This window comes from Thamnophis sirtalis, unplaced genomic scaffold, assembly GCF_051295495.1.
Source record: "Thamnophis sirtalis isolate CommonGarterSnake01/CBP01778 unplaced genomic scaffold, rThaSir2_p1.2 scaffold_2, whole genome shotgun sequence".
NCBI classification, from domain to species: domain Eukaryota; kingdom Metazoa; phylum Chordata; class Lepidosauria; order Squamata; family Natricidae; genus Thamnophis; species Thamnophis sirtalis.
This window is the reverse complement of record NW_028261382.1, coordinates 10,263,189-10,330,297: the sequence shown is the minus strand read 5'-3', so window position 1 is coordinate 10,330,297 and position 67,109 is coordinate 10,263,189. Positions and strand designations below refer to the sequence as shown.

At 44.6% G+C, this 67,109-nt stretch overlaps 2 protein-coding genes across 3 annotated transcripts in view; both read left to right on the top strand.

The window, feature by feature from the left end:
* The first annotated feature begins 8,547 nt into the window (after window positions 1-8,547).
* BNC1 (basonuclin zinc finger protein 1) lies at window positions 8,548-39,974 on the top strand. The gene is made up of 5 exons (XM_087704263.1): window positions 8,548-8,693; window positions 30,056-30,158; window positions 31,674-31,909; window positions 36,614-38,469; window positions 39,160-39,974. The coding sequence occupies exons 1-5, from the start codon at window positions 8,685-8,687 to the stop codon at window positions 39,839-39,841; spliced, it is 2,886 nt and encodes a 961-aa protein (XP_087560389.1). The 5' UTR covers window positions 8,548-8,684; the 3' UTR covers window positions 39,842-39,974.
* Window positions 39,975-55,452: 15,478 nt separating this feature from the next.
* HDGFL3 (HDGF like 3) overlaps window positions 55,453-67,109 on the top strand; it is a 50,267-nt gene continuing 38,610 nt past the window's right edge. The window contains exon 1 of one of the 2 annotated variants that reach the window (XM_087704261.1): window positions 55,453-55,703. In XM_087704261.1, coding sequence (XP_087560387.1) covers window positions 55,620-55,703 — 84 coding nt within the window. In that variant the 5' untranslated portion in view covers window positions 55,453-55,619. The remainder of the gene's footprint in view (window positions 55,704-67,109) is intronic. The other variant, XM_087704262.1, reaches the window with a different exon arrangement.

Genomic DNA, 67,109 nt, shown 5'->3' with positions numbered 1-67,109 from the left:
TCCGTTTCAAAGCCAAAGAATCTGAAGATGTCTCCGTACTCATGTGGCTGGCATGACTAAACACTGAAAGCGCACGGAATGCTGTTAACTTCCCACCAAAGATGGTTCCTATTTTTCTACTTGCATTTTTACGTGCTTTCGAACTGCTAGGTCGGCAGAAGCTGGGACAAGTAACGGGATACTTGCTGGGTACTAGGGATTTGAACCGCTTCCTGCCATTTACTTCCCAGAGACCTATAAGATCACACAGATTAGGCCTCCTCCGGATTCCATCTGCCGGTCAATGTCGGCTGGCGACTCCCTGGGGGAGGGCCTTCTCTGTAGCTGCTCCGGCCCTATGGAACGATCTCCCCGTGGAGATCCAGACCCTTACCACTCTTCCGGCCTTCCGCAAAGCAATTAAGACCTGGCTGTTCCAGCAGGCCTGGGGCTGTTGATTTATCCAGCCCCACTCTAAGCTATATGAATGTTGTGCAATTTTAATGTCTGTTCTTTTTAATTTTTATATGTTCCCCTTCCCTGTTTTATCTGTGAGCCGCCCTGAGTCTCTCGAGAGTGACAAATCCTAATAAACCGTAAACCATAAACCATTGTCTTAGCCACTGAGCCACCGCGTCCCTCTAACATACATAGGCAGCATAAATAACATTGTGGAACAAATTGAGATAAGTTTTTGAGAATATATATTTAAATCCCTCCTTTGGGTTTCCATATTTTCTCTCCTACATTTTATGTGCAATTTTTTTTTTGCTTTTTTGCTTTTTTAATAACAGTGTATAGTTTTATGATGTGCCAAAGGATTCCACAAACACACCCTTCTCTTTGTGTCAGCCTGCCAATGTCACTGATACACCTTTAGTCACTGGGGCAATCATCTTAAAAGCCGAGCCGGAAGACAAAAGAGAAATTGTCACTTCATGCTGATAAATGATTACTCATTGGACTTGTTATGGCACCAGGATGAATTAACTTCCGAACTGCAAACTTGGCCATAAAAAGCATGAAACCCCCAGGAAACGCCACGGAAAGTGAACAACTGAAAAAAAATTTGAAACCAAGTTACTCCTGGTGACACATCTTGCTGTTCTAATATTGCAACTGGATCTGTGCCACTTCGTTTGACTATTGCTAAATTTCTCGGCGTGTGTCTCATATCAAATTCATGCAGTCAGTCAATCCATATTGCTTTTATCCAAATGGTCAAGCTCTCCCAAGTATTAAGCACCAGAGGCTGAACTGCCTTTTAGCTGGATTAGTTTCTTTCTATTCAAATAAGAAAAAGTTAAGAACCCAAATATATTGTAATTTCTACACATTACCTGTGTCCAGTTATCTCCTTTGGTTCACAGCGATAGATATCTACAGAACTGATAAGCTGAACAAATACATTTCCTTAGATTAGGGTTTTGTTTTGTTTTGTTTAATATTAGCAACTTTAAGATGGGTGGACTTCAATGACCAGATTTCCCCAGCCAGCCTTCTGTAAACTTTGTGGAATTCTTGGAGTTGAAGTCCACCCAGCTTAGGGCAGAGGAGAATACAATGGAAGCCTCCAGTCCCCAGAATAGTGGTTGAGTCTCGTTTCAGCACCATCTATGGGACAGCACCTTTCTAAGGTCAGTAGGTTATCTTCTGCAATAAAGACCATCCCTTGAGTTTGCAGACTAGACTCTTCATCCAACATTTTGCCACTGATCTCCATTGTCCATCGCCTTTGATCTCCAGAGGTGGCTGCATTCCACTTACTTCAGGAGCACGGCCATCTGCAGTAGAAGCTGTATGTCAAATCAGATTTGATTTTATAAGCTCATGCCATGTCAAGTGGTTTGGGGCTCCCTGCTCGACCATCACGGATTTTGATGAAATTTTATGTGTACATGCACAACGTGTCCCCAATGAACATTGGTAAAGTGTTATAGGTGCCGATGCAATACTTGCCGAGATATAGTCATTTGTTTGACCCCCATACTGCAGCTTTCTACAGTATGACCCCGAGGTTTCACCAACATTGAGACATAATAATATTCTATTCGCATACAAATATTCAGTGAAGCTTCCCCGCTGAGTTCTATAACATCTGGCATTTTCCATGTAGGAAGAATTCAATGTAATATATTTACCCAAATCACATGATTTTTTATAATTCTGACTATTGAATAAACAGAAGGGAAAACAGAGAGTGCTCCCCTCATAAACAAGCTTCCTTAAATGCAGTTGATGTTGCCCGATCACTGGGCAAATGTCATTTAATTTTAAGCCTATTTATTTCGCATACATTCCATATAAAATGTATGTAAAATAAATACGATTAAAACTGAATGACATTCAAGCTTCATTGACAGCATTTAAGGAAGCTTGTTTGGGCCTTTTGTTGTGGCCCACCAGCAGCAGAATCAGACAGTGAGGAAATTGGGGAGGAACATGGGCCAGTCCTGGAGTCTGGGGAAGGCTCTGACGAGGGCTCTGTGTCGGAAGCAGAGATGGGGCCAGGGCCATCCAACAGTTATCAGCTGCCTTCAGAGTTGAAGATCAGTGGAGCAGAAGAACAGCTGGAGCCTGTTCCCAATGTACGCATGTGCAGAGCTGCAAGGGAACAGCTAAGGAACAAGGGTCAACTCAGGAGTAAAGGCAGAGGTGGACGGTGAATGGCCCCTCCCATAGGGAATAAAGAGAAGTGAAAGGGGAGGGGCGTTTTCAGGAGACAATTAATTCAATTCATTAGAGCGAAGATCTTGACTTTTTGCCAAGTAATTGCTGCTACAGCGTGGCGTTTGGAAGATATCGGCCTGGCAGCTCTCCAAGCCTAATCAAGGTCTGTAGTTGTGAAATCTCTTGAAAGACTGTTGGCCGGGACTTTGCTGAGAGGAATCCCCTTTAACCTAAATAAAAGAGGTTTTATCGGGACGAGGAGTCGGTTTCATGATCTTGGGAAGCTTAGGTCAGAACACCTTTACAAAATGAGCCGCCTCTGTTTTTCCTTCCATTTATCTCATGGTCAGAATTTTAAAAATCATGGGATTTGGGTAACCGCATTACGGTGAATCCTTCCTATATGGAAAATGCCAGCTATTATTGAACTTTACCGATTCCAGGGGCAGACACTATGTATGTAATGTAGGCTTAGAATCACTGGCATCCCCAGAGTGGGTCAATAAAGGCAAAATGGCCGCCTCATCAAAGCTCTGCCTCATTTGTACACACATCAAAGTTGCATCACACCCAAAGGGCAAGGCTTTGATCATGCTGCCACAATCATTGCGTTCCCATTTACTTACTCCTCTTCCAACAGACGCCGGTAGGTATGGTATAAATTTCTCTCTTTTTTTGCAATGTGAATAATCGAGACGGGCAAAGAGAGAAATATTCAGAAGCAACGACGACCCATTGAGGGATGATAAGCAGTTCCTGATATTTTCTGATGCAGTTTCCCCCCTCCCTCTTCTCCCTTAAAATTCACTTAAAATTTTTATCTCAGGGTGAAAATAGGCTCTGAGACATTCAGTGGAAGATTTCCCTGTACTCAGCTAGAATTTTAGATGAACACCTGAAGGTATGACTTGAAGCTAGATGATAGCACTGAGTTACATTTCCAAAGGGAAGAACGAAAGATCGTTTTTTTGAGAACAATACACCCCATAACATAGAAATAAACATAGAAACATCCCTATCTTGTAATCTCTATAATTATTTACAATTGTTAAAGATGACTGTGCTATAGATACATTGAAAATTATTCGTAGGCTGATTTGATGTTGTTTTACACACTCTAAACCAGTGGTGGCTAACCTTTTTGTTGTTGGATGCCAAAAATGGAAGCGCCCATAATTGAATTGAATTGAATTTATTGCATTTATATGCCGCCCTTTTCCCCGAAGGGGACTCAGGGCGGCTCACAATCCAAGTCAGGGAAGGGGGTACAGATAAGGGATAAAAAAAAGACGAACAAAACAATACACAATTTAAAAGCACACAACAACCATACCATTCGAGGTGGCGGGGGAAGGTCTTTAGCCCCAGGCCTGTCGGAACAGCCAGGTTTTAAGGGCTATGCGGAAGGCCTGGAGGGTGGTGAGGGTTCGAATCTCCATGGGGAGCTCGTTCCAGAGAGTCGGAGCAGCCACAGAGAAGGCTCTCTTCCGGGTAGTCGCCAGTCGGCATTGGCCGGCGGATGGAATTCGGAGGAGGCCTAATCTGTGGGATCTAATCGGTCTATTGGAGGTAATGCATCCATAATGCAAAGTGTGCCCCCCACATGTGCATGCACTGCCGGGGCACTTCTCACAGCCAAGATGAGCTTGGTATTTCCTCTGGGGGCCTGGGGGAGGCCGTTTTTTGCCCTCCCCATGCTCCAGGAAAGCCTATGGAGCCTGGGGAGGGCAAAAAAACAGGCCTACTGGAAGCTTGGAAATGGACCATTTCCAGCTTCCGGAGGGCCTCTGGAGGGCCAGGGCAGGCCCTTTTCACCCTCCCCCAGCCTCCTGGAGGCCCTCCGGAAGCTGGAAACAGTTTTTTTCCGAACTTCCGGTGCGCCCGGTAGACCTGTTTTTCGCCCTCCCCAGGCTCCATAGGCTTCCTGGAGTCTCAGGAGGGTGAAAATGGCCTTCCCTGGCCTCCTGGAGGGCCTCCGGAAGCCATAAATAGTCCATTTCCGAACTTCCGGTAATCCTGGTGGGCCCGTTTTTCACCCTCCTCAGGCTCCGGAGACTTTCCTGGAGCCTGGGGAGGGCAAAAACAGCCCAGAGAGGCCAAAAATCAGTTGGCCGGCATGGGCATATGCACTGGAGCTGAGATAGGGCAAACAGCTGGTGCCTGCAGGGGTGGCTCCATACGCCAGAGGTTTGCCATCACAGCCCTAAACTATGTGGATGCTGGATTTACTATTAGAGCCCATTGAGGTGATGTGGTGAAGCTGTCAGGCTAGAATGGGGGAATCAGGGGTGGGTTCCTGCCAGTTGTAACCTCTTCTATAGAAGAGGTTCCACAAATCTACAGTGCTGTTTAGAACCGGTTCCAGCTCCCTCCCTCCCCCCCCCCCGCCCGTCCGCACATCATCAAGATGAAGAACGAGAGGAGGAATTCTGGGTGTTGAAGTCCACAAGTCTTAAAGCTGTCAAGTTTGAACAACCCTGGGGTTTTTTTTCCTAAAGGGTTAGGGGTGCAAGGGTCTTGTAAATTCAGAGCTTTAAGACTTGCGTGCTTCAATGCCAGAGTTCCTGAGCCAACATTTTGGTTGCTAAGCAGGAGCGTTGTTAAGTGAGTTTCACCACATTTTACAAGTTGGCCACGCCCACCCAATCACATGGTTGGAAGCCACTCCTACCCAGTCACATGGCCGGCAAGCCACTCCCACAAAGCAGGCCACACCTACAGAAGAGGTTCTAAAATATTTTGAAACCCACCACTGGGGGGGGGATACAGGTGCGGGTCCAACCTTGGAAAAGGAGCAAGTAGCTTTGGGTAGGTTAGGATTAGGGTTAGGGTTAGGGTAGGGTTAGGGTTAGGGTTAGGGTTAGGGTTAGGGTTAGGGTTAGGGTTAGGGTTAGGGTTAGGGTTGGGTTAGGGTTAGGGTTAGGGTTTTGGTTAGGGTTATGGTTTGGGTTAGGGTTAGGGTTAGGGTTAGGGTTAGGGTTAGGGTTAGGGTTTGGGTTAGGGTTAGGGTTAGGGTTAGTCTCTTCCAAACTAACAAGAGCTATAGGGTTGTTGATGATGGCCGGGCAGAATGAGAAGCTGGAGGGCTAAGCTCCTTGCTTTGAAAACCTGCGTGAAAATTGGGCTGCACGTCTAACAAAATAAAGTAATTGTGCTAGACAAGCTTGGGAATGTAGGAATTTGTGAAACTCCGTATTGGGCCAATAGCAGTGGTGGGTTTCAAAAAAAAATTGAACCTACTCTGAGTGCGTGGCCTCCTTTGTAGGAGTGGCTTGCCGACCATGTGACCTGGTGGGAGTGGCTTGCCGGCCATGTGTTCTCTCTCTCTCTCTCTCTTTCCTTCCTTTTGTCTCTCTGTCCCATTTCCCTTTTTTCCTTTTATCTTTCTCTCACTTTTTCTTTCTTTTTTCTTTTTTTATTTGTTTCTTTCTTCCTTTCTCTTTCTTTTTCTCTCTCTGTTTGAGTCTGTGTGTGTGTGTGTGTGTGTGTGTGTGTGTGTGTGTGTGTGTGTGTCAGTGGTGGGTTTCAAAAATTTTTGGAACCTCTTCTGTAGGTGTGGCCTGCTTTCTGGGTCCACTAGTGGAACCTCTTCTAACCGGTTCGGTAGATTTGACCAACCAGTTCTACCGAACTGGTGAGAACTGGTAGGAACCCACCTCTGGCCAGTAGTGCATATATCTCTGCCTAGAGTAGACTCTTTTGGAAAGCCAGTATTTATTTATTGATTTGATTTCAGCTGAGCTGAGCTGAGCTTAAGTATTTCTATAGTTGTCCATCTCAACAAGTGACTCGGGAGGTGTACATCATAAAAGTTCTCTATAGTGTGGTCTAGTGGTTAAGGTACTAGGCTAGAAGCTGGTGGACATTGTTGTGGTGGGCCACAACCAATACACCACAAAGCCTGGGATTTATTAGTGAGTGATAAATTATTCTTTCTATCTCTAAAATATTTTGAATCTCAAGGCAGGAAAACAGAATTGATGCTTTTAATGCAGAAACACTGCCACAGGTCATATAGAAACTGTCTCTCTTTCATGGGCAAATCATTTTTTAACCTTGTACGTAGTAGAGATTTGTGTCTGGGGCACCACAGTTGAGTTTACTGAATCGTATTTTTTTGTTCTCCCTTGTAATCGATGCATACTTTAACCTGCATGGCATAGACCATCATCCCAAAATTGGGTTCAGTTCTGATTCAAATGCTTCCCTTGCCTTCCTTCTCTCCTTTTTCTTTTAAGTCGTCTTGCTGAACTTTGAAAAAAAAAAATACAGCAGATTGTGCGTGAGCTATTTGAGTATTGATATTCTCCATTTGATTTCACTTTTCCATTTGGGGCTCTTTAGAAACGACTGGGCTGGATGTACTTCAACAAAAGCTCGCCTCCTTGCTCAGAAAAATATGATCTTTGTTGTCATCATTTTATCATCATCTTCCTCCTCCTCGTCCTCCTGCAGACCTTTGAAGAGAGAGCTATGGATTCTTGAAAAGCCCCCAACCCTCTCCCCAAAAGAGGGGGGGAAAGGTAGCTTGGGCCTTAGGTTAGCTTCATTGACCGAATGGCTTCGTGGTCTGGAGGAGCGGCGGGGTTTCTCTCTCCACACGCAGCAGCATTCGGAGCTCGGGGGGTGCTCAGGTCTCCTTTTGATCCAACCTGTGTGAAAGATGAGTGCTGTGTGCCCTTTGTCTAGCCAGCTGTGAGGGGGTCTGTCTTCTGGCTGCAGGGCTGCAACTGAGGTGGGAGCATCCTGGAGAGAAGAGAGAGAGAGAGAGAGAGAAAGGGAGGGAGAGAGGGAAAGAGAGAAAAGAGAGCTAGAGGAAGGGAGAAAGAGAGGGGAAGAGAGAATAGAGAGAGACACAGAGAAACAGAGAGAGGAGAGAAAAGGAGGGAGGGAGGGAGAGCTAGAGGGAGGGAGAAAAAGAAAGAGAGAAGAGAAGAGACACAGAAAGAGAGAGAGAAGAGAGAAAGGGAAGGAGGGAGGGACAGAAAGAGAGAAAAGAGAGCTAGAGGAAGGGAGAAAAAGAAAGAGAAGGGAAGAGAAAATAGGGAGGGAGGGAGAGAAACAGAGAGAGGAAAGAAAGGGAGGGAGAGCTAGCGGGAGGGAGAAAAAGAAAGAGAGAAGAGACACAGAAATAGAGAGAGAAGAGAGAAAGGGAAGGAGGGAGGGACAGAAAGAGAGAAAAGAGAGCTAGAGGAAGGGAGAAAAAGAAAGAGAAGGGAAGAGAAAATAGGGAGGGAGGGAGAGAAACAGAGAGAGGAAAGAAAGGGAGGGAGAGCTAGAGGGAGGGAGAAAAAGAGAGAAGAGAAGAGACAGAAATAGAGAGAGAAGAGAGAAAGGGAAGGAGGGAGGGACAGAAAGAGAGAAAAGAGAGCTAGAGGAAGGGAGAAAGAGAGAGGGGAAGAGAAAATAGAGAGAGAGAAAAACAGAGAAACAGAGAGAGGAAAGAAAGGGAGGGAGGGAGAGCTAGAGGGAGGGAGAAAGAGAGGGAAGAGAAAGAGAGAGAAGACAGAAAGGGAGAGAGGGAGAGAGAAGAGAGCTGGAGGGAGAACGAGAAAGGGGGAGAGGAGAGAAAGGAAGAGGGGGGGGGAGAGAAAAAAGCTAGAGGAAGGGAGAAAGAGGAAGGGAGAGAGAGAAAAGAGAGAGAGGAAGGGAGAGAGGGAGAAGAGAGGAAGGAAGGAAGGAAGGAAGGAAGGAAGGAAGGAAGGAAGGAAGGAAGGAAGGAGGAAAGAGAGAGAGAGAGAGAATAAGAGAGAGCAGTCCCAAACTGGGGCTCCCTCGAAGCAGAGCCAGGAGTGGGGGGGGGGGGGAGGCGGCGTGGCGTTGGAAGAGAGATCTGATTTCACTCCCCTGTGTTGAGAGCCTACACAGGCGTGGAGGTGCACCGCTTCAGACGAGGGCGAGAGACCAAAGGCTAAGGATGACTCTGCCTCTTTTGCTTGTACAGACAAGAATGTTTCCTGGTGGCTCTTTGTACAACTCACAGCGGAGGGGATGGGAAATACTTGTATAGCTCTCCAAACACATGCCGCGTAAGAATGTCGGAGGTAAGGAAAGTTTCTTCTTTTGAAAAAAAATAACCGCCCGTGCATGGATTCGGAGGGGACGCTTTCCCCACATCTCTTCCAGATTCTCTCTCTCTCCCTCCCTCCCTCCCTCTCCCTCTCTCCCCTTCTTCGCCTTCCTTGCAATAGCTCCAACGTCCCGGGCTAGCAAGCAAATAGATTTCCAGCAGATTCCTGTCCTGCATTGCAACGGTCGGCTGAACTGCGGGACCAGGTTCTGCAGAATAACTTGTCGGGAGTCTCGCAGCCTTTTCATTCTTGCTGATGGGGTGTGTGTGTGCGCGTGTTTCCAATTCGTTTCCACGGCACGGATGGCCAAGAAAATGGGTTTTGGTTTGATTTGATTTCTTTTTTTGCAAACGCGGGTTCGAAAAAGAGGCGCGTCTTCGGGGTTGCCTTTTTTATTTTTGCTTCCAGGTGGTTGAAAACCCCGTTTCGCTCAAGTTTTCCCCCCTGGTCCCTGTTGCGGGCGAAGCAGAGGCACCTGTACATTGCGACGAGCTTGGCAGCGTTTTAATCCCGACCAACTTTTTGCACGGGCAGTTTAGTAGCTACCAAATGCACGGTTTGTGTCTCCCGAGTCGACTGCTCTAAGCGGATGAACCCGACTTCGGTTGCGGCGATACAGTTGTGTGATGTTGTGGTGATGCGAAAGTGATTTGGCAACATTACTGTGAGGATGGGATGGGGAATTCTGCCCTTTATCCTCCCGCACCACAAAAAAAAACACGATTCCGATGTTATTTTGTTGACCTGGTTTTGAAAAAAAAAAGTTAAGACATAGTTTTAAACCAAGTTTTATTTACCACGCTTCGGATAACAGATCTAAAGCGTGTTCTCTGTTTACTCATGATCCGTGGGTGCATGTATAATATGTGCGTGCATGGGCACGGTGTGTGTGTCTGTTTTCGTCTGCACTGTTTTGATAAGTGCTAAAGGTAGCAGATTGGAGGCAAAGGTTTCTTAAAGAAGTAAACTTCCGTTTTTGAGATATTAAAAATGCAGAGGGGAAAGTGAGATTAGTCCATATGACATAAGAGGGGCTATAAGTCCATATGGCATAAGAGGGGATATTTTAACGGGGGGGGGGGAGAAAATGAAAACAAAATAGCTTTAAAAGCATCCAACATTATGCTCTAAAAACTGTTAGAGAGAGAGAGAGAGAGAAAGAGAGGGAGGGAGAGGAGGAGGAGGAGGAGGAAGAAGAAGAAGAAGAATAGCAATATAGCAATAGCAGTAGACTTATATACCGCTTCATAGGCCTTTCAGGCCTCTCTAAGCGGTTTACAGAGAGTCAGCATATTGCCCCCAACAATCTGGGTCCTCATTTTACCCACCTCGGAAGGATGGAAGGCTGAGTCAACCCTGAGCCGGTGAGATTTGAACCGCTGACCTGCTGATCTAGCAGTAGCCTGCAGTGCTGCATTTAACCACTGCGCCACCTTGGCTCAGGCTCTTCTGAAGAAGAAGAAGAAGAAGAAGAAGAAGAAGAAGAAGAAGAAGAAGAAGAAGAAGAAGAAGAAGAAGAAGAAGAAGAAGAAGAAGAAGAAGAAGAAGAAGAAGAAGAAGAAAACCATCTCCAAAGGGGGGGGGATAGATTTTTGAACAATTCCGCTATTTCTTTACCCTTACCATTTTTAATTGTGCATGTTGGGATGCTGTTTTGGTTCAGGTTATCCCCATAAGCAGTTTAGAAAGCTTTTTTTTTTTTTAAAGATCATGCAATAGCTTAGCGGCGTGAATTTTGGGAGGTGGATCTTTTGTCTTATCTTCTTGGCGCGAGCTGTTGCCCTGTTGCAAAACCTTGAGGCGTGTTTTGTTGCCTTTATTTATTTTATTTTATTTTTTTTTAAAAAGAAACTTTCCGGGAGAGCCTGGAAGGGAAAGTCAACTTCATTAGTTTCAGCGGATGGCACATCACCGCTCGGCTGGTCTTGTCACTTCCTTCCAGCAACTAACTCTCCCCCCCCCTCCCGCTCCGAGCATGACGGGGCTGCCCTGCTTTGGAAAAGCTTGTAAGGATTTGTCAGCCAGATGTGACAAGATCAAGGAGCCAGTCAAGGAAGAGATCTGATATTAATCAGTGCATAGCTTCGAGCCAAACTTTCTCAAATGCAGTGTAGAAACATGTTCTCCACATCGAGCGGGCTCCTTTTGTGGTTACAGATATGCCACTGTGCACTTCCAACACTTGGGGAGGGTGCCAGTGAATCGTCTTTCATTCTCAAAAGATGAAAGTTTCAGGGGGAGGGGTGGGAAAAGAGTTGCCCTTGTTCTAGCAATAGCAGTTAGACTTATATACCGCTTCATAGGGCTTTCAGCCCTCTCTAAGCAGTTTACAGAGTCAGCATATTGCCCCCAACAACAATCCGGGTCCTCATTTTACCCACCTCGGAAGGATGGAAGGCTGAGTCAACCCTGAGCCGGTGAGATTTGAACAGCCGAACTTCAGAACTGCAGTCAGATGTAGTAGCCTGCAGTGGTGCATTTAACCACTGCGCCACATCGGCTCTGTATATATATATGTTCTCTCCCCCTGCTCCAAAAAATACAGGTTGCTTCCACTCAAAGGTGGAACACACACACACACACACACACACACACACACACACACACACATATATATAACCAACATACAAAGACTTTTTCTGAAAGTCCTTGCGTCTTAATTCTAGCCAGGAAAATTCCGCTGTTTTTAATCCACTATTCGGATCGTGACGCAGGAGATCCGGTGTCTTCCAAGAGATCTTCTCTCCAGGAGGCCTTCCCTCCTGGTGATATCCATCTTCCCATCTTCTTCCGATGGATTTTCAGGATTGGGGTAATTCCCCCAAAACCCTTGTCTTTCCTTGGCTGTTGCAAAACAATGGTGGCCTCCACTGACTGGATGGCGTTTTAGAAAGCATCCCTTGTAATGGGATGGGGTCTGCAGTTCTGTTTGGTGCCATTGAGTCTTTACTCCGGAATCCAGCCAGAAGAGACACCAGTCCCCTTCCTTTGCTACCTTCAGTTAGGTGTCTTGCTGATACAGAATCCAAGTTATCATTTGAGGATAAATTGAGCCTACGGGTAAAAGAGAAAAGATCTATCCTCTTTAGAACCTTTAAAATTACTATTTATTTTCACGTCCTCCTCCCAGACTGGCCTGTGTAATATTGCAGCAGGAAATCTAGGCTGCCAGGGACCAAAAAAACAAAAAGGTTCCTAGAGGAGAGACAGACTCAAAAAAATTGTTAACAATGATGGTTAAGGAGGAGCTCTTCAAGGTCCAGGAGCACTCCAACCAAGGTTGCTAGATAAGCTAAAGGTAAAGGTTCCCCTAGCACATTTGTGCTAGTCGTTCCGGACTCTAGGGGGCGGTCCTCATCTCAGTTTCTAAGCTGAAGAGCCAGCGCTGTCCGAAGACATCTCCGTGGTCATGTGGCCGGCATGACTAAACGGTGAAGGCGCACAGAACACTCTTACCTTCCCACCAAAGGTGGTTCCTATTTTTTCTACTTGCATTTTTTATGTGCTTTTGAACTGCTAGGTTGGCAGAAGTTTGGACAAGTAACAGGAGCTTACTCCCATTACGCTGAACTGCTGATCGACAAGCTCAGCGTCTTAGCCACTGAGCCACCTTGTCCTGCTAGAGATAGAGATAGGTTTAGGTTTATTAGATTTATATGCCCCCCTTCTATGGCATAGAATTAATGATTGCCAGACATGCGTTAGGATAGTTTCCAATGTACTTCTAAGATAGTTATAGGCATTGTATATCCACAACAACCTTTCACTTCAAGGAAAGATAGTGATTTCCCAATGTATTTTGTGTATGAATGTCTATGTCTGTGTGTAAAAATATATTGTAATACCTCAACAACAATGCCCTTTTTGTCAGGCTCTTTTCTACTTTACCAATAAAGGAGGTTATTTGTAGCTCAGGGTTGAAATGAGAGGTCCTTGGTGCTCTCTGAGCTTGGTGGTTTTCTTACAGATATTTCATTACCAAACTAGGTAACGTTATCAGTGTTACTAAAGAGTGGGGTTTGCTCTCAGTTTATATTCTAATGCAACCAGAGCAAGCTAAAAGGTAAAGGTTCCCGTCGCACATATGTGCTAGTTGTTCCTGAGTTGTTCTAGGGGTGTCATTTCTGTTCCAGCACCGTCTGAAGACGTCTCTGTGGTCATATGGCTGGCATGACTAAATGCCGAAGGTGCATGGAATGCTCTTACCTTCCCACCAAAGGTGGTTCCTATTTTTTCTACTTGCATTTTTTACGTGCTTTTGAACTGCTAGGTTGGCAGAAGTTGGGGCAACTAGGTTGGCAGAAGTTGGGACGAGTCACAGGAGCTCACTCCCATTACGCTGAACTGCTGACCTTTCTGATCGACAAGCTCAGCGTCTTAGCCACTGAGCCACCTTGTCCTGCTAGAGATAGAGATAGGTTTAGGTTTATTAGATTTATATGCCGCCCTTCTCCCAAGGACTCAGGGCGGCGTACAACGTTAAAAGAAACACATAATACAAAAGTTTCAAAAAAAAATTAAATAGAATATCCCAAACCCAATTAAAATTGACAATGACATTTTTTTAAAAAGAATTAAAATTAAAATTAACAGTAATCAATAATCGACAGATAAATAAGAGAAGATGACCAATTATTTCCCCTCTACTTCCAGAGTCAATTAGTTCATTCAATTAGTTTAGTCTGGCCCGTAGCTCTCCCAACCTTCGAATTTACAGCATTCGTTGGAGGGGCTCTGATTTGGAGACATCCGAGAAGGCACAAACTTCTCCATAGTCCAGTTAAGTTCAATGTTAACAAGTTAACATTAACGGGGGTGTTCACAGTTAGGATAAGGTTACAACAAACCTTATCAAAAAACAACCCAAATCAGTCCTTGTTTCAATTCCTCTTTACGAAGGATGTAAACCAATTGTGTCGTCCCCCCCCCGCCCTTGATCTGTAACTTCCAGATGCTTTTTTTTTCTAGCTAGCATGGAGGGCAAATGTCGTTGACCCTGAACCATATGGGATTACCTCCCAAAGACCAATTAGATCTCACAGGTTGGGTCTCCTCCGGATTCCATCTGCCAGCCAATGTCGGCTGGCGACTCCCCGGGGGGAGAGCCTTCTCTGTTGCAGCTCCAGCCCTCTGGAACGACCTCCCCATGGAGATCTGGACCCTTTCTACCCTCCCGGCCTTCCGCAAAGCCACCAAGTCCTGGCTGCTCCAGCAGGCCGGGAAGCTCTCGAAACATCCAGCCCTACGGAAACTGTGACTGTTGTGTATTTTAAAGTGTTGTTTTGTTTATTTATCCCCCTTGTTTATTGTAAGCCGCCCGGAGTCCTTCGGGAGTGGGCGGCATACAAGACCAATTAAAAAAAACAAAAACCAACAGAACCATTGACGAAAACTAGTTGCAATTTGATGGGGTATGTAACCTAACACACCTGGAGGTTGCCAGATAAAGGAAGCATCTGTAGATGCTCCTTTCAGCAACAAACTTGGGGTTTTAATTGCGGTCACAATTGATCTGATTAATCTGATTAGAAAAATGACCCAACTGAAGCATTTTACCCATTAGCATTCTAACCCTTGACAGATAGGATCCCTGATTTCTCAAATGATCCCTGAAATGCTTTTTCTTTCTTTTTTTTATCTGTAAATGTGTTTTATTTTCCATTTTTCATTTTCGTACAGTCACACATATACTGTACAGAACCAGGGCCATATAACATTAAACAATAAACACAGCCATTCCTCTTGTCAATAATACCCCCCAAAATAGAAACCCAATGTATCTCTTCGACCCTCCATACACCCTTTCTTTCGCCCCCCTCCAATTTTCCATCTTCCCGCCATCATTCCCCTCTACCCTACTTCCCCTCCCTCTCTACCACACCTCTCTCCCAATACACTCCCTCCCTTCTTTCTCACCCTCCCTCCAATCCTCTCTCCCACCCTCTCTACCCCTCTTTCTTCTATCCCTCTACTCCTCCCTTCGGTGTATTTCTACTATCTATTAATATATTCAGCTTGTCCTATTTTTACACTGGAATTAAAGAGCAAATGCTTTTTCTTTCTTGTTAACATTGAACTTAACTGGACTAGGGATAAGTTTGTGCCTTCTCAGGCATCTCTAAATGAGAGCCCTTCTCTGAATGCTGTAAATGTGGAGGTTGGGAGAATTGAAGTATTAGACTGATGGCTCCCTGGTTGGAAACCCTTTAGCATTAAAACATTTGCACCTTGTCATATTAGAAATAGTTTGGGAATCTTCTTTTAGGGGTTTGTTGAGAGTTTTCAAACCCCTAAAAGAAGATTCCCAAACTATTTCTAGCATGAGAAGCTGCAAATGTTTTCAGGGACGCGGTGGCTCAGTGGCTAAGTCAGCGGTGCGCCACATAATGGAGCGAGCTCCTGTTACTTGTTCCAGCTTCTGCCAACCTAGTAGTTCGAAAGCAGGTCAAAATGCAAGTGGAAAAATAGGGACCACTTTGGTGGGAAGGTAACCTTTGCTGTTAATCAGTCATGCCGGCCACATGGCTACGGAGAAATCTTTGGACAGTGCGAGGGGAAACTTTACATTTTACCTTTAGAGAGTTTTCATGACATTTCAGAGCTGGACATCCCAAAGGTGCTTTTTTCAAGAGGCAACTGGACTTTCTGGTTTTTTTCTTTCAAGACATTTACCTTCTCATCCAAGAAGCTTCTTTTAGCTCTGAGAGGCCAGTTGTCTCTTGAAAATGCATCTTTGGGACAATCATGACCTGGAGGAATCTCCAGACATTGATAGCTGCACCTTGAAAAATCCTAAGCACATTTTTAGGAAGGTTCCCAAATTCAGTGTGTGTGTGTATGTGTGTGTGTGTGCGTGCGTGCGTGCGTGCGTGCGTGCATGCATGCATGTATGTATGTATGTATCAGAGGTGGGTTTCTACCAGTTCGCACCTATTTGGTAGAACTGGTTCGTCAAATCTACCGAACCGGTTAGAAGAGGTTCCACCAGTGGACCCGGAAAGCAGGCCACACCTACAGAAGAGGTTCCAAACTTTTTTGAAACCCACTACTGGTATGTATGTATGTGCTGGTCTTTAGTGTAATAAAGATTTGATTTATATATGTTCTGAAACATCCAAGAGCTTTTTTTCCACTTGACTCTGAAACTTCCTACTTTGGTGACTTTTTAAGTTTTTAAGAAGATGTTGGCTAACCATTTGTCTGAAGTGGTGTAGGGTTTCCTACCTAAGCAGGTGGTTGGACTAGAAGACCTCCAAGGTCCCTTCCAACTCTGTTATTCTGTTCTATTCATTCTTAATTATATTCTCTATTCTATTTATTCTTATTCTATTCTATTCATTTTTATTCTATTCTATTCATTTTTATACTATTCTATTCATTCTTATTCTATTCTATCCATTCTTATTCTATTCTATTCCTTACTCAGGATGCTAATATTTGATGAGCAAATTTTCCAGATTCCCAGCAGTTTCCCCCTTCTTCTGACTTCTTATTTTTAACTCTATCTATGGTTTGGACAGCTCTTGGAAATAGAGGGCTTTTCTCGTTCATTTAGCTAACCTTCATACCTCGTCTCTCCAGATGTGCCCACAATCCTTTGAACAGCTGTCTTAGAATGACAGCAAGATATTTCCATCTCAAACTCTTCTGTGCAAGCATGCTGTCCTTTGGCTGTCACAATGAAGGCAAGATCCGGACTAGGGATGAAAGGTTCAAAGGATTCTAATTGTACTGAGGTTCTCCCATCCTTGGAGCATCCATGAAGGTCAAAGGACATCCCAGGGAAATATAAATTCACTGCAGCCTATTTGGAATTAAGGTGCTTTTCCTTGGCTTCCTCCCAAATCTGCATTGATTTGGAACATCTTGAGAAGACACCTGTAGGCCCCACTTGACAAGTCGGACAAATTGTGGATTTTTTTGCCCTGAATTATGATGGCTAACATTTCACCATCAATATATTCCAATTGCTCATGGATTGATAGGGTCACCAGGTGACCTGAAATGAATTTCATGGATATAGATCAAAGAGTAAGTTTCGTTCTAGTTTTTTGTCTCCTAAATCTGTTTTCTACCTGTTCATATTATTAGCTCCAAATTAATTCATCCAGCCTCAAACGTTTCTCAGACAAATAATCTTACTTGTATATATATAATTCTGTATGCCACAAAGACCTTGCAATTGAAATTACTTCTAATTCTACTTTGAACAATCCTTCTAGTAGTTATTGTATATAAAAATCCTTAAAGGAAGTAATAGAATAACAGAGTTGGAAGGGACTTTGGAGGTCTTCTAGTCCAACTCCCTGCCTAGGCAGGAAACCCTACACCACTTTAGACAAACGGTTATTGAACATCTTCTTAAAAACCTTGGAGGTCTTCTAGTCCAACTCCCTGCCTAGGCAGGAAACCTTACACCACTTTAGACAAATGGTTATTGAACATCTTCTTAAAAACTACTAGTGTTGGAGCATTCACAACTTCTGGAGGCAACTTGTTCCACTGATTACTTGTTCTAACTGTCAGGAAATTTCTTAGTTCTAAGTTGCTTCTCTCCTTGATTAGTTTCCACCCATCGCTTCTTGTCCTGCCCTCAGGTGCTTTGGAGAATAACTTGACTCCCTCTTCTTTGTGGCATCCCCTGAGATATTGGAACACTGCTATCATCTCTCCCCTAGTCATTCTTTTCATTAAACTAGACATACCCAGTTCCTGCAAGCTGTTCTTCATATGAAGAATCTATGATCCAGCTAGAATTAGGCTTTCTTTCCATTTTCTACTTTTTTAATGTTTTATGTTTTGATAAAGCTTGTGCTTCAGCGCTATTTGTATAGACGTTATCAGAGGTTTAAACTATGGTATCCCTAGGAGAATTGTTTAGAATGTGTGAATTTTGAACAGGGATCAGAGGTATGGGCCTAATAGAAAAAAATAGAAATGTTCTTTTTTTAAAATAGGAAGTATTGGCAATTAGTTGCAGAGAGAAACAGGAAAGGTTCATAGAAATTTAAGAGAAAATATAAGGAAAACTTAGAGGAAGTTTTTTTCTCCTTGAAAATTTATTCCATTTTCTCCAAACCTAAGCTTGGTTACAAAACTATTCCTATTCCTGGAAATATGAACATATTACTGGAAAAAATGTCTTCATGTTTGATTTCTTAGTCTTTAGAAGAATGATTAAACAAGCTGTGAGTGTTTATTTTGATGATGTTTCAGAATAGCTTGAAGTCTTAAAAGCAAGTCTGATATAAAGTTCATTTCTAATTAGAAATTGTTCCTGAACTCTTAATTGAATGCATGGATTTGTTCTATATTTCAAATTTGAAATGTTGTTTGTAAAGTCTATATTTCACCTTCACGGGAAATACTAGATTTTGAGGTTTTTTTTAAAAAAAATTGATTGAAGTAGTTTTTCAACAGAATTAAAAACAGTATTAAGTTTGAATGAAAGAATAACGAAAACTAACAAAGTGAAACAACAAAAAAGGAAAAGGGAGAAGAAAAAGGGGAGGGGGAAAGAAAGAAAGGAAAGGAAGAGAGAGACAAGGAAAGGAAAGAAGAAAGGAAAGGAAGAGAGAAAAAAGGAAAGGAAAAGAGAAACAAGTTAAGGAAATGAAAGGAAGAGAGAAATGAAAGGAAAGAAGGAAGGAAAGGGAAAGGAATGGAAAGTTCTAAAGAAGAGATTTATAGTCATTTATATTTTACTCTCTCTTTAAGGTTACTTGAAGAGACAGAGTGAGACACAGAGAGAGGGAGAGGGAGGGAGAGAGAGAGAGAGAGAGAGAGAGAGAGAGAGAGAGAGAGAGAGATATTCCACTGATATTCCATTGCTTACATACAGAAATAAAGAATTTTCACATTTAGTTATTCTAATGATCTAAATTGCACGTAGTGAAGAACTGAAGAAAATTTCCGTCTTAATCCAGAACCTGGTTGGATCTTTATACAAATCTATTTTCCACTGCATGTCGTCCTAATCTGCCAATTGTACGGTTGGAATATTTACTTCTTTTTGAATGTGGAACTGCAGAGCATCCCCTCTTTTCAATTTCAATCGGGTGTGAAGCAAACCTTTTATTAAGATTGTTTTCAGGAAAGCAGCATTGTTTCAACATTTCTCAGAGATTTACTGAGACCTAGACCAGGGTACCTTCATGGGAAAAAGAATGAAAAAATTAGGAATTAGATAAAGTGCCTGCAATGGTTATGTCATCATTTTTTTTTCTACTTCTCATCTCTGTCATTGGAAGAACATCGATTAAAAAAAACCTATAAGAAATAAAGAGCACTTAGAAAATGCATTATTAAAATAGGACTGACATGCCAGTAACAAACGGCTCATCAACTTCTATTCATGCTCTGAAAGGCTTGGGGGGCTAAATCTTCATTGGAGGATACCTTCCATTTTTCCTCCCATGCCTGATGGGAAAGTGGGGATGTTGAGACTCTAGAAAGAGTGCAGAGAAGACCAACAAAGATGATTAGGGGACTGAAGGTTAAAACATACATGATGAACGGTTGCAAGAACTGGATGTGTCTAGTTTGATGAAAAGAAGGATCAGGGGAGACATGATAGCAGTGTTCCAATATCTAAGGGGCTTCCACAAAGAAGAGGGAGTCAAGCTATTCTCCAAAGCACCTGAAGGCAGAACAAGAAGCAGTGGGTGGAAACTAATCAAGGAGAAAAGCAACTTAGAACTAAGAAAAAATTTCCTGACAGTTAGAACAATTAATCAGTGGAACAGAAGTTGCCTCCAGAAGTTGTGAATGCTCCAACACTGGAAGTTTTTAAGAAGAGATTGAATAACCATTTGTCTGAAGTGGTTGTAGGGTTTCCTGCCTAAGCAGAGAGCTGGACTAGAAGACCTCCAATGTCCCTTCCAACTCTGTTATACTATTCTATTGCAGTAAGAAGCAAAACATTTTCAAGGGGAAAAAATCCTAAGAAAGTCCAAATGCCTTTTGGAAAAGCACATTTGGGGCAACCATGATGTGGATGATTGAGACTCTCCATAGACATTTTGGATGAGTCTTCTGAAGTCTGAACCTCAAAGTGATGATAAGATAAATCTAACAAATGAACCAACAAGGAAGAGGTTGGGTTAATGACTTCCCCATGGGCTATGTAGAATGGTTACCAAGCCAATGGGAAGACCTTTCTTGATTTTTCATTACTAATGGCAGGAGGAAACCAGTGGTCCTTATTGTTCAGAGGACTAAACTGTTTTACTAGCCAGTGAGAAATACGGGCAAAGCTACTTATTACTTCAGGTGCTTCACTTTTGTGTATAATGTCTGAGTGGTTGAGCAATTGGCAACTCCAAATCTCAACTAATAAATGCTCTGTCCTATAATTGGCAAAAAAAAAATCAGAACACCAAATACAAGTTGGACGGATAGCAATGGTGAATTGGAGAGGTTCTCCTAGATCAGTATTGACAATTTGAGGCCATCCTTCCAGATTGCTGCTGGACTGTCACTTCCACAATTTACTTGTATTGAGCTACCTTGTTGAACTTTGTTTCCAAGGCGATAGGCTGCTTGTAGAACAGAGGTGGGTTCCTACCAGTTCACACCTATTCGGTAGAACCAGTTCGCCAAATCTACCGAACCAGTTAGAAGAGATTCCACCAGTGGACCTGGAAAGCAGGCCACACCTACAGAAGAGGTTCCCAAAAATTTTGAAACCCACCACTGGCAAGATCTTGTAACTTGACAGCTTTAAGACTTGCATGCTTCAATGCCAGAGTTTCTGAATAGCTACTTGGACCGACCTAAGTACTAATTCATAATTTCATATCTGGTCACATGGGTGGCAAGCCACTCCCATCCGGTCACATGGATGGCAAGCCACTCCCACAAAGGAGGCCACACCCACAGAGTAGGTTCCAACAATTTTTGAAACCCACCACTGTTGTAGAGTATCCAACAGCTGCCATATTTGTTCAAAATACCTGGGGCTTCCAATGTGAGTCATGGCTGACCATTAATAAGTGAGATAATGACTCACTGTGAAAAATGAAAGACTGGCTTTGGAGAGGAGGTCCTTCATATCTCTCAGAGAAGGAGAGATTGGGAGATCACCCATGACTGCTCCGAACGAGGAGACTGTAAAACAGCAACTAGGACCTGGGGAAAATGGGAACACTAATCTTTGTTCTTAGCAGCACTGGAGCCTTTCCTAAAGATACTAAGCCAGCCAAACTGACTGCTCCATTTAATCACTTTATGGATATTAGAGACTTTCAAAACAGTGAGCTTAATTTGATACTTGGTAAGTTTTAACTTCTTTAGAGTTAAGAAATTTTAAGCAGAGACTAAAGAATCTAAAATAATATGCAGCTGATAAAAAACAAAAACAAAATGATTTAAGCATGTTTGAAATAGATTTGGAAAGCAAGAGGTTTGGGGATATTGATTATTTTTGCTCTATAACAAGTATATAATCTTGAGAAATTACTGAAATGGAACCCAACACAATCAAGAACTGAGGTTTAATAAAAGTTGCAAATAGGCACTAGAAGAAACTAAAGGACCAGACAGAAGCGAATTAAAATGGCCAAGCCAGATATAATTTTTTCTTGAGCTTAAGTATACTTTGAAAAATAGACTGAGCTATTGATAATTTATATCTTATAGAAAAGAATATTGATTTCAATAGATAAACTATGAAAAGTGGATGAGAATTTTTTTTAAAAAAACTTTTACCTGACATGGACATTATAGAGTTTGATGGCATGAAAGACGACAAACTTGAGATTACCAAAATGGGAATACAAAAGTTAAAAAAAAGATCTCGACCTGGAAATCCTTGACAATGCTTTTCTGTGGGATTTATAAAGTAGGCCGATAAAAGCTTTGAAGGCTCCTTTTAAATACCAAAGAGTGATGAAATATTAAATCCTGTGAGGTTACAGGAATGATTTAAAAGTCAAGATTGTGCAAAGCAAAATGAAGGAATGTAAAGTTGGATGATTTGACCAGAGATAAAGTATTTGTTTTGATATTTCTGGTAACACCTACTGGACTTTTGGCTGAACTAGTCTGCATTAATTTTTACTATACAAGTAGTCCTCGATTTACAACAGTTCGTTTAATGAATGTTCAAAGTTACAACCGTACTGAAAAAAGTGACTTGTGGCTGTTTTTTACACTTACGACCGTGGCTTAACTGTTGCAGTGATTCACTTAACAACTGTGTCAGGCAAGTTTGTAAAATGGGGCAAAACTCACTTAACTGTCTGGTTTAGCAACATGAATTTTGGGGTCAGTTGTTGTCATAAGTCAACAGCTTCTTGTATTTGTTGAAAACTTAAATGATTAACCCAAACATAAATAATTGGATGGAGGTTGTCTAGACTCTAGGAAATCCTGGGATTGTAGAATGGGTTAGAAAGTAAATCCCTGAAGAAGGCATTTGCAAACCAGAATGTTATGTCCATGCCCTTACTAGGAGTTGAACTCAACTTGACAGAATCTTTCATTATCGTTGGGAGAAACTGCAGACTGGCTGGTAATGAGGCAAATATAATTGGGATGAAAAATCCCCAAATGTTCTGTGGTTCTTGACTTGATTAGAACATTCTTTCTTGCTTTCTATTGTGACTCTCTGTTGTCAACAGATGCATTTCATGTTCTTTTTCGGTATGTGACATTAGCAAACTGTCTAGTTAAATAAACATATCAAAACAATTAAGATAAATATTATGTATGTAATGGATGAGAATTTTTTTATGTTGTTTTTCTTTTTATGTTTAAAAGTAAAATAAATTGGGGGAAAAAGATAAATATTATTTGTTGTTGTTAGTCACAAAGTTGTGTCCGACCCATCACAACCCCATGGATAACGTTCCTCCAGGCCTTCCTTGTTCTCTACCATCCCCTGGAGTCCACGCCGATTGCTTTGGTGACTCCATCCAGCCACCTCATTCTCTGTCGTTCCGTTCTTCTTTTGCCCTCAATCTTTCCCAGCATGAGGCTCTTCTCCAGTGAGAACTTCCTTCTCATTAGGTGGCCAAAGTATTTGAGTTTCATCTTCAGGATCTGGCCTTCTAAAGAGTAGTCAGGGTTGATCTCCTCTAGGACTGACCAGTTGGATCACCTTGCAGTCCAAGGGACTCGCAGGAATCTTCTCCAGCACCAGAGTTCAAAGGCCTCCATTCTTTGGTGCTCAGCCTTCCTTAAGGTCCAACTTTCACAAACATCCATTGCAACTGGGAAAACCATAGCCTTGACTACATGCACTTTTGTTGGCAGGGGGATGTCTCTGCTTTTTAGTATGCTGTCTAGATTTGCCATAGCTTTCCTCCCCAGGAGTAAGCGTCTTTTAATTTCTTGGCTGCAGTCCCCATCTGCAGTGATCTTGGAGCCCAGGAAAATAAAATTTGTCACTACCTCCATTTCTTCCTCATCTATTTGCCAGGAATTGAGACACCAAATCTCAGAATCAGCCAGCTGAAATTTTAAAAAAATGTAGCAAGAGTAACCCAAATAATTACTATATACTCTGCATTTGGAGAGCTGAGTGCTTCCTCCAACATATCATAAAGTTGGGAGTTAATGAAATAAAACAAACATACCAATCAATACATTCAGTAACAAAAGTACAAAATAATAAAGCAGCAGCCAGACACTATAAAAATGAAAAGGAATAATTAAGCAAGATTTTTCTGTGCAGATAATAAAATCTCTAGGCATAATGTTTACAATATTGAAAAGGGCACCAGCTGAAGATCATATAAATCTGGCCCTAAACCAACCAAAGAAACTACAACTGGTTTAGCCTGCTGAAGTGATCGAGATTTATTATTACAAGAGGAAAAAAAATACAGTATAACCCAAATCCAAATCCATTTCTGAAAGTCGAAAGCTTAACTGACCTTCAGCTCTTAAAGTTTTGCTTTTGATTATTCTTCCTTTGTTTATAGAAACATATTAAAAAGAGATGTAGGCCAATAAATCCTTACAATTTATATTGATATTGATTGTTTCCTGATTGCTTACTTGTACCCTATGACTATCATTAAGTGTTGTACCTTATGATTCTTGACAAATGCGTCTTGCTTTTTTATGTACACTGAGAGTATATGCACCAAAGACAAATTCCTTGTGTGTCCAATCACATTTGGCCAATAAAGAATTCTATTCTCTTGTTCCTGTTCCTGTTCCTGTTCCTATCCTATCCTATCCTATCCTATCCTATCCTATCCTATCCTATCCTATCCTACCCTATGAAAAAACAGTATTTAAACCAGGAATACGCTATTTCTTATAGAGGCAGTCTAGCTTGCTAGAAATTTCTTGCTTTAACGCTAAACTGAAGGAGCAAGGAAATATAATTTCTTGAGATGCTTTGTGCTTTGTTTATTTCTGCCATCTCTGGAAAAGTTGATGGGCAAGTCAGAGATTAGATTAGATTTAGATTAGATTTAGTTTATTTGTATGCCGCCCTTCTCCGGGAGGGACTCAGGGCGGCGAACAACTCGAAGGGGGAAAAGGGGATACAAACACAATACACGTAATTAAAATACACAAGAGTCATACAGCCATACAAGTCGAGAGGGGAGGGGAACTCATCAACCCCAGGCCTGCCGGCACAGCCAGGTTTTGACGACTTTCTGGAAGGCCTGGAGAGAGGTGAGGGTCCGAATCTCTGCGGGGAGTTCATTCCAAAGGGCCGGAGCAGCCACAGAGAAGGCCCTCCCCCGGGTGGTAACCAGATGGCATTGGCTGGTAGACGGAACCCGGAGGAGGCCGACCCTGTGCAATCTAACGGGTCTATGGGAGGTAATTGGCAGCAGGCGGTCTCTCAAGTACCCAGATCCAATACCATGAAGGGCTTTATAAGTGACGACTAGCACTTTGAAGCGTATCCGGAGACCAATCGGTAGCCAGTGCAGCTCGCGGAGGATAGGTGTAACGTGGGTGAACCGAGGTGCACCCACAATCGCTCACGTGGCTGCATTCTGGACAAGTTGTAGTCTCCGAATACTCTTCAAAGGCTGCCCCATGTAGAGCGCATTGCAGTAGTAATGAGAGCAACAGAAACAGCACTTAGACTTATATACCGCTTCACAGTGCTTCACAGCCATCTTTAGGAGGTTTACAAAGTCAGCACATTGCCCCCAGTAATTTGGGTCCTCATTTTATCCACCTCAGAAGGATGGAAGGCTGAGTCAACCTTGAGCCTTGTGTGATTTCAAACTGCCAAATTGGAGACAGCCGGCAGTCAGCAGAAGTAGCCTGCAGTACTGCACTCTAACTACAGCGCCACCATGGCTCGTGATCAATAATATTCACCAGTTTTCCTTCCTATAATTCATCTCCCCCCCACACACTTAATTCCTCTTCAAATCCTAGGTGTACAATATTAGATGGGTATAGGATGTCTGAACAAGTTGGATTATTCCTCATTGCAATATTTAAGAAGAGAAATATTCTGAAATTCACAACTGAAGAAAAATAATGTGTGTTATAATTCTAATCTGATTACAATGTAAAGGAAATCAGTCATGAATGAAATCCCATTTTTGCCCTGGCTGCATCCACCTACTAATTCTTAGAAATATACCCTTAGAATACCACTTAGAGGCCTTTGAATCTCTTGGCTTGGGAACAAATGTGTAAGTTTTTGGCACAGTAGGATACACCAAGCCCCTGTCTGGATTTAACATTCTGATGCAAAGTAAGCCACTTAATGGCTTGTTCAATAAATCATAAGTTTAAAAAAAAAAATCCTGGCTTAGCATTCTGTGAAAATTCGCCCAATGAATAAACCAACCGTGATAATCCTATCTATCTTGCAACTTTTGATGTAATCTATTTTACAACATTTGTACTCGATTACTCTCCTGCTGAGATATTTCATGTCTTAGGGCCCTCGGAAATGTGGTTGCAGATGGTGAAATTCGCTTGCCTTTTTCCAAAGGTGTTTTTTTCCTGGAAGGTGGGGTGGGCCAGCGTTACGAAAGAAGACCTGTATTTTATCCAAAAGAAAAAGAAGAGAGCCACCTGTGCATAAAATCTCATGTTGTTACAAGCACATGTGGAGCTGAATGTCAGGCTCCAAAAACCAAGAGAGGCTCCTTGTGCTTCTTCCTACCAAATATCTTTATTGTTCCTCACCTATAGACCGAATCTTGCCAAACTAAAGCAAGCTAATGTCCCCATAAAGCATATACTCTGGGAACTATTAGGGAGGAGACATCTTCAGCCTCTTTCTCTCACACAAACTATCTGAATTGAGTGGTCTCTTGCTCCTCTGGGATGCATCCCCTCCCTCCTGGAAGTTGAGAGTACATAGGAAGGGAGGGAGGGAGGCTCCCAAAAGCAAGAAAGATACATTGTGATTTTTCCTAGCAGATTTCTTTATTGTTCCTTGCCCGCAGACAGAATCTTACCAAAATACAGCATGCTAACATCGCCATAAAGATATATTAAGGGAACTGCTAAGAAGAACCATCTTCACGCTCTTTCTCATACACAAACTATCAGAATTGAGTTGTCTCTTGCTTTTCTATAATGCATATCCACCCTTTTGGGAATACTGACAATATTCCATCACACACAAGTGAGAATCTCATTTGGAAAGGTCAAAAAGGAGAAATATATGATGTTAGACTCAGTGGTGGGATTCAATTTTTTTTTACTACCGGTTCTGTGGGTGTGGCTTGGTGAGCGTGGCAGGGAAAGGATACTGCAAAATCCTCATTCCCTCCCCATTCCAGGAAAGGATACTGCAAAATACCCATTCCCTCCCCACTCCAGGGGAAGGATACTGCAAAATCCCCATTCCCTCCTCACTCCAGGGGAAGGATACTGCAAAATCTCCATTCCCTCCCCACTACAGGGGAAGGATACTGCAAAATCCCCATTCCCTCCCCACTCCTGGGGAAGGATACTGCAAAATCCCCATTCCCTCCCCACTCCAGAGGGAGGATACTGCAAAATCTCCATTTCTACCCCACTCCATGGGAAGGATACTGCAAAATACCCATTCCTTCCCCATTCCAGGAAAGGATTCTGCAAAATACTCATTCCCTCCCCACTCCTGGGGGAAGGATACTGCAAAATCCACATTCCCTCCCCACTCCTGGGGAAGGATACTGCAAAATCCCCATTCCTTCCCCACTCCAGAGGGAGGATACTGCAAAATCTCCATTTCTACCCCACTCCATGGGAAGGATACTGCAAAATACCCATTCCTTCCCCATTCCAGGAAAGGATTCTGCAAAATACCCATTCCCTCCCCACTCCTGGGGGATGGATACTGTAAAATCCCCATTCCCTCCCCACCCCACTAACCTGCTTTCCAGCTTCGTTCTCCTGTGCAGGGAAACAAAAGAAGACCCAGCCGATCAGCTAGGACTCAGGAGGCAATGAATAGACGGGGGCGGGGCCAGCCAGAGGTGATATTTGCCGGTTCTCTGAACTACTCAAAATTTCTGCTACTGGTTCGCCAGAACCAGTCAGAATCGGCTGAATACCACCTCTGAGTTAGTGCTGCTATATAGTCAGTTGCTGACATACTGCAGACTGGTGCCACCGGGGGTTAGGGAACCCTGCCTTAGAGAATAGGTTAACCCCCTCTTCTTCGTGATAGACCCTCAAGTAGTAGAAGACAGCTATCTGTAGCAACATGGCAAATTTGTCAAGAGGATGAATATAGGAAGCCCGAAGGCTTCATTGAATCTCTTGGAATTAAAATATACAATGCAGCAAGAAGAAAAAGAATAATTAGAATAATTATGAGAAGGGGTGGGCCAACTTGAGAAATGTTGCTGCCTCGAGCAAAGTTACAAAGGGTGATTCCTACTTCCTCCCCACGTCAAAGATGGAGTTTTAAGGCTGGGTTTTGGGGGGGGGGCACCTGAATGCAGAAAAGCACACCAGATCCCTTTGTGACAGTTAAAAATGTAATTATGATATATTAAGGTACTAATGGTTTATTTTCATTAAGTACAGTAGTGACTAACCATGTATCTTGTTTCCTGACATAGAAAATCTGCTAAGCTAGATATCCAATTCATGCTGTTTTACAAGATGGGATAGAAAGATTGGGGGGGGGGTCTTATTTGGGCAGGAATCCAACACATTATTCAGGTTGGGGGCTGGATCTTCAATGACTGAAGCTTGCAAGGCAAGAATCATTATCGAAACATGTTGAGAAGCCTTCTGCATTAAGAATAAGAAGTAAGACACCCTAAAAGTTGGATAAAATTGTGTAAATCCTGGCCTTGTTATATGCTAGATTCCTGAATTTTGAAGTAGCTTTGAAGGGACTTGTTTAAATAATCATAGGGCCAGAAGAGAACTTGGAGGTCTTCTAGTCCAACCTCATTCTCAAGGCAGGAGACCTTAGTTCTAGAGCCAAGGTGGCGCAGTGGTTAAATGCAGCACTGCAAGCTACTGCTAGATCAGCAGTTCAGCGGTTCAAATCCCACCGGCTCAGGGTTGACTCAGCCTTCCATCCTTCCGAGGTGGGTAAAATGAGGACCCAGATTGTTGGGGGCAATATGCTGACTCTCTGTAAACCGCTTAGAGAGGCCTGAAAGGCCTATGAAGCGGTATATAAGTCTACTGCTATAGTTCATCCTGGTCAAATGGTTGTCCAGTCTAGTTTTGAAAATCTCTATTGATAGCAGTCTTTATTCGCTTCAGATGTATGTATATGCCTGAATCTTGTCTTCAACTCTTCTGTTGACCCTCAGGTATTGGTTGAGTTTGTCTCGTTTCATATTCTTTTTACATTTCCCCATTAATTCTATTAATTCTAAGATAAATCTATCTCAGCATCTACTTCTGTCCTACTATCGCAGCACCACTGAGAGTGTCCTGACATACGGCATTCTTGCATGGTATGGGAGCAGCTCTGCAGCGGATAAAAAAGCTCTACAGAGAATCATTAAAACTGCCCAGAATATCACCGGGCTTCAGCTACCAGCCCTGGATGACATCTTTGCACCTCGCAGTTTGAGGAAGTTGCATAACATTCTCAGAGACTCTTCCAATCCTGCTTACAATCTTTTTAGACTGTTGCCTTCTTCTGGCAGAAGGTACAGAACAATTGAAACTGGGACCTCACGTCTTCTGAATGGCTTTTATCCCAGAGCTGTAATTGCACTCAACAATGAACTAAAGGGCCACCATCAGTGGGCTATTGGACAACACCACTTGGTCTGTTGTATGGATGTTTGGGTGGTTTAGGGGCAGGGAATTTTTTGGTGGGTGAGTGGGGTGTGTTTGGGGATCATTATGTGTGTTGGGCCTGGTCTCTGGTGTCATAGAGCCGAGGTGACGCAGTGGTTAGAGTGCAGTACTGCAGGCCACTTCAGCTGACTGCTATCTGCAGTTCGGCGGTTCAAATCTCACCGGCTCAAGGTTGACTCAGCCTTCCATCCTTCCGGGGTGGGTGAAATGAGGACCCAGACTGTGGGGGTGATATGCTGACTCTGAAAACCGCTTAGGGAGGGCTGAAAGCCCTATGAAGCGGTATATAAGTCTAACTGCTATTGCTACTATGTGAATTTCGTTGTATGTGTATACTGTGTACATACATACAATGACAATAAAGCAAAGTAAAGTAATTCATTTAAGCATAAATAATATTTCTTTGTGCCCTTTATTTATTATTCCTTACTAGGTATTTTCCTTCAATATTGTGAAAATCACTCATTATTCTACCATAGCTTCAATGTTCCAAATGTGTGGGATTACCAATAACACCAATCATTAACAATATTCAATCCATCACGGGAGTACAATATATTTTAACACTCTATTAATATTAATAATACAGTTACATTCCCTAATCTTAGATAAGACAAATATTGCCGAAGTTGGAAGATAAGAATCTCACATACAATTTGTATTATTATTGTTAATGTTGTCTAAAAAAGATTTGACCCAGTCAATTAAAAGAGCCGAGGTGGCGCAGTGGTTAGGGTGCAGTACTGCAGGCCACTTCAGCTGACTCTTATCTGCAGTTCAGCAGTTCAAATCTCACCGGCTCAAGGTTGACTCAGCCTTCCATCCTTCCGAGGTGGGTGAAATGAGGACCCAGACTGTGGGGGCGATATGCTGACTCTGTAAACCGCTTAGAGAGGGCTGAAAGCCTTATGAAGCGGTATATAAGTCTAACTGCTATTGCTATTGCTATAATGCAATGTTCACAAATTATGTATGTTTATTACTGGAAAATAAAAATAAAAACTATTTGAAAGAAAAACGTATTGGTTGAGTTTCCAGAGGGAGATTTACTGCTATGCACTGGGTGAAGTTCTGATAAGATCTTTACTAAACTCTTGATTTTTGAATCTGTTTTCTTCACTTTGCAGGCCATCCGATGCACTCTGGTAAACTGTAGCTGCCAGTGTTTTAAGACTGGAAAAATAAACCAACGACAGTGTGACCAATGTCGGCATGGATGGGTAGCTCATGGTAGGTAGTGTTGAAAGAAATGTCCTTCTGGGTTCAGCTCCAAGTGGGGAAGAAGACACTGGAGACATGGAGGCTGCTTGGAAAGATGGTTTATTGTTGGACAGGGCCACATGGCTTGAGCCCTGAACAGAAAAGGTGATCACATGCTTTGATGTTGGTGGAGAAGAAGAGAAAGGCTGAAGGAGGGGCTTGCTAGGCTTTTTATACCCTGTTTAGTCCCACCTCTCTGTTTCCTGTTCCTGTGTAAGAAATGTATTCTGATTGGTTGTCAGACTCCCATGGGCCATGCAGGGGCTACTCTCTAGGCTGTGTTTTGAATCCAGGTATAGATGAGTTCTCAGATGCCATGTGGAGAGTTGAGTAACGTTCCAACATTATCATGCCTTTACTCCCATCCCCCCCCCGGGCTGCAGTGGAGAAGTCTTTATTATGTAAAGTGGACTAGCCTGGCCGTGTCAATGGCCCATTAACTGGGGATGGGCAGGAAGCTACAGGCGACTATTTTGTCTTTTAAAACATGTTTCTTTTCACCTCCAGAGAAATATTCTGCCTTTACAATATTTCCTAGGATATTTCATTTTTCTGGGAGAGGGCTGGATGATAACTTCCCACAGTAGTATAGTATTTGATGTACTAAAATTCTTTGTAATGGGGCTGTTGATGTATCTGTGTGAGAAAACTCATCTGGAGTTTTAATTGAAAGTCAACTCAGTTAAATCTAGAAAACTGTTGTCTGAAGCAAATTGGCCAGTCTGTTTTAATAATTGATCCTTCTGAATGAGTTTTGTCTCTAAGTATGTACAGATTCCCTCCCGCCCCTCTAAACTTATTTAAAAATCTGAATTGAATAAGTTCAATTTGAAGACTAGGTTAAGATGACAGAATGAATTCAGATCTAGTTTCCGAATAAAATCAAATTTTGCTGATTTGTACACCTCTGTTGTCTAGCTGTCATCTAGCAATAGCAATAGCAGTTAGACTTATATACTGCTTCATAGGGCTTTCAGCCCTCTCTAAGCAGTTTACAGAGTCAGCATATTGCCCCCAACAACAATCCGGGTCCTCATTTTACCCACCTCAGAAGGATGGAAGGCTGAGTCAACCCTGAGCTGGTGAGATTTGAACAGCCCAACTGCAGAACTGCAGTCAGCTGAAGTAGTCTGCAGTGCTGCATTTAACCACTGCGCCACCTCGGCTCTATGCCACACATGCCTTATCGATAGGGAAATCAAACTCAACTTTCATAGGAGCAGCTATGTAAGAACACTATTCAAATCAGCATAAACAAGCGCAAGTAATATAACTAATAAAACATTTGAATTTCAGTTTAGTTATATATCAAGCCAGTCTGTTGATCAGACTTATAAAGAACGATGTTGGAATGGCTGTTAAAGCATTAATTACGGAACTATCCGATGGATAACAATGCCTAGTTGCTGAGCCGCTATTGCTAGTTCTGGTTCATTTTGTACCCAGTTATTCACAGGTGACTGCATTTTCTTTTCATTGTTTCAGCTTTAAGTAAACTAAGGACCCCAAACTTATACCCAACCAGCCAAGTGGAAATTGTCCAGTCCAATGTGGTGTTTGATATAAGCAGCCTCATGCTGTATGGGACTCAAGCCGTTCCTGTCCGTCTCAAAATCCTCCTAGATCGTCTTTTCAGTGTCTTGAAGCAAGAAGAGGTCACACACATCCTCCATGCTCTTGACTGGACACTTCAGGACTACATACGGGGTTATGTTTTACAGGTAAGCGTCAGATTCATGGTCCTTCCTTACAGACAAAAGTGGGAGAGGAAGGGAGCCAGCATGGAGTCACCGGAATCCAAAATATCAGAACACGTAGGAGACATTTCGCCATAGAGTTCCTGAAGAACAGAGTGATGTGTGGCTCATCAGATTCGGACAGTGAGGAGGTTGGGGAGGAACATGGACCAGTCCTAGAGGCTGGGGAAGGCTTTGATGAGGACTCTGTGTCAGAGGCAGAGAGGGGGCCAGGGCCATATGCCAGTTATCAGCTGCCTTCGGAGTCAGACATCAGTGGGGCAGAGGAACAGCTGGAGCCTGTTCCCAGTGTGCGCATGCACAGAGTTGCCAGACGAAGGGAACAGCTAAAGAACAGGGTTCGACTTGGGAGTAAGGCCACTGGCGGACGATGAATGGCCCCTCCCAGAGAAAATAAAAGAGGAGCGAAAGGGGAGTGGAGTTTGCAGGAGACAATTAGTTCGCTTAATTGGTTCGTGACTCTCCGAGACTCCTTGCCAAGTTTTGCAGATGATCAGCCTGGCAGCTCTCCAAGCCAGATAAGGCCTGTGACTATAAATCCTCCCTTGAAAGACTTTGCTGGATGTGAATGAGAAGAATTCACAGTCAATTAATAAAAGGGGTTTTTATCGGGACAAGGAGTTTGCTTCATGCTCTCGGGAAGCCTCGGTCACAACACAGGGTTAGAACCAGACATTACCTCCATCAAAACACAATTTTTTTTATTATGCTATGGAGATATACAAAGCAGCCTAAAAGAAGTGACATCGCAAGGCCTTTAGCTAGACAAATTACACAAATTGAAATATATGGATGATTGACCAATAGGCCTGGAATATACATATATATGGTCTATAGAGATTCTCCGTCAAAGGTGCTTTTTTTCCCCCCAGGAATCAACTGGACTTTCTTGTTTTTCTTTGAAGTTGCTACACTTCTTATCCAAGAAGCTTCTCCAGCTCTGACTGGATGGTGAGGGAATGGAAGGATTTATACTCCTTGCAGACAGCTGGTCATTTGCATCCTTTTAGAGGGTCGTTGAAGCACTTGGAGGTTTATTTGTGCCTTCAGAGTCACCTGAGTAGTGCTCCTGGTTCCTGTAGTCTGGAATTTCTTTCTGGAAATCCTTTCCTACTCCCTCAGCATTCAAAGGGTGTGTTCCTCCCAAATTGCATAGCTAAAACATCTGTAGAGATTCTCAGTCCTCCAGGTGGTCCCAAAAGTGCTTTTTTTCCCCCCAGGAGGCAACTGGACTTTCTTCTTTTTCTTTGACGATATTTCACTTCCATTTTTTCTCCGGAAATCCTTTCAAGGTCCAAGGTTCAAGGTTCATTTTATTTATATGCCGCCCTATTCCCAGCGGGACTCAGGGCGGCACACAAACCCAAGAAGGGGAAGGGAAACACAAAAACTACAACAAAAAGTACAGGGCATTTAAAGCAACCAACAGCCACACGATTCAAGAGGGGAAGGGAACTCATCGACCCCAGGCCTGCCGACACAGCCAGGTTTTAACGGCTTTTCAGAAGGCCTGGAGAGAGGTGAGGGTCCGGATCTCTGCGGGGAGCTCGTTCCAAAGGGCCGGAGCCGCCACAGAGAAGGCCCTCCCCCGGGTAGTGGCCAGATGACATTGGCCTTGGTGTATTTAGTCCATGAATATTCTTGATGGCATCAGAACTACAGTAACCAAATGTCATTCACTGTGGAGGTCTTTAAGAAAAGACTGGTCAGCCACTGGTCTGAAGTGGTATAGGGTCTCCTGCTTGAGACGGGTTGGTTTAGAAGACCTCCAAGGTCCCTTCCAGCTCTATTCTGATTGATTGATTGATTGAGTCATTCATTGCATAATTATTGACACAAGTGACATCCTTTTAAATTTGACCTGCCTCAAGGATACACATCCACTCTACACAATACCCATGGCCCACCTCTCTGCTCATTTTGCTCCCTTCCTTTAATGTAAAGCATGATTTACATTATGCCCCCAATAAATATTTAATGCTACTTCATAATCTTGCTTTTTAGTGTTAAGATGAAGAGGAAAAAACGGGCTCAATTACCTTGAACCTCTTTTGCATGAAAAATTGATGATGATACGTCCGTCTTAGAAAACCTCTTGCACGCCCTGTGAAATTTCTCCGCGGGCCATCAAATACATGTTCTGTAATAAAATATTTATTGTAGTTATTGGGAAAAGTTTGGGAGAGGTTGGAGTTTGAAAGAACTCCAACACTCTTGTCTAATTACAGCTGCGCTCTGTGAACCAGAGAAGGATCGATTGGAGTTCGTTTGCTCTCTGATCTTAGCGCAGAATGTGATTAAAGTTGCAGAGAAAGAATACTCAACTTAGAAGTGAGGCTAAACCTGCTTTTGATTGCTCCACTCTGTTGTCTTTTACTTGGGTTTTGTTCAGTGGTGGGTTTCAAAAAATTTTGGAACCTCTTCTGGAAGGAAGATTTCCAAAGCAGTTTGCAAGTTGATTTTTTTTAAAGTCACGATTGAAAAGAAAAAAGAAGGATAGACTAGACTAGAATAGAATAGACTAGACTAGAATAGAATAGAATAGAGTTCTTTATTGGCCAAGTGTGGTTGGACACACAAGGAATTTGTCTTTGGTGCAGATGCTCTCAGTGTACGTAAAGAAAAATAAAATAGAATGCATTCATCAAGAATCATAAGAATAGGATGGGATGGAATAGAATAGAATATAATATAATAGAATGGAATTCTTTATTGACCAAGTATGATTGGACACAGAAGGAATTTGTCTTTGGTGCATATACTCTCAATGTACATAAAAAGAAAAGATACCTTTGTCATGAATCATAAGGTGCAACCCTTAATGATAGTCATAGGGTACAAATAAGCAATCAAATCATACATACTAGGAAACAATCAATATAAATCATAAGCAACAAAGTTATAGTCACACAGTCATAAGTGGGAGGAGATGGGTGATAGGAACAATGAGAAGATTAATAGTAATGCAGACTTAGTGAATAGTTTGACAGTGGTGAGGGAATGATTTGTTTAGCAGAGTGATGTGGTTCAGTGGGAAAAACTGTCCTTGTGTCTAGTTGTTTTGGTGTGCAGTGCCCTATAGTGTCATTTTGAGGGTAGGAGTTGAAACAGTTTGTGTCCAGGATGTGAGGGGTCTGTAGGGTGCAGTATTGCCACATTTGGGGGGCAAATTTTAAAGTTTCCATCTTGCCCTTTTGATGCCAGGCCAAGTATTGCAGGTTGACTCTGCTGACTGCCAGCAGTTTAGCAGTTCGATTCAAGGTGAACTCAGCCTTCCATCCTTCCAAAGTTGGTAAAATGAGGACGACAGATTGTTGGGGGCAAGAAGCTGACTCTGTAAACCGCTTAGAGAGGGCTGTGAAAGCCCTGTGAACCAGTGTATGCCTAAGTGCTATTGCTATTTAAGTTTCCCATTGAAGGAAGAGAGAAGGCCTCCCAATACTTGAACTCTGTAGAGATTCTCCATCATCCAGCTCATGGTCGTCCCACAGGTGCTTTTTCAAGAGGCAACTGTACTTTCTTGTTTTTTCCTTAAAGACATTTCGCTTCTTATCCAAGAAGCTTCTCCAGCTCTGACTGGAGGGTGGGGAATGGGGGGGGGATTTATATTCTTTGCAGACAGCTGGTCATTTGCATCCTTTTAGAGGATCATTGAAGCACTTGGAGGGGCTCCCAATTCTTCTTTCTCATGATCTCCCCAGTTGTCTTCACTTCTCTTTCTGCTGTTCTATGACAACCAGGTATGTCAGAGCAAGAGTATGGACAGCAAGTCGACCAGATAGCAATAGCAATAGCAGATTTTTATATACCACTTCATAGGGCTTTCAGCCCTCTCTAAGCGGTTTACAGAGTCAGCATATCGCCCCCAACAACAATCCGGGTCCTCATTTTACCCACCTCGGAAGGATGGAAGGCTGAGTCAACCCTGAGCCGGTGAGATTTGAACCGCTGAACTGCTGATCTAGCAGTCAGCTGAAGTGGCCTGCAGTACTGCACTCTACCCACTGTGCCACCTCGATAAATGAAGAAGAGTAGACAGCTTAGGTATAAGACCAACATCTAGTCTCTCTCCTGTTTTTACAGGACAACTGAGAGTGGTCTACTTGTTAGATACTAAACAGAATATTTCTCCCTTTGGTCACCCTCGAGAAGTCAACCCAATCAATGAACTAATTGTCAGGTCTGCAGCCATCTTTTCTTTTGGATCTTTGGCCTGCCACACTTTCTATTATTCTCCTATGCATTTTCTATTGTGGGAAAATGGGAGGAGGGATTGTACGAAGTTAGATGCTACGTAGCCATAACAAAATTCTTTCTAGAAAGCCAAGGTCATCCTTTGTCTTTGCATTTCTGCACCAGAACTGGATGGGTGGAAGCTGCCAAGCATGGCAGTGGAAGATTGGACCATGTGATGGGCTTGTGGGTGTGGGGGCAAGATCTTGAACTTTCAACTGGGTGGGGAAAACCAGGACGCTTCCAGATTTGGGTTTTCCCAGATGTGCCAACATGGCTCTCTTAATAAATTGGAACTTTGAGGAATCCTTTGCCTTTGCCTCTGATTTAATTTTGGATGATATTTGGAACCCTGACATTAACCTACTTTTCCTTTGAGGCTAGGATGTTGTCCTTTCAAGTCTATTGTTACTGTTGTTATTTGTCTTTTTGAAGGATGCTTCAGGAAAGGTCCTGGATCACTGGAGTATCATGACCAGCGAAGAAGAGCTGGCTACCTTGCAGCAATTTCTGCGTTTTGGGGAAACCAAGTCCATTGTGGAGCTGATGGCCATTCAGGAGAAAGAAGGGCAATCCATTCCTGTCCCTACGACCACAGCCAGTATGGATATTAGGGCCTTCATCGAAAGCTGCAATCAGAGAAACTCCAACCTTTCTGCTTCTTTGGACAAAATGCACCCCATCCACGTCCATCACTTCGAAAACGTGGTCAACAACATGGCGTTTATGCTGCCCTTTCAGTTTTACAGCCCCGTTCCACCACCTCTGATCGGTTCGCTCCCGGAGAGGCTCTTGGTGGAGTCCTCTCAAGATCACAGTCCTGACTTAAAACAAGACGACTATATGCCATTTGCTGAAAACAGTTTCTTAACTTCCAACCCATCGTTTCAACCAGAAAAGGAGAAGCGTCCCATCAGCCCGGACCTCACTTTGAAACCGAAAGAGGACGTGTCACCGAGCGGTTTGAAAACTCAGACCTCCAAACCGGAAGCAAGCCAGGTGTCTCCAGAAACTAAGATGAAGTCAGTTGACAAAAACGGCGCCGGAATAAGGAAAGGGCGCGTTTTCTGTACAGCCTGTGAGAAGACCTTCTACGACAAGGGCACTCTGAAGATCCACTACAACGCGGTCCATCTGAAAATCAAGCACAAATGCACCATCCAAGGCTGCAACATGGTCTTCAGCTCACTGAGGAGCCGAAACCGTCACAGTGCCAACCCCAACCCGAGACTTCACATGCCCATGAACCGAAACAACCGGGATAAAGATCTCCGCAACGGCTTGTCCCTCCGAGGTCTGGAGGAGAACAAAAGGACCGATTTTACCCTTTTGCCTCCCGATCACAGATCGGCTCCGATCTATGGGAATTCTGGGACCGATGCCAAAACCCAGCCGGGTTTTCACCACAGCGGGCACAACGGTGTCCTCTTCCCCAATTTGAAGACGGTGCAACCTGTGCTCCCCTTCTACCGCAGCCCGGTCACCCCGGCCGAAATAGCAAACACCCCAGGTACGCTCCCTTCTCTGCCTCTGGTTTCCTCGTCTGTACCTGAACCGCAGGGCTCCAGTGAGTTGCCCTTCGACCCCTTGCCTAAGAAAAAATCCCGTAAGTCTAGCATGCCCATCAAGATAGAGGCAGAAGCTGTTGACACCACTAGCCCAGCTAATGAAGTGGCCAGTTCAGAAGACGATGGGACTCCCAAGGCGGTAAGTGAAGGGTCGGTGGAGATGGGGGTGTCTAGGATAGAAAAAAATGCCAATCCTCACACGGAAGAGCAACCTCACTCCGAGGCGTCCGTTTCCAAGGACGGAGGGCTCAAAACTTTGCAGGCTGAAAGGGACAAACTGCAGGCCAAGCCAGACCAAGACAAATCGCGAAGAATAGCCTCTTGCGAACACGCACGCGAAGCCTTCAACCAGCACCACGACGTCACCAAAGCAGCCTCTGAGCCCTACAGCTTCCTTAGAGAACCGCTGAATTACCGGATCCCCATCAACAGCTGGCCCGAACTGCATTACCACTTGTTGAGTGGGAGCAGTTTCAACACGCTCTCCGACCGGAGTGTGGCGGTCCCTGAGTTTGAAGGGTGTAAAGAGACGGATCACGGCCACGCCCAGGCCCTAGGCCTCCCGCAGGAAGACGCCCGCTTTCGTTGCGACATCTGCCTGAAGACTTTCAAAAGCCCTTACAGTGTCAAAATGCATTTTAAAAACGTGCATCTAAAAGAAATGCACACTTGCGTCGTGGAGGGTTGCAATGCCGCGTTCCCCTCGCGTAGAAGCCGAGACAGGTAAGGATGGGTGGGGGCAAAATCACGGTGTGCCCCCCTTGTGTTTAAAATAGAGGGCTTCTTCTATGTTTTTGAGGAGGGGGTGCAGCAATCTATTTCATGCCTGCTTTTTCTGGACCATTACGCTCTTTTGTCAGAATAGAATTAAAATGGAAATCCATTGTCAAAAGGTTCCCTTAGGATAACAAAGTTGAAAGGGACCTTGGAGGTCTTCTAGTCCAACCCCCTGCTTAGGCAGGAAACCATACACTATTTCAGACAAATGGATATCCAAAATCTTATTAAAAACTTCCAATGTTGGAACATTCACAACCTCTGGAGGCAAGCTTTTCCATTGATTAATTGTTCTGTCAGGAAATTCCTCCTTAGTTCTCCTTAGCTTAGCTTCTCTCCTTGATTAGTTTCCACCCATTGCTTCACAACCTCTGGAGGCAAGCTTGTCCTTCAGGTGTGGGTCTGAAAGCCTCAGACTAATCCTGAGAGAACAACAATAAAGGGCAATGGTAGAATAAAAGAGTTGGAAGGGAACTTAAAGGTCTTCTAGTCCAACCCCCTGCTTTAGGCAGGAAACCCTACACCACTTCAGACAAATGGTTATCCAACATCTTTCTTTTTCCTTAAACAGGAAGCTTCCCTGCTCCTCTTTTTTTCTTTTTACTCTAGATATTTCTTTTTCTTTTCTTCCTCCAGACACAGCTCCAATTTAAACCTTCACCATAAACTTTTAACGAAAGATCCTTTGGACCTCAACAAGAACCATTTCAACGCCATCGATCTCTTGAAGGACATGGCCAAAGACGTTTGCCCGGAGGCCTGCTTGAAAGGGCATCTGGAGCAGCACACCTCGGTCATTTTCAAAAGCACAAACAGGACCGGCAGCTTGGTTTTCCCCATGAGCAAGATCGCACAAGCCTGTCCCGAGAGCTGCGGGCACGACCCCAACGAGGGAGCCATTCTGGATTTAAGCACCACGTCTAGCGTTAAATCGGAGAGCGGCACTCACTCCTCCTGGGATTCGGACGGAGGGAATGAAGAAAGCCCTTTGGAGGACAGCAACGAAAGCTGTGAAAGTATCTGCCTGACGCCCAACGAAGAGCTCTACCAAGACTGTTGCCCGGTGGAGACCCCGAACCCGAATTTTCCAACCGCCCCTTCCTGCTTGCCCATCACCTGTCACCTCTGTCAAAAAAGCTACAGCAACAAAGGGACGTTCCGAGCCCATTACAAAACCGTGCACCTCCGTCAGTTGCACAAGTGCAAAATCCCCGGCTGCAACACCATGTTCTCTTCCGTTCGTAGCAGGAATCGACACAGCCAAAATCCCAATTTACACAAGAGCTTGAGCAGGTCACCCCACAGCCCCCTGCAATAGCTGAGTATTTTCAAGAGCATTTCAGTTGCGGTTGTGTTCTATTTATCATTTCAGCGTCTTCCTTTTTCGTTGTTAAGCATTAAGGAAAAGAGGCGCACGGTTTCACTGGCTTTTCCATAGATCCTGTCCCAGAATATACGAGGTGCAATACCGTTCTCGTTTCCGATGCACCCACCCAAGGGGTTAGGTTTTGTTTTTTGTAGACTGTAAACGTGGATGCCAATATAATAACGAGATACAGAGCTAGCCCACAATTAGTCCGATTTCCCCCCCTCTTCACTCTTTATCCTTTCTTATAAAACAAAGACCAGCTTGTGACACCAACGTTTTGCATTTGACGCCCAGATGCCATTTCCGGCACCAGTCCTGTCTTCGTTTTAACAGCTCAGAGAAGCGTTGCCATTTTTTTTTAACTACCGGTTCGGGTGTTCACACTCGTGCTCCCACGCGACCCTTCTGTGCATGCGCAGAAGGGTCGTGGCGGGTGGGCGCAGCCTCCCGCTGCTGCTACTACTGGTTCGGCCGATCCGGGCCGATCCAGCAGCAACGCACCTCTGATGTAGTTCCTCCCGCCAGCTGACTTGACAGTATTAAATGAATGTGGCGATTTCCCCATAATTTATTATTGTGTGCCTGGGAACGGAAAGGTGGCAGGTTTAAGAAAAAGAGCAGCTTTTGATTCTGGAGTTCTTGGTGGCAGTAGACATTCTGTTTGAAGCCCCATTATTCTGTTCCGGCTCAGTGGCTTGTACAACTGTTCTCACCACATTTGAAAACAGGACAATTCCACGTGTTTTCTTGTCTCTCTCTGAAGAAGAGAGTTGGCTTCAAGATGGGCCTATGAACTGCCAGATGCTAAACTCACTCCGCAGTTCTTGGGTGTCTCTTGAAACTTATTTCCAAGCAACCCCGTATCCTTTTTTTTTTTTTTTGCAAAGGAAACAAACCCTGGAAACGATGCAAATTCTAATTTTCTTTTTGGAAAGATTCTCCATTGACTTTTGAGAGCATTTGGCATGAATTCTATACAGGACCAGCGAAACCTGAGATGCATTCAAACACTTTGAACCACATGTCGGACATTTTGAAATGCAATGTATAGTTTTACTGCACTTTTTTATTGCTATGTTGAGAAAAATTAAATCCTGGGTTGGTGGGGGGGGGGGGAAATTGAATTCGAGATTTTCCAGAATTTGGCAGGAAGCGACGCGACGGAGAGAAGATCTATGAATATGAATAGATATCTATCTATTGTGTTGATGTACAATGCCAGGCTGGGGCAGACAACCGATATTTTATTACGACGTTAATCAGAATCGTCCACTGACTTCGATGATGCTCTGTTTTGTATTAGCACATTGTTTCGTATAAGTGAATAATATTCCTCATCCTGGTCATTATGCATATCACTTTGGTATTATGTCTTATGCACTTAACAGCATTGGAATTGGCCTTACATTTTATCGAAAGAACACTTTTGTTCTATTTCATTTTCAATCAGGCGATAGCATTCCCGTGCTTGGGTATGCCCTGTGCAACTATGTTTGGTGAAAGAACTATGAGCAGTGAAAGCAATTCGAAGATATATTTTTTATCACTAAACCTTTGAATGATAAAGGAGGAGAGCCTGATACTGATATGTGCAATAGCATCCAATGGAGGTCAAGGCAGTTAGACATAGAATTCAAGCCCACCGTATCTTTTTCCATTGATTTCAACTCTCCTTTTTAATTTCCCTTGATGATGATGATGATGTCGTAAAATTGCTCCCGTCTGATGTTTTCTTACTGTTCTGCCAAAGTAATGCTGTTTTGTATCGCTCCAGAATTTTTATGTGTTAATAAAAAATGTATAACATGTTCTCTCAGTTGATCCTAGTTAAACTAAATCCACATTGCAAATGGAACTGAGGCACATGGGTGAATGCTGTTTGCAAAGTGGACAAGTGCAACTTGTCGATCAGAAGGTCGGCAGTTCGGCGGTTCGAATCCCTAGCACCACATAACAGAGGGAGCTCCCGTTACTTGTCCCAGCTTCTGCCAACCTAGCAGTTCGAAAGCATGTAAAAATGCAAGTAGAAAAATAGGGACCACCTTTGGTGGGAAGGTAACAGTGTTCCGTGCGCCTTTGGCATTTAGTCATGCCGGCCACATGACCACGGAGATGTCTTCGGACAGTGCTGGCTCTTTGGCGTAGAAACAGAGATGAGCACCGCCCCCTAGAGTCGGGAACGACTAGCACATATGTGCGAGGGGAACCTTTACCTTTACCACGTGCTGGGAGATACCATCAAGAAGGTCCTTTCTCTGATAGCTGGCCTCTGGATCTTGGATAGTGAGAGAAAGAACAGAATGGTTTACCAAATTAGCACCAAGAGCAGGAGTCTCCAAACTTGGCAATTTGTGGACTTTAATTCCCACAATTCTGATAATGCTGCTGAGGGATTCTGGGATTCAAAATCCACAAATTCCAGAGATTGGAGATCCCTGGCTTAGAGAGCCAAGTAGAAGGAATAGAAAGAGGGAATCCTTGGGTTTAAAGCTAGTAAGATCTTTAGGTGTTTAAGGAGCATTTAGGTTTTTTGGATTCGATTCTATTTGAAGACACTTTTTGAACACACAAAACAAACTATCCAATCCCTGTTAACGAACAAGCAGGAACTATCCTGTTTCCCTGAAAATAAGACCTCCCTGGATAATAAGCCCAATCGGGCTTTTGAGTGCATGCGCTAAAATAAGCCCTTCCCCTAAAATATTTAAACACATGCGCAGCCAGTCCCTGTCATTTCTGGGGGAAAGGGGGGGTATATGCCTCATGTGCCCCACATTCACCTGTCGTCCATGTGGAACGGCCTTGCAGAGGTCGCTCCCACAAACCCTAGCTACCATGCCTCTTCTCTTAGTGGCGGTCGCAAAAAAAGCAGCAGGCCCAGTGACGCTAGGGCGGGCAAGAGTGTGCCAGGAACAGAGACAGAACTTCTGGCCCTCTCTGGATCAGCTGAGCCATTGGCCGAGGTTAGGGGGCTTCCTGCACCTCAGAAATAATAAGACCTCCCCAGTGGTGGGATTCAGCCAGTTCGCACCTATTCGGGAGAACCGGTTGTTAACTTTCTAAGCAGTTCGGAGAACCGGTTGTTGGAAGAAATTTAATTTTGTTTTTTCCCCACTTTACAAGGCTAATCCTGTAAGGAAGGCAGGAAGGAAACATTCTGGTGTTGTTTCTAGCCTCATCTTGATTGCCCTGCTTACAGAAACTGCCTCTCCGGTTAACCCTTATTGCATTCTAACAGCTAAGACGAAGCGCTCATCGACGTGAGTGACGTTGAGTTGGCCACACCCACCTAGTCACATGACCACTGAGCCCCACCTACCCAGCTGGTCATTAGGGCAGAGACCCGGTTGTTAAATTATTTGAATCCCACCACTGGACCTCCCCGAAAATAAGGCCAAGCGCTTATTCCGGGGGTCAAAAGAAAATAAGACCCTGTCTTATTTTCAGGAAAACACAGTATATTCTGAGGTAATGGAAGTTTCTGAAGCAGTCAAAGGACATTGAAGAAACCACCTAGAGAGTTCCAGAAGATGGAGAAGTAGTCTCTGCCTCTTGTGACAAACATGGCTCAAACTCCAGACCTAAGCTTTAGGAAAACACATTCTTCTCCAAAACAAGATGAAGAGACCATTATTGTTAGGTAGACAAATGGTTCACCAATTCACTCCAGTCATCCGGCCGGCCAGCCTTCACTCAGAAGGGGAAAAACACCCTATGAATAAGCTTATATTCTACGTTTGCTTAACCATAGCTTTGTTGAATGAAGAACAACTGGTTGGGTTCACACAAATTGCTGAGTCATAAAAATAGCTAAGAAAGTAGAGCGGCTAGATCAGGGGAGTCGAACTCTGAGGGGTGTCGACCACAAAGTACAGATACAGATTAACAGAGTTGGAAGGGATCCTGTAGGTCATCTAGTTCAACCCGTCGCCCAAGCAGGAGACCCTACACCATTTCTGACAGATGACAGTCCAGTCTCTTCTTGAAAGCCTCCAGTGACGAAGCTCCCTAACTTCCGAAGGCAACTTCTGTTCCATGGGTTGATTGTTCTCAGTGTAAGAAAGTTTCTCCTTATTTCCAGGTCGAATCTCTCCTTGTACAGTTTCCATCCATTGTTCCTTGTCTGACGTTCAGGTGCTTTGGAAAATAGGTTGACCCCCTCCTCTCTGTGGCAGCCCCTCAAATACTGGAAGAGTAGTCTTGCCTACCCCATTAAAAAGGAAGATTGGTTATCAAAGACAGAACATATGGGTTAATCTGTTTAAATAATAAAAAAAAACCTTGTAGATTGGCTTTTATATTTTGATTGACTCTCCAAGCTTGTTTCAATCTAGTTTCTGAACCGTGACCCGTCAAAACCGCGTTCCACAAAAGCGCGGTCGCCGAAATTGCGTATGTGACGTCATCACAACGCGATGAAAAAGATCGAAAAATTGAAATAAAAATTAAATTACAGCAAGCCGATTCACATAAAGGTAAGGGTTAGGTTAAGGGTTAGGGTTAGGGTTAGGTTAAGGGTTAGGGTTAGGGTGTTAGCGTTACATTTAGCGTTAGGTTAAGGGTTAGCGTTAGGTTTTTCGTTACGTTAAGGGTTAGGGTTAGGGTTAGGTTAAGGGTTAGGTTTAGGGTTAGGTTTAGGGTTAGGTTTGGGGGGGTTAGGGTAAGGTTTTCGCTTTATTTTTACATTTTTCGATCTTTTTCGTCGCGCTGTGATGACGTCACATACGCGCTTTCGTCGACCGCGATTTTGTCATCGTTACCAGACTAAGTAACATCATCAGCGGGGTCTTCTTGTCCTATTCCTCTTTAGCTTATGCTCCTAATACTATGCTCCTTTAGCTATACTCCAAGCCACTCCTAATTCCTTGCAACATGTGTTGGCTGCTTGGATTTACATGGGGAATGCTTGCCATCCAGATTCACCCGGTGACTATTCGCTCAAGTAATGGCGTGTAGAATTAGGCCTTCTGTCATGCTCATCCTTGAGGTTAGCTCGCGTCATTAAATAGGAACGCCATTTCTTCTCCAGCCTCCCAGCTCCACCTTATCCGTGGCAGTTTCATTTCCCTGGGACACTTGATGGACGAAAATTAAGGAGGAGGAGGGTAGGAAAAATGGGAGAAGGGGGTGCCATGTAGTAAAGAAAGGGTTGCCATATAATTGCCGTATAAAGAAAAAAATGTTTTGTTTTTTGGTCGTTTTTGGCCCCCCTCCAGCCCCCAGGAGCATCTACAAGCGTCCTAAAGGCTATTCATTCCCTTTTTTGACAAAAAAAGCACACCCATTTTCGTGAAAAACGGGTCGTTTTTGGGAGGTCTACAGAGTGCAAAAACTTTTTTTTTTAATTTGCCTCGTCAAAATCTTGGTGCGCCTTATACTCCGGTGCGTCTTATACTCTGAAAAATACTATACCTTTGCAGGCTTTAAAAAAAGGCTTCTTAGCGCCTGCGGCACAGACTTCAGGGCATTTCACCCTTGACCGGAATATAAACCGACAGCAAAGCACACTCCTTACTAGCACTGATGATGTTACCTCGTTTGGATCTTGAAACGTCTGCAAGAAAAGAAGAAAGCTCAGAGAGTACCAAGGATTCCACCCCCCACCATTTAGCAATAGCAATAGCAGTTAGACTAATATACCGCTTCATAGGGCTTTCAGCCCTCTCTAAGCGGTTTACAGAGACAGCATATCGCCCCCACAGGCTGGGTCCTCATTTCACCCACCTCGGAAGGATGGAAGGCTGAGTCAACCTTGAACCTGGTGAGATTTAGCAATAGCAATAGCAGTTAGACTTATATACCGCTTCATAGGGCTTTCAGCCCTCTCTAAGCGGTTTACAGAGTCAGCATATCGCCCCCACAGGCTGGGTCCTCATTTCACCCACCTCGGAAGGATGGAAGGCTGAGTCAACCTTGAGCCGGTGAAATTTGAACCGCCGAACTGCAGATAGCAGTCACCTGAAGTGGCCTGCAGTGCTGCACTCTAACCACTGCGCCACCTCGGCTCTTTCAATTTCAACCCTGAGCTACAAATATTCTCCTTTATTAGTCACTCAACAAACTGTTGTAAGTCAAGGATGACCTGTATTATAATCTCCATCCTGTTTTGGGTGGCAGTGCCCCAAAGGGATGCTCAAAGAAAATCTATTTGGGCAGCTCAGGTCTGAGGAGGGTAACCCTAAAGATCCCTGAGCATTTGTTCCATGTTTCTGAAGCAGGAGTGGGGTTCAGCTGGTTTAGCTCTGACAATCAGCTGGGGAGCGGACCAGTTCGCTCTGACGATCAGGTGGACCCGCCCGTCCACCCCTGCGCTATACTGACCTGATCTGACCCCCTCCTCCATCCAGTAACGAATGCCAAGACAAGCTTAATTGGAATGTCCTTAATTAGCAAAACACCAAAACCTCGGTGGTTGAAAGCCAAGCAAACAAACAGATAAGGACCTTGGCAGCAACTCAGACAAACTCAGGCAGCAATAAACACAGATAAGGCTTGGCAGCAATCCAGCCTGCCAAGCTCACAGAACTGTCCTCCGACATTCACTTCTGCGTTGACTTCTACAAAGAGGGCCGTGTGCACAAGTAGTTTTTATAGTCTGGAGAGGAGCCTAATGACCACCAGCTGAGCGCAATCACCTCCTGTAATTGCGTAATTGTTCTTGACGCCGAGTAGCTCTTCGATGGCGTGCATCCAGGAACAACTCACTGCTGGTTTCTGGATCACTCTCCCTTGTCTCCTCCCCACTGGTCCAAGGCTCAGGCGCCACCTGGTGGCCAACCAGTCTCTCTGCGCCCTGCTCGGAGTCGGAACCCTGTCCAGGGTCCTCCACATCCTCCAGGGCCGACTCATGAGACCCCTCGCTGTCGGAGTCTGGTGGCAGCTCCAACGCCTCCTGCTGGGCCACAACACTGACCTATATCCTCTCTGCTGATTCTCGTTGCAGAGCAGACTGCTGCGCCTCAGTTGTGTTACTCCCCGGGAGTAACCTGGAAGGTAAGTTTTGTTAAAACTGCACATGCGCTCAGAGTGCGCACGAAGCACGCAATCACCGAACCGGTTGTTAAACCGGCAGGATCCCCCCACTGTTCTGAAGCTCTTGCCTTACACATGTTCAGCTATGTTCGAGCTCCACGCCTCCTTGTTTTACAATTCCTTCCGGTGTGTCTGGTTGCTCCTGAGCCTGGAAACATTATTTTTCTTTCTCCTCCTGACAAAAGCAAACATTCTTTGTTTGGCATCCACAAGGAGTTCATTTTTATAGTTTCTTCCCCCCCCCTCTCCCCCAGTAAATAAAAAAGAAAATCCACAGGGGTTATCAGATTCCTCAGGCATTGTATCCTGGTAAATACAATGGTTGGAAATAGATTTAATCCTTTCTTTTCCTACCTAGCTACCTCCTGAATAGTTGCAGGAACTGGGTATGGACAGCCTAAGGAAAAGAAGAACTAGGGGTGACATAATAGTGGTATTCCACTATTTGAGCAGCTGCCAGGAAGAAGATGGGGGGCAACTTATTCTCCAAAGAAGGCAAAGCAATGGATGGAAACTAATCAAGGAGAGAAGCAACCTGGAATTAAGGAGAAACGTTCTAACAGTGAGAAAGGGGGGTAGGCTTGTTTGAGCCTTGTTGGCTGATGTTGGCTGATGTAATCTTCCCAAGTGCCATGTGGTGAGATGGGTAGAGGGCTAATCCTATCATATCCTGAGGGCCATGTCTTAATCCCATCACCCTGGAGCTGAAGGGGGAGGGAGCTGCATGGAGCTGTTTTGTCTTTACAACATGTTTCTCCTTTTCTCATCCAGGGAGACATAATATTCTGCCTTTTTAATATTTCCTAAATATTGGACTAGAAGACCTCCAAGGTCCCTTCCAACTTGGTTATTCTATTCTATTCTATTCTATTCTATTCTATTCTATTCTATAGTTCCACTTCTTCCTTTCTTGTTCCTATTCTAACATATATTTTTTTGCTCTCCTCCAAACCACCTGGGGATGGTAAAGGAGCCAGATAGTCCATCCCTTGCTAACATCCCTTGCTGGGAAATTGCTTAAGCCAACCTCATGCCAGTAAAGAATTGGAGGCAGGTTGCGCCTTCTTAGCTGCTCAACCGAATACACTTGCTGCTGAAGAGAGACCTCTGCTGGAATCCATTCGCCACTACGTGAAAACAAAATATAACTCTAGGCTCCATTCATTCTTCAAGGAAACTAGGCAGAGGTGGGTTCCTACCAGTTTGCACCTATTCGGTAGAACCGGTTCGTCAAATCTACCAAAGCAGTTAGAAAAGGTTCCACCAGTGGACCCGGAAAGCAGGCCACACCTACAGAAGAGGTTCCAAATTTCTTTGAAACCCACCACTGGTCCTTGGATATGATTATTCTACACTATCATGCTCCTATTTATAAAACTCAGTGCCTCTGTGAAAGGTAAGGATGACTACCGCATTTGTGGTGCAATCAGAACATTGCGTGTGTTGAAGTTGTTTTAACGCAAACCAAAAATGCCTTTTAAAAAACAAGTTTACATCATATTCTTATGCATGCCAGTGCTGTGTGTGAGGTCATTTAAGGTGGTTCTGACAAGTGTCGTCGGCATCTTCATATCCGGTCACATGGGCGGCAAGCCACTCCCATCCGGTCACATGGGCGGCAAGCCACTCCCACAAAGGAGGCCACACCCACAGAGTAGGTTCGAACAATTTTTGAAACCCACCCCTGAAACTAGGACCATGTTTCTAGGTTCCATTAACGCTTAAAGGGAACGTTGAAAAATCTTCTGGAGCACTGATTGAGAGGAGGAGTGAGGGGGGGGGGGATGATCCATTTTCACAAAGATCCAGAAGCCAAGGCAAGAAACAATGGATGTAAATTAATGAAGGGGTGAAGAATTAAGGAGAGATTTCCCGACCGTGAGAACAATCAACCAGTGCCTTCAGAAGCTGTGTGTGCTCCATCACGGGAGGCTTTTAAGAAGACTGGGCAGTCACTTGTCTGGAATGGGTACATGGCCGTGATGGTAAACCTATGGCACGGGTGCCAGAGGTGGCATGCAGAACTTCTCTGTGAGCGCCCATGCAGTCAGGTGCAGTGGCTCTTCTGGTTTTCTGGTGCCCACATGCGTGCTAGCCAGCTGGTCTTTGTGGGCACCAGAGCACTGGAAAATGGCCCCAAAATGCCCAAATAACAGGCCATTCTCCAGGCCCCAAAATGGCCAAAAAACGCCCCCCAAAACAGGCATGCACACACCAGCCAGCTGGTCCTTGGGTTTCTGGTGCTGCGGTGCACACATCTATGCGTACGCACATGGATTCCAGTTTGGGCATTCAGTGCCAAAAAGGTTCGCCATCACTAGTATAGGGTCTCCTGCTCGAGCAGAGGGTTGGACCAGTGGTGGGATTCAAATAATTGAACAACCGGTTCTCTGCCCTAATGATTTCTTCCAACAACCAGTTCACCAAACTGCTCAGAAAGTTAGCCACCGGTTCTCCCGAAGTGGTGCAAACTGGCTGAATCTCACCACTGGAAGGAAGGAAGGAAGGAAGGAAGGAAGGAAGGAAGGAAGGAAGGAAGGAAGGAGGGAGGGAGGGAGGGAGGGAGGGAGGGAGGGAGGGAGGGAGGGAGGGAGGGAGGGAGGGAGGGAGGGGTGGGATTCAAATAATTTAACAACCGGTTCTCTGCCCTAATGATTTCTTCCAACAACCAGTTCACCAAACTGCTCAGAAAGTTAGCCACCGGTTCTCCCGAAGTGGTGCGAACTGGCTGAATCTCACCACTGGAAGGAAGGAAAGAAGGAAGGAAGGAAGGAAGGAAGGAAGGAAGGAAGGAAGGAAGGAAGGAAGGAGGGACGGAGGGAGGGGTGGGATTCAGATAATTTAACAACCAGTTCTCTGCCCTAATGATTTCTTCCAACAACCAGTTCACCAAACTGCTCAGAAAGTTAGCCATTGGTTCTCCCGAAGTGGTGCGAACTGGCTGAATCTCACCACTGGAAGGAAGGAAAGAAGGAAGGAAGGAAGGAGGGAGGGAGGGAAAGAGGGGTGGGATTCAAATAATTGAACAACCGGTTCTCTGCCCTAATGATTTCTTCCAACAACCATTTCACCAAACTGCTCAGAAAGTTAACCACCGGTTCTCCTGAAGTGGTGCGAACTGGCTGAATCTTTAAATCTTTAAAAATACCAGTATAAATGAAAATGAAGCTTACAGTAACTCTCAATTTTTATTCCCATAATAGCAACCTAGTAACATAAATTTAAATATATTTAATAAAATAAATAAATAAAATAATTTCCCTGCAAGAAAGTGACTGGTCCAATGTCATTTAGCTGGTCTCTGTGTGTTGTGCCCCCCCCCCCCCCCCAGTGGCCAGCAGGCAGGGCTGGCAACAGATTCAGACAGTGAAGAGGTTGGGGAGGAGCATGGGCCAGTCCTGGAGGCTGGGGAAGACTCGGACAAGGGCTATTCATCGGAGACAGAGATGGGGCCAAGGCCGTCTGGCAGTTCTCAGCTGCCTTCGGAGCTAGACAGCAGTGAGGCAGAGGAACAGCTGGAGCCTGTTCCCAGTGTGCGCATGCGCACAGCTGCCAGAAGAAAAGAGCAGCAAAGAAATCAGGGTCAACTTCGGAGTAAAGCCACAGATGGATGGTGAATGGGCCCTCCCATAGGAATTAGAAGAGGAGTGAAAGGGGAGTGGGCTTTTGCAGGAAACAATTCATTTGTTCATTCATTTGTTTCTTTCTTTGTGGAGTGTGGAGATCTGTCCGTGAATCTCCGAGACTCTGTGCCCGGTTTTTGCGTTACATTTCCAACATTTGCTACGCTACATTTTGTAATTGCTTAATAAACATCGGCAACTAACTCATATTTATGACGTTTCCAGTGTCCCGGGGGTCAGGTAATCTCTTTTTGTGGCCTTTCTGTGGCCTGGTTTGCAAACCCTTCGGGGCTCAGGTTGGGGGCCCCTAGACCCATGATGGCGAAACTATGGCATATGAAGCCATAACTGCTGGCACGTCAGCTGTGAACACTGCCCAGCTGATTTTTGGGCTTCCGGAGGGCTGGGGGAGGCCGTTTTCACCTTCCGCAGGCTTCAGGAAAGCCTTCAGAGCCTGGGGAGGGCGAAAAACGGGTCCAAATGGAAGTTTAGAAATGATCCATTCCTGGCTTCCGGAGGGCCTCTGAGGGACCAAGGGAGGCAGCTTTTGGCATCCTCAGGCTTCAACAATCAATTTCCGGCTTCCGGAGGGCCTCTGGGGCAGGGGCGGGTGAGATCGTTTTTGCCCTACCCAGGCTCCTGGAAAGCCTGGGGAGGGTGGAAAATGGGACCTACCAGAAGTTCCAGTTGGACCATTGGGCCTGTTTTTCACTGCCCCCTCCCCCCAGAGGCCCTCTGGAAGCAGGAAACGGATCATTTCTGAACTTCCGTTGGGCCCATTTTTCACCATCCCTAGGCTCCGGAGGCTTTCCTGCAGCTTCGGGCGGGCAAAAATGGCCTCTGTTAGGAATAAAATTCTAACGGTTGGGTTGGCAATATATAAATCATGTAACAATGCTATACTTGGCCCACTGGTTAAGTGCCGAGGTGGCGCAGTGGTTAAAATGCAGCACTGCAGGCTACTTCAGCTGACTGCAGTTCTGCAGTTCGGCTGTTCAAATCTCACCGGCTCAGGGTTGACTCAGCCTTCCATCCTTCTGAGGTGGGTAAAATGAGGACCCGGATTGTTGGGGACAATATGCTGACTCTGTAAACCGCTTAGAGAGGGCTGAAAACCCTGTGAAGCGGTATATAAGTCTAACTGCTATTGCTATTGCTATTTAAATCATGCTGTAAATGTGATTGGGTGCTATTTCCTCAATCGGCCATAAGAGGGAGCCAGAATGACTGTTAGCTCTCTCTGTGTTTGTTAGATGCTGGGCTGATCTGGAAGTGCAGTGAGCTATTGTAAGTTTTTGCAACTGTAAGCAAACTTGGTGTACCGGACTGATTATAAGATTACTGGATTGTTATTTGGATTATCCCTTAACTGAAAGACGTTGATGACTGACTGTCTTATCCGTGTATGAACTGGACTGTTTGATGGACTCTGATACCTCTATTTCCACGAAAGTAAAAGCCTATTTAAACTGCAGTGTCTCTGTATGCTGGTTTGTGTGTCCTCCAACACAACTCTCACAACGCTGAACGTACTCGTTCTCCCAACGGGGAGCTTACCTAACAGCCTCCCCCAGCCCCCCTGGAGGGAATATGAAGCTCAGTTTGGAGAAGAGTAGTATGGCACACGGGGAGGGGAGTGGGGGAGTTGTGCGCATGTCCTCACAATTTTGGCACTCAACAATGAAAAGGTTAGTCATCCCTTCCCTAGAGTCTCAACATCTTTTTTATATCATGGCGACAAAAATGGATGCAGTATTCCAACTGTGGTCTTATCAAGTGAACATAGAGTGGTACTATCACTTCACCTGATCCTGATTCTATCCATCTGTTAATGCAGCCTAGAACTGTGTTGGCATTTTTGCCCACTGACTGGTGAGCTTTACACACAAGTAGGTCACATCTGCTTACTTTAGTTCTTTTGTGCTTTCTTTCCTGCCCAATGATTTAGGGTGAAGACTACCGATCAATGGTTAATAATGTGGCTCAGTGGCTAAGACGCTCAGGGTTGACTCAGCCTTCCATCCTTCCGAGGTGGGTAAAATGAGGACCCGGATTGTTGTTGGGGGCAATATGCTGACTCTGTAAACCGCTTAGAGAGGGCTGAAAGCCCTATGAAGCGGTATATAAGTCTAACTGCTATTGCTATTGTCAATCAGACACTCGGCAATTCAGCAGTTCGAATCCCTAGCACCGCGTAACAGAGTGAGCTCCCGTGACTTCTCCCAGCTTCTGCCAACCTAGCAGTTTGAAAGCATGTTAAAAATGCAAGTAGAAAAATAGGGAACACCTTTCGTGGGGAGGTAACAGCGTTCCATGCACCTTTGAGCACCGCCCCCTAGAGTCAGAAACGACTAGCACATATGTGCGAGGGGAACCTTTACCCATCAATCAATGGTTAACAATCACCTCTGAAAATTTAGTTACCCAAACCACAGTCACAAGGAAATCTCACCAATTGAGTTTCAAATGTTTGAAAACATTTTGGACTTGAGATTTTAATGCTAGCGGCAAGCAAAAAGGGAACAACACTTCTGGGGAAATGAAGGTTGTCTAAAGGCACAATTTGGGGCTTTTTAAAACCTACAACAATACATTTCATTGCGTGTAACACATTTCAACAGAAAGCAAGTTGCAAAGACAAAAGTTGCCATTTTTTATTCATTGCTGATATAATAGTTGGAAGGGACCTTGGAGGTCTTCTAGTCCAACCCCCTGCTTAGGCAGGTAATCCTACACCACTTGAGACAATTGTTTATCCAACATCTTCTTAAAAACCTTCAGTGTTGGAGCATTCACTTCTGGAGGCAAGTTTTTCCACTGATTAATTGTTCTAACTGTCAGGAAATTTCTCCTTAGTTCTAGGTTGCTTCTCTCCTTGATTAGTTTCCACCCATTGCTTCTTGTTCTACCCTCAGGGAGAATAGCTTGACTCCCTCTTCTTTGTGGCAGCCCCTCAGATATTGAACCACTGCTATCATGTCTCCCCTAGTCCTTCTTTTCATAAGACTAGACTTAACAGTTCCTGCAACCGTTCTTCATATGTATTGGCCTCCAGTCCCCTAATCATCTTTGTTGCTCTTCTCTGCATTCTTTCTAGAGTCTCCACATCTTTTTTTATATCGTGATGACCCCAAAACTGGATGCAGTATTCCAAGTGTGGCCTTACCGAGGCATTATAAAGTGCTATTAATTAACACTTCACCTAATCTTGATTCTAGCCCTCTCTTTAGGCAGCCTAGAACTGTGATGTCAAATCTCACTTTTTTGTTGATGCAATAGGCTGCTAAAGACACTTACATGGTTGCATTGAGGAAATACTGAAAAATACCCAAATTATTTTCTTTAAAAAACCCGTGCAATTAACAAACATGGCTTTCTTTTCCTTCCTCTCCTTCTTCAACCCACCACCACGCACCAGCGGTGAAAAAACTCTATTTAAGACTTGGCCCCTTTCTTGATCAAGCCATTAAAAATCTAGCTTTAAGCTCTGGATCAATTCAGCTTCATCAACCCAACACCTAACCGGCTGGCCGTTTTTTTTGTTTCTTGCCCCTGGATTTTTGCACACTCCCTTTGCACACTCAGCTCACAAGCGCCCCCCACCCCACCCCATTTCTATAGTTCCTCGGAAGGGGCACCTGCCCCCTCCCCACCCCCGGCCGTCCAGCGCGCTCTTTAAGCCTCTTCTGCTTTGCTCAGCCAGGAATTCAGCGGCGTTTCGGCCCGCAGAGAAAAGGCACCGAATACAAAACGGCGTCGGGACAACGGATCCTTCCCCCTTTCTCTTCCCGCTCGGCCGGTCCTTCCACCCATCCCCAGGGGCGAAGAAAGGGCCTTTCCTCCCGCCCCCGCTCGCCTTCCGCGCTCGGCGGGGAGGGGGAACGCCGGGGTGTCCGTCCCCGCGCGCCGCGCAGTGGAGAGGAGAAGGACGACCTTCTGGCCGGCGGGGGTTGCGGGTGCGCCTTTCCGTGTGCGTGGAAACCCAGCCACGCACCCACCCCAAACCTCGCGTCCCCGGGAAAGAGCGGGAAGGGAAAGGAGCCGTCGATTTCTCCCCCTCTCCAAAACGAGAAAGAAAAGAAGGAAGGAGGGAGGAAGGAAGGAAGGAAGGAAGGAAGGAAAGAAGGAAGGAAGGAAGGAAGGAAGGAGCGGGGGAAGGAGGCGCATCCAAGGTTCCTGTAGTGCCCGAGAAAGCGTCGGGAAGAGAAGGGGTTTCCCCCCTTCTTTGCAGCGGCGGCGGCGAGATCCAGGATGGGTGAAGCCTCGTAGGCGGGAGAGCGCAGCGCAGGCGGAGACAGTCTTCGGGCAACCTTGTTCTCAAGAGCCAAGGGCTGGGGGGGAGGGGATCCCCGCCTGGAAACCCCCCTCCCCGCTCCCTTTGCATCCGCCCCCTCCCACTCCCTCGCCTTGCCCGGGACCCCCCGTAAAGCGGCTTAATCGTTGGGGGGGGGGAGCAGACTGCTAGTGCCCAGCCGGGGCCCTCGCTTTCCCTCCTTTTGTACGCGCGCACACACACGTATACACACAGACACACACACACACGGACGTAGGCACCCTCGCTCTCACACTCACTCACATACACGGACGTAGGCACCATTGCTATCTCACTCACACACACAACGGACGTAGACTCTATCTCTCTCCTTTGCATTTCTCTTTCCATCTCTCTCTCCATCTCTCCTTCTTTCCATCTCCCGCTCCCTCTCTTTCTTTCTCAGCTCCCCTCTTCTTCCCCTGCTCCTCCTCCTCCTCCTCCTCTTCTTCTTCCATCACCGCCGCCGCCGCCTCTTCCTCCTCCTGCCGCCGCCGCTCCGCCCGAGGGAGGCCTTTCCTTCCCTCCGGAACCGATTCGCCTTCCTCCCCCGGTGGCGGGAGGGAGGGAGGGACAGCGCTCGCTCGCATTTTCCACCCTGTTTCCCCCCCCCCCAAACCCGGCCTCTCTCTCTCTTCCACCCCCCCTCTCCACCCACCCCCCTAGCTCGGCGGATCGTGGGGGGGAGCAAGGCCTGGGAGCGGTGCTGGGGGTGGCCTCGGACGCAGAGACGGGGCGGGCAAAGCTGGACTCGGATCCGATGGCTCGTCCCAGGCCCCGCGAATACAAAGCCGGGGATCTGGTATTCGCCAAAATGAAAGGATACCCGCACTGGCCAGCTCGGGTGAGTACCAAGCGGGAAAGGTGGGGGGGGGATAGGGCGCCTTGCACCGGGGGAGGGGAGAAGAGGGGGGGGTCGAGGGCCTGGGGAAGGACTGAACGCGGCCCCTTCCCTCCCCCCTTCAAGCCAGGCCCATCCCTTCCCCACCCCCTCCCCGTTGCCGCAAAGGGCTGGCTGCCGCTTCGCCTCTTGGTGATGGAGCCTTTGTGTCGGCAACGCGGGGATGGAGGGCGAGAAACACACACACGCACAGAGAGAGAGACAAGCCCGCCTCCGTCCTTCCATTCTTCTCTCTGAATTTAACGCAACCCGCCGTTAAAACGGGATCCTTCGGCAACTGTGGGTGGGTGGGTGGGTTTCCCGGCTCTTTCTCTGATGGGATCCCCCCCTCCCCCGCGCACTCTCTCTCTCTCTCTCTCACACACACACACACCCCTTTCTTCCTCTGGATCGTTCCCAGTGGCCTTTTCAAAGCAACCACAAGAACCCCTTGGGTGGCTGGAATTGAGGCTGTGGGGAGGCATGGGGGTGAAAAGGGGCTGGAGAGGAGAAAAGATGGGCTGGTGGGGGGGGCGCCCATGGTTATAATTTAATCTTGTAGTTGTAGTTTAAAAAAAGGTTGCAGAAGAGAGAAAAGCCAGACAGCTGCTGGTCAGCTAGATTGCAATGCCAGGTTTATTGTCCTTCCATCATCTCCGTCACCAATGACACACACCCCTTAAATTCCCTGCCACCTCGCCACCCCCCCCTTTCCTGGTTGGGAGAGCGGGAGAGATGGAGGAAGGGAAGAAGAAGAAAAAACCTGCATTTCATCCCCTTCCCCAGGCCAGAATTTCCGGGTCTCTTCTGAAAGGCCTATCTGGTTGAAGAGAGGGCTGCCCTTTAGATCCATCTAGGTCTCCTGAAGAAGATAGGGAGCTAGATAGATCTCTTTGGGGGGGGGGGGAGAAGCTTTCCTGGCCTGTTCTCTAGCTCCAAGTGGCCTAAAATCCTGGAAGTTTGAGGTTGGGAATGGATGCCCTGCCTACAAAATGGGCAGAACAGGAACAAATGGGGCTTGGCAAGGCTTGGAGGCCAAGAGGCCTAGTTGATGCCTCAAGATTGGGCCGTGGTTCCCTTTACACAGGTAGCCCTCCAGTTACAACCACAATGGAGCTGGAGATTTTGTTGTTGTTAAGTCAGATGTTGGTGAATTTCATTTTCTTAGGTAGGGCCCAGGGTTCAAGTCTAGAATAGAATAGGATAGAATAGAATAGAATAGAATTCTTTATTGGCCAAGTGTGATTGGACACACAAGGAATTTGTCTTTGGTGCAGATGCTCTCAATGTACGTAAAAAAAAAAAGAATGCATTCATCAAGAATCATAAGATACAACACTTAGTGCAGTGTTTCTCAACCTTGGCGACTTTAAGTCCTGTGAACTTCAACTCCCAGGATTCCCCAGCCAGCTATGCTGGCTGGGGGATTCTGGGAGTTGAAGTCCACAGGACTTAAAGTCGCCAAGGTTGAGAAACCCTGACTTAGTGAGAGTTAAGGTTACTAATAAGCAATCAAATTATACTAGGAAACAAATAAAACAATATAACATGTAAAGATATAAGCAACAGGGTTATAGTCATAAGTGGAAAGAGATAGGTACTAGGAAGGAAGAGAAGAATAATAGTAATACAGCCTTAGTAGATAATTTGACAATGTTGTGGGGATTATTTGTTTAGCAGAGTGATGGCATTCAGCGGGGGAAACTGTCCTTGTGTCTAGTTGTTCTGATGTGCAGTGCTCTTTAATGTGTTTTTTAGTGGGGTAGGAGTTGAAACAATTTATGTCCAGGATGTGAAGGGTATATAGATATTTTCGCAGCCCTCTTTTTGATTCGTGCAGCGTACAGGTCCTCGATGGAAGGCAGGCTGGTAGTAATTGTTTCTTCTGCAGTTCTGATTATCCTCTGAAGTCTTGTTGGGTTGCAGAGCCAAACCAGACAGTTATGGAGGTGCAGAAGATGACAGACTCAATAGAAGAGAAAGATGTTGTTTGTATTTGTTTTGGGAAACTAAAACAAGCCAGAAGGCAAATGGAAGTATTACTGTTCTTCAGAAGTAGGGCTCACAAAGAGAATCTTTGACTTATAACCACAATGATGCCCAGAATGTATGTTGCCAAGTGAGACCCTAGTTAAGTGAGTTTTGCCCCGTTTTACTACCTTGCTTGCCACAGCTCTTCAGTGAATCGCTGCCATTGTTCAGACAGTAACTTGGTTGTTAAGTGAATCTGGCTTCCTCACTATGGATTTCGTTGGTCAGAAGGTCACAAATGGGGATCACAGGACCCCGGGACTCTCCAACCGTCATAAATAGGAGTCAGAATGTCTGAATGTTGATCGCATGGACATAGAGGGTGCCGCCATGGTCGTAAGTGTGAAAAAATGGGCCAGGTTGCTTTTTCCTCCCCCCCCCCCCCAGTGCTGTTGTAACTTCGGGCCACTAAATGAACTGTTGTAAGCCGAGAACTGCCTGTAGTGAATGTAGAAGATCTGAGAAAGTAGGGTAATAAAATGCATTTGATTGGAGCCAACCAGGGGTTGAGAAGGTTGCATTAAATCCGCCCTCCTGGCTTCTAACATGCAAGGATTTTGAACCCCAGGCCCTGAGCGTGGACTCTGTGCGTCCGGCCTTCCGTATCGGCAGTGCCAGTACCGATAGTTCCTGACTTACAATTATTCATTTAGTGTCCGTTACAACAGTACCAAAAAAAGTGACTTATGACTCTTCCTTCCACGTACAACCGTCACAGTCAAATGCTTAACATCTGCGTGTTTGGCAACCAACATTCATTTTTTTTAAAGTTGCTGGGTCACCTGATGACCATCTTCTGACAAGCCAAGTCAATCAAGAGAGAAGGATGTGCGTGATTCACTAAACTGGTGATTCACTTAACAACCATGGGTTTTTTTTAAAAAAAAGGTCATGGTATGGACTATAACTCACATATAACTCACATAATAACCCCACGCACACACACTTTGCTTAGCAATGGAAATTGGGGTTGGTCATACGTCAAAGAACGACTACCTGTATTATTATTTTTTGCTTGCCACTGAAACCAGGAGGAACATCAATTACCCTTCTGCTGCAGAGGCCCCCTCGGCTGGTCATGTTTGGAAGGCTTTGTGGTAGAGCATCCTTGGTGGATGTAGGTACAAGAGACGGTCCCTCTTCTCTAAGAGTGTGGCTTTGTAGTAGAGCATCCTTTCTGGGTGTAGATACAAGAAAAGGTTCTTCTCTAAGTGTGTGGCTTTGTGGTAGAGCATCCTTGGTGGTTGTAGGCACAAGAGACGTTCCCTCTTTTCTAGGAGTCTGGCTTTGTAGTAGAGGATCCTTGGTGGATGTAGATACAAGAGAAGATTCTTCTTCTCTAAGTGTGTGGCTTTGTGGTAGAGCATCCTTGGTGGTTGTAGGCAAAAGAGATGGTCCCTCTTCTCTAAGAGTGTGGCCTTGTGATAGAGCACCCTTGGTGGATGTAGGTACAAGAGAATGTTCTTCTTCTCTAAGACTGTGGCTTTGTGGCAGATCATCCTTGCTGGATGTAGATACAAGAGAAGGTTCTTCTTCTCTAAGACTGTGGCTTTGTGGTAGATCATCCTTGCTGGATGTAGATACAAGAGAAGGTTCTTCTTCTCTAAGACTGTGGCTTTGTGGTAGAGCATCCTTGCTGGATGTAAATACAAGAGAAGGTATTTAATACTCTAAGTGTGTAGCTTTGTGGTAGAGCATCCTTGTTGGTTGTAGGCAAAAGAGATGGTCCCTCTTCTCTAAGAGTGTGGCCTTGTGGTAGAGCATCCTTGGTGGTTGTAGGCACAAGAGACGTTCCCTCTTTTCTAGGAGTGTGGTTTTGTAGTAGAGGATCCTTGGTGGATGTAGATACAAGAGAAGATTCTTCTTCTCTAAGACTGTGGCTTTGTGGTAGAGCATCCTTGGTGGTTGTAGGCACAAGAGACGGTCCCTCTTCTCTAAGAGTCTGACTTTGTGGTAGAGCATCCTTGGTGGATATAGGCACAAGAGAAGTGGATTCTAAGAGTGTGGATTTTTGGTAGAGCATCCTTGGTTGATTGTAGGCACAAGAGAACCTCCCTTATTTCTTAAGAGTATGGCCAATTCGAAGAGGCAACTGAAGAATAGCAAATGTGCTTATGTGGCCTTTACTTGCGGAAGAAAGAAATGGGTCATTGCACATTTAGATTTATATAGTTGATCTTCATAGGCCCATAACCTACAAGATTTGCAGATTTGTCTTTGGTTACTATATACAAATCTAGAGTAATCTCTGCCTCCATCTCTTGGAGGGGAGGAGAAGATGTGAATAGAGTGTGCATCCACTTAAGGTGGCTTTATTGAAGTGGCAAAGTTTCTGTGTGTTGGAGGCAGGGCAGGTTTTTTTGACTTTGGAGGAGAATGTAGGGCACATCCAGAAAATATCTAGATCCCTGGTGAAGGTCTTCAACTTATATGTTGAACAGTGAAAAATGTGAAGGTATAGCACAACAACAGATGCTCACTAAGACACATGGTTGCTTTGAGGAAGGACTATAAACCTGTGGTAGAACATGTTCAAAGGGCCATCTTCAAGCCTTCTCTGTTGAAAGGATCCAACTTGGACTAGATTCTGTAGGAGAGATCTCACTCTACCTGAAATATAGGAGTGGTGTTGCTAGAGAGCAGTATAGCCCAACATTTTGACATCATACAAGATCGTGTCCTGTATTCTATCCGACCTCTTAGTTACTTTCAGCTGCATGCAGTTAGTTACTTTCAGCTGCATGCAGTTAAGAGATGGAAGTTGGGTTCAACATCAGATCTTGTAGCATCCTCAGCCTAACATACAGCCTTTGGTTCTCTTTACTTGAACAGAATTCCAAATGCAATTATTTATAACTGCCTTCTCCAATCTGAAGCATCCATGGAAATTTACATAGCAACTAAAATTCCCTCCAGGGTTGACTGTTGTATATCCACACCTCAAAAAAAGAAAGAAAGAAATAGGTTGGAAAGTTGACTTCACAAGCTTATTCTTCATGGTTCTGGAAGACTTTTGAGATCCTAGTAAGGTGTGGCTTTGGAATCAGTTGGAGCTATCACAGGTTGGATTTTAAAAGATTCCCTCCTCCAAAAAATGACAGTCATTCAATTCCAGGACTGTCCTTAATATAAAAGCCACTGCCATCCATCAGACATCCTTGGAGAAGTATCTTGTCCCATTTTTCCCAACTTGGTCCCTTTGAGATGTTTCGTTTGCACTTCCAAAAACAGCCAGACAGCTCCCATACATATGGGGTTTTTTTTCTCTGTGTGTTACCTGGTTACTATATCTGGTGTCAGCAAAAGTACTGGAACCTTGATACTATTCTCTCCCATAATAAAGAATACAATAGCACATGTGTTTTAAACCTTTCTGTCTTTATCCTATTCCTGTGTTGAATCGATCAAGGAATGCGGAGGGGATATCAGAATAACACGCAGCATATCTCTTATGGGGGCAGGGCTTCAATTTTGTGGGTGCAGCTGTCATCCAAAGACCTTTGTGGCATAGAGCAAGGCAACTTTAAGACTTGTGGACTTATTTAAATTTAGAATATTTTGCATAAAATGAAGTCATAATAGTTATAATCAAATAAGTGATTAACGATGATAATAATGCACACATATATACTAGATTGATAATATGAGATTTTATATAATTTGTAAGTGAGGACTATGGAAAGGATGCACAAAAGTTTTGTAACCAAAGATAAACAATTTTATAAAATATGGGACTTATCAATGGACTTATCAAAAAAAAAATATGGAAGTGAAATAGGCTAGAGAATTTTATAAAGATGTATTACTACAGGATGGATTTAGGATGATGTAAAGAAATGCCATTATATAAATGTATTCAAAATTTAGAATATTTCACATAAAATGAAGTAATAATAGTTATAGTCAAATGTTTATATATATATATATATATATATATATATATATATATATATATATATATATATATATATATATATATATACTTAAAGTCAGCACAAATAAAAACACATATATATATATATATATATATATGTGTGTGTGTGTGTGTGTGTGTGTGTGTGTGTGTGTGTGTGTGTATGTGTTGTTGTTGTTGTTGTTGTATTTGTGCTGATAAATAAATAAAGGGAGACTAGTGCAGATCTATTTCAAGCTATTTAACTCTCATCAGCTAGCCATACCCTTACTGGGATTTGAACCTGGGCTATATTACATACTAGGCAGACATCTTAGCCATTAGGCCACAGGCTCTTATCCGTTATCAGTGAAGCCAGGGTGAAAGGTATCTATTAGATTTTTACAACCCCCGGTATGCCCAAATATGGGAGGAAGATCACTACTTCCATTCTCTGTCCTTCGGCTCGTCACAAGAGACCATCCAGGCAGAAACCCAATATTTTTACTGTTGCCTTTTTGTTACATTTTGTTATATTTGTTATATTTTGTTATATATATCAAATATATATATAGATATATTTGATAAAGGAGGAGAGCCTGTGGCTTAGTGGTTAACACATCTGCCTAATATGTAATACAGCCCAGGTTCGAATCCCAGTAAGGGTATGGCTAGCTGATGAGAGCTAAATAGCTTGAAATAGATCTATACTAGTCTCCCTTTATTTATCAGCACAAATACTACATACATACATACATACATACATACATACACACACACACACACACACACACACACACACACACACAAACACACACACACACACAGATAAGACTTGTGGACTTCAACTCCCAGAATTGCCCAGCCAGCCATGCTCACTAGGGAATTTCGGGAGTTGAAGTCCACAAGTCTTAAAAGTTGCCAAGTTTGGAGACCCTTGTATGGAGTCTGGTTATTTGAGCGACCACCTTTCTCCCATAGTATCTGGTTTGGATTTGGTCCAGTGGGGTTGGCCTACAAGACCAAGGTGGGTTCCTTCAATGGGAAGGATATCTATTGAGACCCTGGAATGATAATTTTTTCTGTAGTAATGCCTGCCCTATAGAATGAGGTGCCCCCTGAGACCTCTGCCCTATGGTGTTTTAAAGGTGTTGGAAGACATGACTCTTCTCCTGAGCTTCTAACAAGAGTGAGTAAAACCCCCTGGGATTCTATTCCACTCCAAGTTTTTTTTTTTTTAATCCTCTTGCTATTTTTGTTCCTTATTTTGGATCTGATTTTAAAACATTGTTTACTTTGGAGCTACCCAGAGTTGTATTGTATTGTATTGTATTATTTGTATGCCGCCCTTCTCCGGGAGGACTCAGGGCGGCGAACAATTCAAGGGGGAAAAAGGGGAACATAAAAAGACAAAATACAAATAATAAAAGTAAACAACAGTCGCACAACCATACATGTCGAGAGGGGAGAGAACTCATCAGCCCCAGGCCTGCCGGCAAAGCCAGGTTTTGACGGCTTTTCGGAAGGCCTGGAGAGGGGTGGGGGTCCGAATCCCTGCGGGGAGTTCATTCCAGAGGGCCGGAGCTGCCACAGAGAAGGCCCTCCCCCGGGTAATAGCCAGGTGGCATTGGCTGGTAGATGGCACCCGGAGGAGGCCAACCCTGTGAGATCTAATGGGTCTGTGGGAGGTAATTGGTAGTTGTTGGAAGTTGGACGAACCTACAAATTTAATAATAAATACATCTTGATTGTGTGTGTGTGTGTGTGTTGTGTGTGTGTGTGTGTGTTTATATAAGAGCCAAGGTGGCGCAGTGGTTAAATGCAGCACTGCAGGCTACTGCTAGATCAGCAGGTCAGCGGTTCAAATCTCACCGGCTCAGGGTTGACTCAGCCTTCCATCCTTCCGAGGTGGGTAAAATGAGAACCCAGATTGTTGGGGGCAATATGCTGACTCTCTGTAAACCGCTTAGAGAGGCCTGAAAGGCCTATGAAGCGGTATATAAGTCTACTGCTATTGCTATTGCTATTGCTATATATTTATACACCTCTCCATCCTGTACTCTTGCCAGAGTAAATGATTCGATATGCTTTGAAGATGCCTCTTGCCTCTGTGTTCTAGTTGCTAAGAAGGGTTGTTGCATCTGTAAGTTCTCAGTGTGATGAAGTCCATGAGGTTAAATTTTCAAGCCTTAGCTCAGCTCAGCTGGAAATTTGTCCTTGTACTTTAGATCAGCTCCTCTCTTCAAGTATTGGCTTCCCAATTTAAACGTGGATTTCTTGCATTTTATTTTCGTGGCTGCCAAAGGAGACCGAGTTAAGATTCTGTTTTTAAAAAATCTCTTTGGTCTAAAGGATACAATTGTAAGGGGTGGGGAAGGAGAAAGAAGGTGGGGGGGAAACACTATGCGTTTGGCAACCGTTCTAACAGTCGCAACGTTCTTCTAATGATGAATCTGGAAGAAACAATTCAGGAGGGAAAGAAGATGACAGAGGTGGACTTCAAGCCAAACCAAGGTCGCCAGGAATCAAACCACAGTAGAGAGAGAGACCCAGATTGACCTTCCAGCCTCAACCCTACCCAGGTCCAAGGACGGTAGCTGGAATAAATTGAAAGCAAAATCCTTTTGTAAGCCACTTTGTGCCCCTGGAGAAAAGATGTGATATAAATCTACTCCCGCCTTTGGCTGTCATATGAGGGAAGAACCTTGGCCGATGCTATTCATTGTGTTCAACTGGGGAAGGTTATTACAAAGATATTGCAGCTGGTTCTTTGAATGATGAGAAAGATTCTTACGAGCATTTCTTTTGAAACTGCTGGCCATCATGGTTGAGAATGTGGATAGTTTCACGCCTATCTGGAGGGCAAAGATTGGCAAAGCCTTCTTTAAAGTTCATCCTTGACTTACAACCATCCGTTTAGCGACGGTTCAAAGCTACACTAGCACTGAAAAGAATGACGTGACTATTTTTCACACTTACTGTTCTGACTGAGGCTTCTTGAGAGCATGAAGCAAACTCCTGGTCCCGACAAAAACCCCTTTGATTAATTGACTGTGAATTCTGCTCCTTCACATCCAGCAAAGGCTTTCAAGGGAGGATTTACAGTCACAGACCTTATCTGGCTTGGAGAGCTGCCAGGCCGATATCTGGCAAGAAGTCTTGGAGAGTCACGAACCAATTGAGCGAGGTAATTGTCTCCTGCAAACTCCACTCCTCTTCCGCTCCTCTTTTATTTCCTCTGGGAGGGGCCATTCATCGTCCACCCGTGGCCTTACTCCCAAGTTGACCCCTGTTCTTTAGCTGTTCCCTTCGTCTGGCAATTCTGCCGATGCGCACACTGGGAACAGGCTCCAGCTGTTCTTCTGCCCCACTGATGTCTGACTCCGAAGGCAGCTGTTAACTGGCATATGGCCCTGGCCCCCTCTCTGCCTCCGACACGGAGCACTCATCAGAGCCTTCCCCAGACTCCAGGACTGGCCCTTGTTCCTCCCCAACCTCCTCCCTGTCCGAATCCGCAACACTTACGCCTATCCCCATGATCATGTGATCAAAATCCAGACGCTTAGCAACTGGTTCCTATTTATGGCAGTTGCAGTTTCCCAGAGTCACGTTATCCCCTTTTGCAACCTTCTAATAAGCAAAGTCGAGGTGGCGCAGTGGTTAGAGTGCAGCACTGCAGGCTACTTCAGCTGACTGCAGTTCAGCAGTTCGGCTGTTCAAATCTCACCGGCTCAGGGTTGACTCAGCCTTCCATCCTTCCAAGGTGGGTAAAATGAGGACCCACATTGTTGTTGGGGGCAATATGCTGACTCTGTAAACCGCTTAGAGAGGGCTGAAAGCCCTATGAAGCGGTATATAAGTCTAACTGCTATTGCTATTGCTAAAGTCAAGAGGGAAGCCAGATTAGCTTAACAAGTGCAGCGATTCACTTAACAACGGTGACATGTAAGGTCGTAAAATGGAGCAAAACTCACTTAATAAATGCCTCACTTTGCAATAGAAATTTTGGGATCTAAATCAAGGGCTACCTCTATGTGTTGAAAGAGGGACCATTACGTTAAGGTGGAAATATATATTTCTTTCCTACCAGAAGGCTCTTACGTTCAGCCTCAGCTACTCCAGGTAGTAGCGGGACAATGAAACCCTGAAAATCAGCTTCCAGTGTCAACAATCCATTGTTGATGGATCGAGAGTAGAAAGTTCATTTTGGTCCCCTTAATGCAGTGTTTCTCAACCATGGCAACTTGAAGATGTCTGGACTTCAAGTCCCAGAATTCCCCAGCCAGCGAATGCTGGCTGGGGAATTCTGGGAGTTGAAGTCCAGACATCTTCAAGTTGCCAAGGTTGAGAAACACTGCCTTAATGGCTTTTATGTATAATTATATCCCTTTGAACTATTCACTACAATTCAGTCTAATTCTGCCCTTGAGTGGACTTTGATCTTATAAGCTTGATCATAATTCTGCTGGCAGTGATGGCACCAAACTAAATGCGTCTTCGCAGACGGAAGAGTTTCGATACTTGTTTTTTTTTCTAAATTGCAGCTGAATGGGCAAAGCTACGGACCAACTTATCTGTCAAGCCAAATGATCGTCTGTAATAACCGCTTTTGTTTCGGGTGTTTGCCTATGCCTTTCCTGTCCAAACCTTCTAAACAAACCTACAGCAACTGAAAATGTTCTCCCTTCGCTGAGTTTCAAGTATGAGAATTGCTCCTTTTTTAACCGTGTCAATAATTGCTGCGTGGCAATCTGGTGCCCTTGTTGTATGGGAGAAAAGCTTTCCCCAAATCTTGACCACAAATGGCCTTGAGTTGGATGTGAAGTCTAACAATCCTGGAAAGGGAAAGGAAAGGAGGATGGAAGGGAGAGAAAAGGAAGGAGAGAGGGTAGGAAGGGAAAGAGGAAGAGTAGGAGTAAGGGAGAGGTAAGGGAAGAAGGAAGGGGAAGGAGAGGAGGAAGGAAGAAAGTAGAGAAGGGTGAGAAGGTGAAAAGAAAGAGGTAAGGAGAGGAGGATGGAAAGGAGAGAAAGAGGAGGAGAGAGTAGGAAGGGGAAGAGGAAGAGCAGGAGTAGGAGAAAGGTACAGGAAGAAGGAAGGGAAAGGAGAGGAGGAAGGAAGGAAGTAGAGAAGGAGAAAAGAAAGGGAAAATAAGGTGGTGTTACAACAGGAGGAAGGGATGGTAAATAAAGCAACCCAAACTGTATATTATAACCTATTAAATGAAATAATAAATGTATAAGAATGATAAATGTTAAAAACACTTGTAACCAAACAACATGCTGTATGTGATGATGGTTTTTTGTGTGTGTGTGTGTGTTTGTTTTTTTATTGTTGTGTGTATGTGTTGTCTATGTAATAAAAATTATTTATATATATATATATATATATATATATATATATATATATATATATATATATATATATATATATATATATATATATATAT

What these genes read in the sequence shown, in the direction of transcription:
- BNC1 (XM_087704263.1), top strand. An exon ending in TACGGGGTTATGTTTTACAG is followed by an intron (nt 31,910 to 36,613) that starts GTAAGCGTCAGA and finishes GTCTTTTTGAAG; the next exon opens with GATGCTTCAGGAAAGGTCCT. An exon ending in TCGCGTAGAAGCCGAGACAG is followed by an intron (nt 38,470 to 39,159) that starts GTAAGGATGGGT and finishes TTCTTCCTCCAG; the next exon opens with ACACAGCTCCAATTTAAACC.